This window comes from Phaseolus vulgaris, chromosome 5 (assembly GCF_000499845.2).
Source record: "Phaseolus vulgaris cultivar G19833 chromosome 5, P. vulgaris v2.0, whole genome shotgun sequence".
NCBI classification, from domain to species: domain Eukaryota; kingdom Viridiplantae; phylum Streptophyta; class Magnoliopsida; order Fabales; family Fabaceae; genus Phaseolus; species Phaseolus vulgaris.
In genome coordinates this window covers 16,847,334-16,918,384 of record NC_023755.2, presented here as the reverse complement: position 1 = coordinate 16,918,384, position 71,051 = coordinate 16,847,334, and the positions used below count along the sequence as shown (strand labels likewise).

The 71,051-nt window shown below is 47.2% G+C and overlaps 3 protein-coding genes across 3 annotated transcripts; 2 read left to right on the top strand and 1 right to left on the bottom strand.

Annotated features, from left to right (window-relative positions):
• Positions 1-19,152: 19,152 nt before the first annotated feature.
• Positions 19,153-19,569, bottom strand: LOC137834044 (uncharacterized). The gene has a single exon (XM_068642110.1). The coding sequence runs from the start codon at positions 19,567-19,569 to the stop codon at positions 19,153-19,155; it is 417 nt and encodes a 138-aa protein (XP_068498211.1).
• Positions 19,570-25,313: 5,744 nt separating this feature from the next.
• Positions 25,314-25,721, top strand: LOC137834043 (uncharacterized). Its single transcript, XM_068642108.1, has one exon. It carries the CDS (start codon positions 25,314-25,316, stop codon positions 25,719-25,721), a length of 408 nt encoding a protein of 135 aa, XP_068498209.1.
• A 17,250-nt stretch (positions 25,722-42,971) lies between these two features.
• Positions 42,972-44,119, top strand: LOC137834042 (uncharacterized). Its single transcript, XM_068642107.1, has 2 exons — positions 42,972-43,140; positions 43,203-44,119. Exons 1-2 carry the CDS (start codon positions 42,972-42,974, stop codon positions 44,117-44,119), a joined length of 1,086 nt encoding a protein of 361 aa, XP_068498208.1.
• The last annotated feature ends 26,932 nt before the right edge of the window (positions 44,120-71,051 follow it).

Below are 71,051 nucleotides of genomic sequence, written 5' to 3'. Positions count from 1 at the left end.
TATCCATAGGACAATATAATGACAATGTCTTGTGTGATGTGGTTCTAATGTTGGCAACTCACATTTTGTTAGGGAGGATATGGCAGTTTGACACCAAAGCTATCCATGATGGTTTCACCAATAAAATCTCTTTCATGCACAATAACAAGAAGATCATTCTCAAGCCTTTATCTCCTAGAGAGGTGTGTGAGGATCAAATGAAATTGAGAGAAAAGAAAGTCAAAGAGAAAAGACAGATGAGTGAAACACCTAAACAGAGCAAAAGTGAAACACCTAAAAAGAGAGAAACACATGAGAGAAAAATGAGTGGATTACTGAAAGTGAAGAAGTTGCCACTTTCTAGCAAACTTCTTTTTTTTTACTTTATTGTAAAAACAACAATTTGGTTGTTGACCATTCTAACCAAATTAATTTTCTTCCTAGTGTTGATTCTCTTTTGCAGGAGTTCAAGGATGTGTTTCCAAATGAAATTCTTAAAGGACTCACACCTCTAAGGGGAATTGAACACCACATTGACCTTCTTCCAAGAGCATTTTTGCCTAATAGGCCAACTTATAGAAGCAACCCTCAAGAGACAAAGGGGATCCAAACTCAAGTTGAAGAATTGATGAACAAAGGATGGGTACAAGAGAGCATGAGCCCATGTGTTGTTTCGCTCATTTTGGTGCCTAAAAAGGATGGTTCTTAGAGGATGTCATAGATTGTAGAGCACTAAATAACATTACAATTAAGTATAGACACCCTATTCCCAGGTTAGATGATTTATTGGATGAATTGTATGGTGTTTGTATATTTTCAAAAATTGACTTAATAAATGGTTACCATCAAATTAGGACAAGGGAAGGGGATGAATGGAAAACTGCCTTTAAAACAAAATATGGATTGTATGAGGGGCTTGTGATGCCATTTGGCCTAACAAATGCCTCAAACACTTTTATGAGATTAATGAACCATGTTTTGAGAGAATTTTTGGGCAAATTTGTTATGGTGTATTTTGATGACATCTTGATCTATAACACTAGTCTGGAATTACATGTGGAACATTTGATGACATTTGAATGTTCTTAGAAAAAAAAAATTGTATGCTAATCTTGATAAATGCACATTTTGTACTGAACAAATTGCATTCTTGGGTTTTGTTCCGTCCGGAAAGATGTGATATGACCCTCTGGGAGGCTAATGAACCAGTCCATGGTCATCCCGGTCAGGGTGCTCATGAAGAGCTTGCACTTGGCAGCATCAGAACCGCCTATCAGGACCATCTGCGTATGAAATGCAGCTAGGTGCGTCTCTGGGTCCTCCATCCCGGTGAAGATCACCTTGGGTCCCGCGAACGTGTTTGGGATCGCTGCGTCTAGGATCTCCTGTGAGAAAGGAGTGGAAAACTCCCTTGGTGGGGAATGATTCTCCATCTCGTCATGCCCAGGCCACCTCCTATCGTTTCTCAGGCCCTGGCGCAACTCCTCATTCACCCGGTGGAGCTCTTCGTTCCGCTCATGCGAGGCATCGAGGTCTGCCTGCATGCGTTCTTGTTCCAGTTTCGAATCCGCCATGTCCTGCTGCAGCCCCCTCATTATCTCCAGGACCTGTTGCATGGATAGGTCTGCTGGGGCTGCGCGTGCTGCTCTTCGTCTGGTGGGGGCCATTGTCACTCCAACCTGCTTCAACGTTACTGTAACTTGGTAAATTTTCTCAATCTTGTGATGGGACTGATGTTTTATATCGGCCCCACGGTGGGCGCCAAATGTTCCGTCCGGTTGACCAGGACGTCTTCGTGCACGACCTCAACCGTCAGCTAGGGACTCCTTCCCACTGGTTGCCTGTGAATTCCTGCAAAAAAGAGGACAAAGAGGCGCCCTAGCGGCTGTGTGCACTCCGATGCTCAAGTCAGCCAGCAAGAAACACCAAAAACTGTTCACCTACGTGTCTGAGCACCGCGTATGGCACTCTGAAGGTGGTAAAAGAACTGTGTATATGTGTGTGCTGTCTCTTTCAGGCAAAAATATTCTCCAGTCACTTGTGTGTACCCTTGAAGCACGAGCAAGCAACTAGAGAGTGTTGAAGATGGTTGCTGCTCCTTCAAGATTGTGTTTGATGAAGACTTATATGTAGTGTTTGATGAAGTCTTATATGTACATTTCTCTTGTTTTTTGCTTTGCTTTAAGTATGTCTTAGTTAGTGCTTAGAGGTTGTCTAAGAGTGGCTTTTTGCTGAGTAACTCACCCCATAACCACTGGCCATGTGATAAGAACAAGCATAAGGTTTCTTAAACTGTTTTTCACATGTTTTACACAAAAACACGTTTACTGCATAAAAATAAATCTGTTCTTTTCTAAATAAACAGATTCATTTTTTCACTGATGTCTTGGCTAAAGTCTTGTAAAAATTAGATTTTGTGCATCAGGTATTTTGACTAAGTCTTCTTCTTTTCAAAACGACTGAGTTTTAAATTGTTAAACTTTCTCTGTTTTCGTTTTTGAAAAATAAATCTGTTCATCTGTAAATGAATAGATTCTTTTTGCCTCTGGTGCCATGTCTAGCTTAAACGTTTTTCAGTTTTATCTCAGCACCAGAATGGTTGACTAAGTCTCCTCACTTAACAATTTCTCTAACTGCTTTTGAAAATAAATCAGTTCATCTTATTTTCAATCTGTTCATTTTATAACAGCTTTAACTGTTTTTCAAAATTCTGTTATAAGCTGACTGTCTATAAAATGCAAACTTGTTTCTGAGTTTAACAACGATTCAAACAGTTCATAAATTTGCAAAAAACAAGTTTCGACAGCAGAGAGTTAAGTGTTTTCAAAGGATTAGCATTTGTACTTCAAAGATTTCAAAAATCACAAAGTGCTTGTTCTTGGTTTGGTTCCAAAAGCTTGGTGTGAGGTGCAGCTACTGTTCTAGCAATCTTGCCTACTGGTTTAAGGGAGATCTGTGTATCCTCAATCAGGTGTAGTCGTTTCACATCTCTTTCTTGTAATAGTTTGGTTGAACACTCTTCTTGATAGGTGTTCTTGAAGAGTGGGTGTGTGTGTATGCTGAAATAGGTTTTTTCAGCAAGAGTACCTAAGTTCTTGTAGGTTTCAAGAACAGTGGGAATTGTACTTGGTTGTACTGTGTGTTAGTGATTTCCACCTGTTGTTGGTGAAGACTGGATGTAGCTCAGGTTGAGTGAACCAGTATATTTGCTTGTGTTCATTCTCTCTCTCTCTGCAATTTCGTTTCTGCATAATTGATAAAATAGCAAAGAAATAAATTTGTTCAATTGAAAATAAATCTGTTCTTTCTGGGCACTGTGCATACTGTTCTTCATTTCTGAAAAAGGTGTTTGAATCTGATAAGAACATACATAATCTGCTAAAAACCATTGGAACAGATTGACTGTGATAGGCTGCTCAAGAAACTGTCAATGCTATTAATTGAACCTTAAACAAATTGCTTAAAGTTGAAGCTTGCTGTTCTGTGATTCATTGTTCTTAATTTTTGGAAAATTGCTTGACATCAAGAAGAACACTCATAGTCTGTTAAAAGCCACTGGAACAGCTTGTTTGCAAAGGTCACTCAATTAATTAGCATGCTATCAATTGAACCTTAATCACTTGCTTGAAATTGAAGCTTGTTGTTTTGTGTTTCACTGTTTTTCAAATCTGATATTTGTGTGTGTGCTGCTGGAAAATCTCACTGCATAATCTTGTGATTAATCTTGCTGAATTAAAAGCTTTTCAAACAAAAACAGTGCTGAAATAAATCTGTTCATTTTTACATAAATCGATTTATTTTCTGTAAAACTGTGTTAAACACTGTTTCTGCGAGAAAGTTTTAAAAGGTCAATTCACCCCCCTCTTGAACTTTGGCACTATTAAACCCAACAATTGGTATCAAGAGCTAGGACTTGTATTTTAATCAAGTTTGTTTGTAATAATGTCTGAGTTCAATGTGCTTTTTGCTGAAGGTTCTGCTGTTAATAGACCACGTATGTTTAATGGAATGAATTATGCATTTTGGAAAGTTAGAATGAGAATTTTTATGGAATCCATTGATGCATTAATTTGGGAAGCTGTGGTCAATGGACCATATGTGCCAATGCAGGTTGTCAAGGATGAACAAGTGGAAAAGCCAAGATCAGAATGGAATGAGACCGAAAGGAGGAAGGCTCTACATGATCTTGTGGCCAAGAACATCACAACCTCTGCATTGACAATGGATGAGTTCTTCAGGATATCTCAATGTAAGTCAGCTAAGGAGATGTGGGAAGTCTTAGAAGTGACTCATGAAGGTACTGAAGATGTGAAAAGGTCAAGGAAACATGCACTCATCCAAGAATATGAGCTGTTCAGAATGCAACCCGAGGAGAGCATTGCTGATGTGCAGAAAAGATTCACCCACACTGTGAATCACCTCACTGGCTTGGGAAAAGAGTTTGACAGAGAGGAACTCAACATAAAGATATTGAAGTGCCTCGACAGAAGCAGGCAACCAAAGGTGACAACTATCTTTGAAAGTCGTGATCTGTCAAAATTAGGAACTGCTGCACTGTTTGGAAAGCTAATGGAGCATGAGCTAGAGCTCAAAAGACTAAAAGAGCAGGAAACAACAGAGAGAAAACCCAAAGGTCTTGCACTAAAAGTGATCCTGCCGGCAACTTGAACGTGGGTGAATCGCTTCGTAACACTTTCTGCCCTGCCTTCGCGACTGCGTCTCCTGAAGAATCACCTTCTGAACTCTCTCTCTCTGATGGCTTCAAGATGTGACCTGCAAAATACACAGACGGCGCCTCTAGCGGCCGTTTGCACTCCGACGATCAAGTTAGTTCAACAGAACCACCAGAAACTGGAAACTTAGTAAAAATGTGTATGTGTAAAACTTGCACTCTGTTTTTCGTCTCTCCCCCCACTCTCACTCTGATTCTGCCTTTTATCTCTCTTTCCCTGCTCCTGGGCATAACAGAATTCTGTTATGCTTTTCTGGCATGTGTCAGAACCCTGTCATGCTTTTCAGAGAAAGCGTACCTTCAGAATCAGCAATGGGGAGCGTGAGAGTCTGCGCATGTCTGCGCTTGGCTGCGCCTGTCTGTACCTTTAGCGGTACGGAGTGCTTTTTTGTCTGGACCGCACCCCTCTCAGATGGTGACACGTGGAGGCCTGCAACTCACATCTAACCACACGCGTGTCACTTACTGGAAGGGCTCTAGCGCCTCTCCTTGTCCGCCTAAGCTACGCCCTTGCGGAGTAACTTAGGATGCTTCTCATATCTGGGTAAATTGCACACTCTTAGGAGTGGACGTCGGGTGTGGCTGGTCTAGGCGCACTCACCGAACGTTACTCTCTGTATAGGCGACTTACCCTTCTGGGTGACACGCACGTAATGGGTTGAGGGAATCACCAATCACTGGCTGGCTTACTAGTTCCCTCAGGCCACTCTCGTGCATGGTTCCTTGAGGTGTGCTCATGCGAGACCCATGCGTAACGCTCTCGCTGGGAACCTTAGTCCCAGTTTAACTACGTGTAACACGAGACCCGATGACAATACACCCGATGACTGATCAGTGTTTATTTGCTACTCGCGCTCTGCCTCCAGGCGCGAGTCTAGGAACTGGTCTGCTGGTGGTCACTTGGCTACTGACCACCGATCACCATTCTGGGTGATCTATCCCCCGACCTCTCTGCCGCCTGATCTGTCGATGGTAACTTGGCCACTGACCACCGATCACCTCTCTTGGAGATCGTCCCCCTACCTCTCTGCCACTTAGTCCACGTGTCACCCTGCGAGTGGTCCACGTAGTTCCCTGATGCTGACGTCATCTACTACCGATGACCGACCGGATCAAAAAGCAACTGAATTGGATGAGATCAAGGAGGAAAAAGAAGATGCTGAAGATGATGACACAATCAGCCTTCTTACAAAAAGATTCAGCAAATTCCTGAGGAAGAAAAGCAAAAATAGGAACCAGCAGAAAAGAAGGTATCCTAAACCCAATGATTCAAATTTCTCTAAATATACTTGCTTTGGATGTGGCAAAACAGGGCATATCAAAACAGATTGTCGAGACAATCAAACAAGGGACAAATCTGCCAGCAAGAAATTTGAAAGGAACAAAGGAAGAAGAGCCTACATCTCATGGGAGGAAAATGAAGTATCCTCAACCAGCAGCTCTTCAACAGAAGATGAGGAGAACAATTTGTGTTTCATGATGAAGGATGAGGAGTCAAGCTCTGAATCAGTAAGTAAATTTTCTGCTGATTTTGATAACTATGATGATTTGCTTGCTGCCTTCAAGGAAACACATGATGAAGCCAATAGGCTAGCTGTAATATGTAACAAGCTGCAAAAGGTAAATAATGTGCTTGCACCTAGAGTAAAAACACTTGAGGAAGAATTGCATAAGGCCAAAACAGATTTGGTAAGCCTTGAACTGACTTGCTTGCATGCCTCTATTAAAAACTGTGAAAACTGCAAAAGATTGGAAAAACAAGTGGAATATTTGCTGAAAACCCTTTCCAATTTCACCAAGGGAAGAGAAAACCTTGAGTCTCTCCATGGATCACAGAATGCTGTTTTCAATAAGAATGGACTTGGTTATACCCCTGGAAATACAACCAATGTCAAAAAGCTTTCAAGTTTTTTTGTTCCAGCAAAATCAGTTTTTTCAGCTTTTAACAGTGGCAAAAAGGCATCTCATGTAACCTGTTTTTACTGCATGAAATCTGGTCATACATCTAGGTCTTGCATTGCTAGAAAGCATCTTGTTCCTAAGAACTTAGCAAAATGGCTACCAAAGAGAAGGTTTTAATCTGTGCTGGACCCTATACTGAAAAGGGTACCATTTGTATATTTTTTATTCTGTTTTGCAGATTGGAAGCAAGAAAAACCAGTGGTACTTGGACAATGGCTGTTCCAAGCATATGATGGAGATCTTACAAAGTTCACCAGCTTAAAGCTCAAAGCAGAAGGACATGTGACCTATGGTGATAATAACCGAGGGAGGATTTTGGGCAGAGGAACTGTTGGAACAGGGAACTCAACAACCATTGAGAACGTGCTGTATGTAGAAGGACTCAAGCATAGTCTTCTCAGCATAAGCCAGCTTTGTGACAAAGGATACAAAGTGAATTTTGAGTCAAATGGCTGCACAATCTCAAGTAATTCATCTAGTAAGGTACTGTTTACTGGTAAGAGAGTGAATAACATTTATCTGTTGAATATCATGGAATCTAACTCTTCAAATGAGTGTTTGCTGTCCAGAAGTGATGAGTCTTGGTTGTGGCACAGGAGGTTAGCTCACATACACACAAATCACTTGAATAAATTGAAATCTAAAGATTTAGTTTCTGGTTTACCTAACATTAAATTTCAGGATAACAAGCTTTGTGATGCTTGTGTGAAAGGTAAACAAATCAAATCCTCTTTCAAGTTAAAGGATATTGTCTCTACAAAAAATCCATTGGATGTGTTACATATGGACTTATTTGGTCCATCTAGAGTTGCTAGCTTGGCTGTAAATTTGTATGCTTTAGTTGTTGTGGATGATTACTCTAGATTTACATGGACTTTATTTCTTGCACATAAACATGATGCTTATTCTGCCTTTAAGAGATTAGCAAAAATTATGCAAAATGAAAATGGTTGCTGCATAAAATCTATTCGAAGTGATCATGGGGGAGAGTTTCAAAATGCTAAGTTTGAGAGGTTCTGTGAGAAGCATGGGATAGCTCATACCTTTTCAGCCCCTAGGACACCCCAACAAAATGGTGTAGTTGAAAGGAAAAATAGATCACTAGAGGAACTTGCTAGAACTATGTTAAATGAATCTAAGCTTCCTAAGTATTTTTGGGTTGATGCTGTTTATACTGCAGGTTATGTCTTAAATAGGACCTTAATAAGACCAATTCTTAAGAAAACCCCATATGAATTGTATAAGGGCAGAAAATCTAGTGTGAGTCACCTTAGAGTATTTGGGTGTAAATGTTTTGTATTGAATAATGGCAAAGAAAATCTTGGTAAGTTTGATGCTAAATCTGATGAAGGTGTGCACATTGGTTATGCTTTGAATGGTCATGCATATAGAGTCTTCAATAAAAGGTTGCTTATAGTAGAAGAATCAATGCATGTTGTTTTTGATGAAACTGATCATAGCCTATCTAAAACTGCTGATGACCCTGACAGTAATGAATTTAAATCTGTTTTAAATCAAAATGAATCGATTCATTTTGATACTGCTGATACACATGCTATACAAGAATCTACTGCAGCTGCAGGTTTGCCAAAAGAGTGGAAAACCCCAAGAGACTTAACCCTTGATAATGTCATTGGAAACATTGAGAAAGGAGTGTCAACTAGAAAATCTTTGAACAATTTTTGTGAAGCAATGGCTTTTGTATCTCAAGTTGAACCCAAGAATTTGAATGAAGCTCTCAAGGACAGCAACTGGATTTTAGCTATGCAAGAGGAACTAAATCAGTTTGCTCTTAATGAGGTCTGGACTCTTGTTCCTAGAACACCTGAGATGAATGTAATTGGAACAAAATGGGTATTTAGAAACAAGATGGATGAGCATGGAGTGATCACCAGAAACAAGGCTAGGCTTGTAGCTAAAGGGTACAATCAAGAAGAAGGAATAGACTATGATGAGACATATGCACCAGTGGCTCGGTTAGAAGCGGTTAGACTGCTGCTTGCCTTTTCATGCATCAAAGGGTTCAAGCTATTTCAAATGGACGTGAAGAGTGCCTTTCTAAATGGCTATATAAATGAAGAGGTATTTGTCTCACAACCACCAGGTTTTGAAGACCATCAACATCCAGAATATGTGTTCAAACTCCAAAAGGCTCTCTATGGACTCAAGCAAGCTCCTAGGCAATGGTATGAGAGGCTAAGTGATTTTCTCACCTCACAAGGGTATGACAGAGGCACATCAGATAAGACCTTGTTCATTAAGAAGAAAGGAGATGACTCAATTCTAGTACAAGTATATGTGGATGATATCATTTTTGGATCAAACAATGGAGAATTGTGTGAAGCTTTCGTGAAAGTCATGAAGAGTGAGTTTGAAATGTCAATGATGGGTGAGTTGAACTATTTTCTAGGCTTGCAGGTCAAACAACTCAAGGATGGCATTTTCCTAAGTCAAGCCAAGTATTGCAAGGATCTGCTGAAGAAATTTGAAATGGACAAGTGTAAACCAATCAGCACACCCTTCTCAACAAGCTGTCATTTGGATCATGATGAAGCTGGAATTTCTGTTGATGAAACCAAATACAGAGGACTCATAGGATCACTGCTGTATCTTACTGCCAGCAGGCCAGATATAATGTTTGCAGTGTGCATGTGTGCAAGGTTTCAATCTGCTCCTAAAGAATCACATTACAATGCTGTCAAAAGGATTTTGAAGTATTTGCAAGGAACTAAAGAAGTTGGCTTGTGGTATCCAGGTAATATTTCATTAAGCTTAACTGGATATTCTGATTCAGATTTTGCAGGTTGCAAAATTGATAGGAAGAGCACAAGTGGAACCTGTCATTTGCTTGGATCAAGCTTGATCTCATGGCAATGCAAAAAGCAGGCTTGTGTAGCTCTTTCCACTGCTGAAGCAGAATACATTGCAGCAGGGAGTTGCTGTGCTCAAACTATATGGCTAAGACAATAATTGAATGATTTTGGTATCTTACTTAACCATATACCTCTGCTGTGTGGTAATACAAGTGCAATCAACTTAACCAAAAATCCTGTTATGCATTCAAGAACCAAACACATTGAAATTAGGCATCATTTTCTAAGGGAACACATATCTAATGGAACATGTGATATTAAGTTCATTGGTACTGATTTACAACTTGCTGATTTGTTCACAAAACCATTAACTAAAGATAGGTTTAATTTTCTGCTTAATGAATTGGGTATTATAAATGTCAATTGTACCTAGCAGTGAAAAATTAAATCTGTTTATTCGCAATTGAATGTGTTTATTTTCTGCACTGATATGAATTGATGACTAGGAAAGAGAAATTTTGATCTTTGACTGCTTGACTGACTTAGTGGGCATTAACCTCAGTACCTTTGACGGTTTTGGTCATGGTTATGTAACCGATTTGATGGTTTGGGTGCTCAATAAGAATTTGAGTGTATGCATCGTGACCCTAAATATTTGGTGCATATTTTCAAAGATTCTCTGCACAAATTCAGAGCATAATATCTTCATGCATATCCACTCATAACTGCCATATCAATCCATTTATTCTGCTATAAATCTGTGTGAATACTTGCTACCAAGTGAGGTGTGGAACTCTGTGGCTGGAATAAAATATGCTGGACTAAAAGTAGGGAAAGGAAATACCAGTGGAATTTCAGAATTCAACAAGCTGCAATATTATAAGAGTTGCATGAGGAACCCTACAGAGAGTATAAACAGGTTCCATGCAGGGCATTTGAACCTCACTCCACGTCTAGTTGCATATATCATAGCTTGGCAACTGATTCCAAGAGGGACAAACCATGCTGTCTTACATGAAGAGGATCTCATTCTCCTATATTGCATCATGAACCAGATTAAGGTAAACTGGGTGTTCATTGTCAATGAACACATGCTCAAGTCAAAAAGGTTGGCTGATTACAGATTTCCCTATGCTATTCTTGTTTCCAAATTAATTGATTACTTTGGTGTTGATGTTACAAATGAGAGAAATGACCCTATCAAAGCTGTAAGTGAGATTGATACTTCAACTCTCACCAAAATGGGTTTTCACAATATTGAAAACAAGTGGGTGGTTCTCAAGGAGAAGGACCCTCAAGCAGAACATGAGGATGAGGATGAAGTTGTTCCTACGGATGATGACTCACCTGCTACCCAATCTGAACATGAGGAAGTTGCTGCAAATGCCATAGTTTCCTATCAAAGTCCAGAATACCGTGGAGAACCAATGTCTATGTTTGAGAGGCAAGTGCTGTATCGTCTTGATGTAATGTCTGCAGAACAAAGGGCACACTTTGAGACTACTCATGCAAGGTTCCAACACCTTGATAATCAGATTGAAGGAGTTCAGGCACAACTTGCCGAGCTTTACTACAAGGATCAGTAGTTTTTTCTGCTTTTAATGCTTTCTTTATCAGTTTTCAAGTTTCTGTAATGTTGAACAATTTGGTTTTATGTTTCTGAACTATTATGATTGTGGTTTCTGCTTTATATCCCTTTATTCCCTGTGCTTATATGCTGTTTGATGAATCCAAAGGGGGAGAAAAATAGATCACCATGCTAGGTGAAGCTAGCTGAAACAGGGAGTTAATTTTGCACCTTTAAACCAATTCTGTATGCTATGCAATACTGCTGTTTTTTCTGGTTTTAAAAGGTCAATTCACCCCCCCTCTTGAACTTTGGCACTATTAAACCCAACAGAGAGTTCTCTGGTAAATTTGCCGAAAGTTCCAACCTTTTTTCCAACATTCTCCGCGCTATGTAAACTGCCCAAGCATTTAAAGCGTCTTAAAGCGCTTTTAATCACAAGCGTAACGCACTCATTAAAGCGCTTAATTAGAAAATGTAGCGCATTTAAGACGTTGAAACGCTCGGGAGCCGTTATAGTACCTGAATGCTCGAAAGGGAAACTGTATTGAATAACCTTTAATTACCTGGCACCTGACTAAAGGGTGTTTCTATTCTGGCATGGCTGTCGTACACGTGGAGGGCCTCACGACGCCATGGCCCCATCCAGGGACGCTTCTGCCCATCTGGGGACGTTTCTACGTGTGAGTCCTCCTGCTGAGAGTGCTACTGCGCTAGGGGTGACTTTTTGGGTGCCAACTCATGCCCCCAAGTATCTAGTCACTTACTCTGAGAGCGTATCTGCCTTCCTTTTGTACTCTGCACCCGGTTGCCCTGGGCGTGACTTTCCTCTTGAGTCGTATCTGCCCTACGGGCGTCTCTGGGGCGACAGGAGCACGTCACGAGTCAGGCTGCCCTTCACTGGTACTATTACTATGGCCTTGAAGCCACCTTTTCCTTCTCTTTATCGCTGCCCCGTGCTATTGGGACCTGAGGCCTTCCCACGGCGTCGCTCCCTCCATGGTCTTTCCTACCCATGGGTATCGGGGAACCACACCGTGATTGCCTTACTTTAGCACAGTTTGATCTGGCGACGCCCTGATTGGGCGACGCCTTCACCTAGGCGACGCCTTGCCTTGGCGACGCTTCTGCTTGGCTGTTTAAACTGGCGACGCCCTGGTGGGGGCGACGCCTTCACCAGGCGACGTCTCCTCTTGGCATTCCTCCACTTAGGTGACGCCTTGCGTTGACTTTGACTCTCCAGCAGTTGACTTTGACCTTGACCTAGTCAACGCCCGGATACGGGACGGTACAGGTTTTATGGTAAGTGCCAAAGGAGTTTAGGTAGATTATGAAAAAGTGAAGGTTATCGAAGAATGGCTTATTCCTAAAAATTTGAGTGAGGTTAGGACCTTTCATGGCCAAGCTAGTTTCTACATGTTTGTAAGGAAGTTTAGCACCTTGTCATCACCCCTAAATGAGATTGTTAAAAAGCATGTTGAGTTTAAATGGGAAGAAAAGCAAGAAAAACTTTTGTCGCCCTTAAGCATGAATTGACTAATTCCCCATTCTTGCATTACCAAACTTTGCAAAAGCTTTTGAAATTGAATGTGATCCATCTAATGTGGGTATAGGAATTGTTTTTATGCAAAAAGGTAATCCAATTGCTTATTTTAGTGAGAAATTAAATGGTGTTGCTTTAAACTATCCCACTTACGATAAGGAATTGTATGCCTTAGTGAGAGCATTACAAACATGGCAACACTATCTTATACCAAAAGTCTAATGTATTTATAATAATGGAATAATTATATGTTATGAAATTGTCATAAAGGCTAAAATACTATGCGGTTACCACCTTTTAGTACATTTATTATTATTTATTGTACCGACCAGGTAGTTGGAAGTGATGACGTGGCAGTAAGCGATAATATAGGCGTGTTGAGTGGAACACCTGGCTGACAGAAGGGAAGTACATCGGGAAGTCTGTGTAGTCGCCAATTGTTAAGTTGGCGTTCTCCGATCTCTAGCATATCTAACCGGCGGTCACCAGGCTTGTGTCATAGTCGCCGTATGTGGGTTTAGGCGACCAAGTGGTCAGAGACCACCTAAAGGGGGACATCGCCGAAAGATCAGGAAGGCTTGCTTAGGGCCTTCAAAGGGTACGAGTACGAAGGACGAAGTTATCAGATGATCATTCCCTAGCCAGAGGTTGAGGCAAGGGAACAGTTTACCAGAACATGCACGATGAGCAAGTAATGCAGATCGTGATAGCGGCCGGCGAGACCACAGAGAAGGTGTGCATGGTGACACCCGTGCTCGCAACTTAGAAGAGATCGCGCTCCAAGGAAGCTATGCACCAAGTTACTCCTTGCATGGGTAACTTAGTCGAGAAGCTTGAAGAGTAGAGGTGACGCTTAAGTAGAAGGTGGCTCTAGATGGTGACACGTGTACAGCTGGATGCGAGCCACGTGTTCAGAGGTGTAACCGTCAGGAGAGAGAAAGTGCTCAGGTATATAAGGAACTCTAACGAACTTCTGAGGTACGCGCGTTTAGAACACTTCTTTACGCTTTGAGAACACTTGAGTACGCTGAGAGAGCATTTTGCACGGTTCCTTGAGTTTTAGCTTTTCTGTCTTAGAGTATTTGGTGATTCAGTCACTGAATTGAGCGTCGGAGCGCGATCGGCTGCAGCGGCGCCACTCTGTCTTTTTCAGGTTCTTGAGGAGAATCGAGGTGCGAAGGACAGAAGCTAACGTGGTGCAAAGCCGATCCAGAAGGAGAAACCATTGACGTGGCAAGGGTCTTGCGCTCAGGTCAACCGGCAGGATCATTTATCTTTTAAAAGTTTTATTTTAGTCAATTTTATTGTTTGTTAGTTTGAGATTATATTAAAATATATTTTCAATAATTTTAAAGGTTTTCACAAAAGATAGAGTGACAAAACTGTTCCCGCCGGTTGACCAGACTGTGCTTCGTGCGTAGCTCAGACTCACGTATCAAGGACTCCTTCGTCTTTGTTCCAACTCCTCACCTTTAGCCGCTGTGAGTACCTGAAAAGAAGTGAACAAAGGGGCACCCTCGCGGCCGTTTGCACTCCGACGATCAAGCTAGCTAGCGAGAAACATTAAAGAACACACCTCCGTATCGGAGCATCGTGAATGGATGCTCTGAAGGTGGTTGAATGACTGAGTAACTAATTTCTCTCTAATTGCTTGTGCCTACAGTGGGTTCGTGAGCAAACAACTAGAGTGTGTGTGTGTAAAAACTGAGTCTGGATCCACGTCTCAAACGTTTAAAGTCTCTTTTAAACGTCTAAAGCATTCAAAGCGTGTTAAAGCACATTCAAAGCGTCTTAAAGCGCATTTAAAACCCTTAGAAACGTTCGACGCGTTTAAAACGTTCAAAGCATTTAAAGCATTTAAAGTGCTTTAAAGCGTTCAAAACGTAAACTGAATAAAAACGTCCCTTAGCAAACTTTCAGGGAAACTTATATACCTTGATGTTTCAATGCTTACTGCCACGTGTTCTTCTGACTTGACCGCTATTCTATGTGGAGGGCCTTACAGCGCCGTAACCCAACTTAGGGATATTCCATCGTTTAAGTCCTCCTTTCTCGAGGTGCATCTGGCGCAAGGGGTGACTTTCTGGGTGCCAACTCATGCGCCCCAACCTCTAGTCACTCGCCCTGGGAGTGTATCTACCTTCCTCTCGTACCACGCACATGGTTCGCCCCTGGGCGTGACCCTCTCACGGGTCGTATCTGTCCCAAGGGCCTCCTAGAGGTGGCGTGGGTACTTCACAAGTCAGGTTCCTCCTCACTGGTACTGGGAATATGGCCTTGAAACCACCTTTCTCTTCTCTTTATTACTGTTCTGAGGTACTGAGGCCCGAGGCCTCTTGTGGTGTCGCCCCCTCTACGGTCTTTCCTACCCGTGGGTATCGGGGGGTGACACCGTCGATGCCGTAACCTGGCGATTCTTCATCTTGGCGACGCCTTAACCTGGCGATGCCTTAACCTGGCGACGCCTCATCCCGGCGACGCCTTAAGTGGTCAACCTGTTGACTTTCCTCCCTGGGTTCCCTGGATGGGTCCCACCATATGTTTGACTTTGGCTTTGACTTTGACTTTTACTTTGTCTTTGGTCAACGCCCGGGGACGGGACGGTACACAAGCCCCCAGTCTTGAGCTGACACTTGTTTCAGCAAAAAGACTAAGGTCCCGCCCTATCATCTACGTGGCATTCCTGCTGACGTGACATTCCCTTGAGCAGTTGACGTGACATTCTCTGAGGAGCTGACGTGACATTCTTTGTGCTGAAGATGTGACGCTTTAAGTTGCTCGTTAATCTCTTGACATGTGGCACGATCCTACGGCTAGGGATGAGTGTCGCTAGCGCTTCTTCAAGTTAACGTTATAACCTTTCAAAAACGCGCGCTCAAGGCACTGTTTCATCTCTTTTCCCATTCCTTCATACTGTTCACCTTCTTCTCCAAAAACTTTCTCTGCATTCTCTCCTCGCACCCCCAACCTTCATCAATCCGATCACTTAAAGGTATGGTTTTTCTTCTTCGATGACTCTTTCCCTTTACTGTATTGCTCTCATAACTGCCTGGGACTATTTATATTTCTGCATTTTTGTTCTTCTTCCTCACTTCTCTGTTTCTCCCTTTCTTAACTTCTCGCGGGGGTATGGTTTTTCTAGGGTTTTCTCTTCCCCTTTCTGCCTTAACCCCATTTTGCTAAACCTTTTTCCTTTCTTCCTTCTTCAGCTTTTTCATCAATCCATGGTGTGTACAAAAACAACCGCCAATCCACCACCCCAAAGGATCAACTATAGGGCTCACTACCCCTGGGCCTCTGATGAACTCTTAGCCGAATGTTCGACTCTGACCACCGTTGAAGATGTGGAGAACCATCTGGGTGACCCACGTTTTTACAACTTCAATGCCTTCTCCAGTAGACACGACTCCCATATCTCCGTTCGTCACTGCACCCCCGGGGAGCCGGTCTGCGTAGATGATAGGTCCAACGGTGGGAAGCCTTTCTTCTTCCTCTACCAGACAGTGTTCAAACGAACCGGTCTTCGCCTACCCTTCTCAGGCTTCGAGAGGGAGTTGCTTACCGAAATCAATGTAGCCCTTGCCCAGCTACACCCCAACAGCTGGGCATTCATCAGGGCATTCGAATTCTAAGCGGGTACTTGGGCCTGCTACCATCAGTGGACATCTTCCTCCACTTTTTCGAAGTGAAGAAATAGGGGAAGAGCCTCTGGATGAGCTTCTCTGGAGTGGCTGGAAGGATACTCCTCACCCTTTTCCAGAACTCCTACAAAGGATGGAAGGGCAAGTTCTTCAGGGTGTGTTGCACCAAACACGACCCCACAACCCTGGATGGTTTCCCCCTATATTGGGTGAAGGAGCCAAGGCTGATTAAGCCCAAGTCCTTAGACAAACTACCCTCTGCTGATATAGAGGTATGAGTGGCTTTAGCTGGCATGGGAATCGTCTTCAACACCGTGGAGCTCATAGCTCGTGAGTTTGATGCGGACGCCCTTTCCCAGTACTTTGGTTGCAGAATCTACGCCCATACTTGTCTTTTTTATCTTTGCCCCTTAACATGCTTTCTCTTACTGTTGTATGTGTTGTTTATATGCTCTAAACTTTTGTGTGTAACCATGTGTATCTGATGTTTCATGCTTAACTGATATTGGCTCTAACCCTTTGTTCTTTTGCTTGTCTTGGTGTAGCCTCAGTGATGGACTCGTCAAGGCGTCTTGCTCTGGCCAAGGCCTTGAAAGCTCGCACCAAGGCGACTTCCGCGAAGGCTGGCGCCTCTGACACCCCCATGGCTGAAAGAAACCCCCCAGAAACTCCACAAAGTCCAACTTCACCACATACCGCCCAAACAACCAACTCGCCCCACACCCTCCAAACACCTAACTCACCCCCTCCAATCGCTGAAGTCCCACTGGTTGTGGCCAACACTTCCACCCCAGCCCCTCTTGACAAGGGCAAGGGCGTCCTCATCGTCCCCTCTGATGACGAAGGTTCAGGTGAGGGGTAGGTCTTCAAGAGGAGGAGGACCAATAGAGTCATCTCCTCACGATCAGCATCCCCCCAACGTGGAAGGTCCCTAAGGGACAACCCTCCTAGCGCCACATCTCCCACACAACAACTGGACCAAGGGGAGGGGGCAGAATCTGCACCGCCATCGACACAAGCACCCGCCGCTCAAGCAACTGCCCCAGAGACCTTAGAGATCCCCCCCCCCCCCCAATCATACAACTAATGAGGGGGTTCAAAGAGGCTCTGGCCCAAGACACGTGCGAAAACCCAAGGATTGACACCTCAAACTGTGACCCTGGCAACCAAATTGTTGATGGAAAGGTGGTTCCCCTCGACCTCGGGGAATGAGCAGTACTTGATTGATTTCATCTTCCTTGTAAATTTGTATTTACACCTTTGAACTATCTGTAACTCTGACATCCAACTTTATTTATTTAAATATCACTCGACTCTTATCTTTACATTCTTGTTCGCCTTTAACTTCTCTTGCACCTTTATCTGCTTCTGCTTTCTTTACTATATCAAAGGTGTTACCTTCGATGCATCTCTTCATCGCTTCGCCTTTAACTCTTTAGGTAGCACGTGACTTTCTTTCTTACTCTTCCTTCTGAGTCGTGATGCATACCCCTCTCTTGATCTCTTTGCTTCAAACTTCTCTTGGCCTTCGTATCTGCGAGGAATCTACCTCATGAAGGCGTCGCCTGCCTCGCCATCGCCTAAAGACATAAGAGGACTTAACTTCATGTCTCATCATCACTCAAAGGTGAAGGAGGATTTCTCTTCGTGCCTCATCATCACTCGAAGGTGAAGGAGGACTTCTCTTGTCTTTACGGCTTTTGATAACTCGTGCTCTTCACTCTTCTTCTTATTACTCTTCGATTTTCTTTTGCCTTTTTAACTTGCAAAATTTTCAACTTGCTCTTCGCTTTCTTGGGTCCCAAGGCGCTTACTGCCAAAGGTATTGCTAGCCTTGTCATTGCTTAGGATGAGAAAGGGTCTCGTCTCTTCTATGGCCTCGACATCGCCCAAGGGCGAGGGAGGGCTTTATCTCTTCCTCTGCGGCCTCGACATCGCTCGAAGGCGAGGAGGGCTTATCTTATCTGTACTGGGTGTCCACGCTCGAGGAGAGACCTACTGAACGCGAGGTCGTATCGTCCTCAGCGTGTCTAAACACTTGGGACAAAGTCACGCTTTTGGTGCCCACGCCCGTGGAGAGGCCTATTACAGCAATGCCGTATCGTCCGCGGAGTGTCTAAACACCTAGGCAACTTTGCCCTTATCTCTGCACGCATGGTGCCTACGCCTGAGGAGAGGCCCACCCGGGGTTAGTGTCGTTTCGTCCCCAGGGTGTCTAAAAACACCAAGGCGATCAGTGTTCTTGGTGCCCACGCCCAGGGAGAGGCGTGTTAGAAACATCGTCGTATTGTCCCTGGTGTGTCTAAATGCCAAGATGACCAGGGATGTTGGTGATTACGCCTAAGGAGAAGGTTTCCCGAAGGATGGTGCTTCTCCTCAAGTGCGTGTATCTGCACCAAGTGACCTAGTTTTCCACTGCTCCGAAACTTCTTGCTGTTTGATGCCCACACTCGAAGGAAACGCCCCTCGCCACTTCCTTGCGAGGTGTCTAAACATCAGACACTGGGGCTAGCTATTCCTACCTGAGGAGGGGGCGTCCTGAAGGAATCCCTTAACCTCTACTCAGGGACTAGACACCCGGATTTTAACTTATACTGAGCGTACCTTTTGACTTGACGCCTGTGCCTGAGCATGTGCTCCCGCTACTTGCTTTAATTTTCACACCCACTCTCTTATCTGGCGATGCCTACGCCTGGCAACGCCTTCACCTGGCGACGCCTCACCCTGGCGACGCCCACACCTGGCAACGCCTTGAGCCTTTGCTTTTTGTTTCTTTAATCGTTGCTCTTACATTGTGTGCGGGGGAAAACGGAGACAAAGTTTTCTTGAACTTCTTTTTACTTGGGTGACCTCATTAAAAAACCCCCGAGAGGGAAAAAGAGTGTCCCCTTTACAATTGTGTACTTCATAATTCTTCAACTGAAATAAAATTTTAAATTGGCTGCATTCCAGCTACGTGGGATGGGCCCCCCCTCTAGAGTCTCTAACTTGTACGAACAATTTCCCTTGGCTTCAGTTATTCTGAAAGGTTCGGTCCACTTGGGAGACAACATGTTCTCCAACTCGTAAGGATGAGCCTTCCTCATGACCAGGTCACCAACTTGGAATTGCCGTGGCTTCACCTTAGAGCTGTACTGATGCTCCACTCTTCTCTTCACGGCTTCCGCCTTTATCCTCGCCTCTTCTCTGGCCTCGTCCAATAGGTCTAGATTTACCCTTCTTTCCGCATTGGACTCCTCTGTCACAAAGCTCAGAATGCGGGGTGAGCTCTCGTGAATCTCCACCGGGATCATGGCGTCTGACCCATATACCAAGCTGAATGGCGTCTCCATGGTGGAAGATTGAGGTGTGGTGTGGTAAGCCCACACGATCCTTGGTACTTCTTCTGCCCACGCTCCTTTACCTTTCTCAAGCCTTCGCTTCAATCCCCTCAAAAATTTCTATTTGCTGACTCCACCTGCCCATTCGTCTGGGGGTGTTCGACTGATGCAAACACCTGCTTGATTCCTACTTCTGCACACAACTTCACCAACTGCTGGCTCGCAAACTGAGTGCCATTATCTGAGATAAGACACCTAGGCACTCCGAAACGACACACAATGTTCTTCCAAACAAAGTGTTGTACCTTGTGCGCAGTGATTTGTGCCACTGGTTCTGCCTCTATCCACTTCGTGAAGTACTCGATGGCGACTATCAAATACTTCATCTGCCTTATCGCCAGAGGGAAAGGCCCCAGAATATCGATTTCCCATGTGTGGAAGAGCCATGGGTTGTAAATCGATCTCAGTTCCTATGGAGGCGCCTTACGCCAGTCTGCATGCATCTGGCACTGCTTGCATCGCTGGGCGTATCTTACACAATCCTCCCTCACCGAAGGCCAATAAAACCCTGCGCGAATCACCTTGGAAGCTAATGATCTTCCCCCCATGTGGCTTCCGCAAATCCCCTTGTGAAGCTCTGACATGATCCTCGCACACTCGTTGCCACTCACACATGTCAGAATTAGATGCGTGAACCCATGCCTAAATAGCACTCCATCAACGAGAGTGTACCTTGCAGAGTTCTTCTTTATCCTCTTTCCTTCTCCAGGATCTGCTGGGAGAATCCCATCTGCAATGTATCGCCTATAAGGCGTCATCCACGAGTCGCCTTCCTCCAAAGCACATACTTGCATACACTTCTCTCCCTCGGGCGAGGTCGCGTAGGTGTTGATGCGGGGTGTCCTTGCCGCATCTTGAATCAAAGAGCGATGGCTCCTTGGCTTTCCTCTCGTCATGCTGATGTGAAGAACATCCACCATGTTGTCTGCCACAAACTTTCGTGGTGTTTTGAGCGTCTCTTGGATGACTGTCCTCTGCCTGCCCCCCTTGCCTGAGCTGGCCAGCTTGGCGAGCAGCTCAGCTCTGGCATTTTGCTCTCTAGGGACATGCACCGGCTCAAACGTAGCAAAAGCTCCCTTCAACACTTGGACATACTTTAGACACGCTGCCATCTGCGGATCCTTTGCTTGATACTCCCCAGTCACTTGCCCTATGACCAACTGTGAATCACTCTTCGCCAAGAGGCTCTGTGCGCCCATTTCCTTGGCCAAGAGCATTCGAGCAATCAGCGCCTCGTACTCAGCTTGGTTATTGCTTGCTTTGAAGGCGAAGTGTAGGGCTTGCTCGATCAACACCCCGTTAGGACCCTCCAAGATTATTCCCGCGCCACTCCCCTGTTGATTGGAGGACCCTTCCCCTGAGAGCATCCACTGTGATCCTAGCTCCACCTCTTGAGGGCCTCCTCCTGGTGAGACCTCTGCAACGAAATCTGCGTAGACTTGCCCTTTGATGGACCTCATGGGTTCGTACTAGATATCAAACTCTAACACCTCCACTGCCCAGCGAACCATCCTTCCAGCTACATCTGGCTTCTGAAGCACTTTCTAAATGGGGACGTTCGTCATCACCACCACTGTGAAGCTGTGGAAATAGTGGCGGAGCCTCCTGGCCGAGAACACTACTGCCAACGCCGCCTTCTCCAATGACTGGTACCTCGACTCTGGGCCTTGTAAAGCCTTGCTTACAAAGTAGATGGGCCTCTGCACTTGATCCTGCTCCTGGACCAGCATAGAACTGATAGCCCACTCGGTCACAACGAAGTACAAACGAAGGGGGACGCCTGCTCGTGGCTTGCAAAGCACCGGTGGCGTCGCCAAGTACTCCTTCAACTTGAGGAATGCTGCTTTGCACTCATCTGTCCACGCAAAATGGCTATTCCTCTTGAGGCACTGGAAGTAGGAGTGGCCCTTCTCACCTCCAGCAGATACGAATCTTGACAAAGCTGCCATCCGCCCAGTCAGTTGCTGCACTTCTTTCACTGAAGTTGGGCTCCTCATGGCAATGATTGTTGCGCACTTATCAGGGTTCGCCTCTATTCCCCTCTCAGTGAGCATAAATCCCAAGAACTATCCCGCCTCGACGCCAAAAACGCATTTCTCCGGGTTTAACTTGAGGCGGTACTTGGCTATTGTGGCGAATAGCTCCTCCAGGTCAGCTGGGTGTCGCCCTCTTTTTTGAGAGGTCACCACCATGTCATCAACATAGGCGTGCATGTTCCTTCCCAGCATGGGTGTAAGGACCTTGCCCATTAGTCTCTGGTAGGTGGCGCCTGCGTTCTTCAGCCCAAATGGCATCACCTAGTAACAGTAACTGCACGTTTCCGTCATGAACGCCGTTTTGCTCTCATCCCTTGGATGCATTTTTATCTGATTGTACCCCGAAAATGCATCTAAGAAGCTCAGCATCTTGCACCCTGAGGCGCTATCCACCAATGCGTCAATGCTAGGTAAGGGGAACGAATCTTTAGGGCACGCCTTGTTTAAGTCCGTGAAGTCTACGCACATTCTCCACTTCCCATTCGCCTTCGTCACCAAGACGACGTTGGCTAGCCACTCAGGGTATTGTATCTCCCTGATCTGTACAGCGCTTAGCTGTTTCTGTGTTTCTTCCTTCACGACGAGGCACCTCTCTTCGTTGAACTTCCTCCTCCTCTGTCGTACAGGGTGAACCTTGGCGTCCATGGTGAGGTGGTGGCACAAAAAATTTGGGTTGATGCCTCGCATGTCTGAGGCGGTCCATGCGCCAAATGTTCCCGCCGGTTGACCAGACTGTGCTTCGTGCGTAGCTAAGACTCGCATATCAAGGACTCCTTCGTCTTTGTTCCAACTCCTCACCTTTAGCCGCTGTGAGTACTTCAAAAGAAGTGAACAAAGGGGCGCCCTCGCGGCCGTTTGCACTCCAACGATCAAGTCAGCTAACAAGAAACATCAAAGAACACACCTCTGTATCGGAGCACCGTGAATGGATGCTTTGAAGGTGGTTGAATAACTGAGTAACTAATTTCTCTCTAATTGCCTGTGCGTAAAGTGGGTTCGCGAGCAAGCAACTAGAGTGTGTGTGTAAAAACTGAGTCTGGATCCCCGTCTCAAACGTTTAAAGCCTCTTTTAAACGTCAAAAACATTCAAAGCGTCTTAAAGCACATTCAAAGCGTCTTAAAGCACATTCAAAGCGTCTTAAAGCGCATTTAAAGCACTTAGAAACCTTCGACGCGTTTAAAACGTTCAAAGCATTTAAAGCATTTAAAGTGCTTTAAAGCGTTCAAAACGTGAACTGAATAAAAACGTACCTTAGCAAACTTTTAGGGAAACTTATATACCTTGATGTTTCAATGCTTACTGCTACGTGTTCTTCTGACTTGACCGTTATTCTACGTGGAGGGCCTTACAGCACCGTAACCCAACTTAAGGATATTCCATCGTGTAAGTCCTCCTTCCTCGAGGTGCATCTGGCGCAAGGGGTGACTTTCTGGGTGCCAACTCATGCACCCCAGCCTCTAGTCACTCGCCCTGGGAGTGTATCTACCTTCCTCTCGTACCAAGCACATGGTTCGCCCCTGGGCGTGACCCTCTCATGGGTCGTATCTATCCTAGGGGCCTCCCTTAGGTGGCGTGGGTACTTCACAAGTCAGGTTACTCCTCACTGGTACTGGGAATATGGCCTTGAAGCCACCTTTCTCTTCTCTTTATTATTGTTCTGAGGTACTGAGGCCCGAGGCCTCTTGTGGTGTCGCCCCCTCCACGGTCTTTCCTAGCCGTGGGTATCGGGGGGTGACACCGTCGATGCCTTAACCTGGCGACCCCTTAACCTGGCGATGCTTCATTTTGGCAACGTCTTAACATGGCGACGCCTAAACCTGGCGACGCCTAAACCTGGCGACGCCTCATTCTGGCGACGCCTTAAGTGGTCAACCTGTTGACTTTCTTCCCTGGGCTCCCTGGATGGTTCCCACCATATGTTTGACTTTGGCTTTGACTTTGACTTTGACTTTGACTTTGGTCAATGCCTGGGAATGGGACGGTACAAAAACTTTTCACACAAAATTTGTGTGTACATCTAGGATTTTGAAAAGGAAGGCTATTCCTCCAATTCTACATCTAAACATGAAGGATCAAAGAAAATGGATAAGAATAAAGAAAGAGAAAAACAAAACATGAAAATAACAGGAAATGGATACGAATAAAGAAATAGAAAAACTAAACATGAAGATGACAGGAAATGGATAAGAGTAGAGAAAAAGAAAAACAAAGAGAAAAGGAAAGAGAAAAAATATAGAAATGGAGAATTTTCTAAGGAAACTATAGTTAGAGAAGTTCAATGCTTTAAATGTCTTGGTAAAAGCCTCTATGTTGTTGAATCCCATAGAAGGTCAATGCTTCTCAAAAATCAAAAGTGTATTAGGTAGGGTGAGGCTTATTCTTCACCCAAAGAAGAAGTTCTAGATTATGAGGAAAAAGTTTTTCCTCCTAAAGAAGACTTATTTGTGTCTCGACCAGCCTCGGTCATCGACCCAGAGACTAACCTCAGACATCGCGCACCGATGCTTGGCAATGGAAGGGGGCCACGTGAGGTGGCCCCCAGACTTACCTACCAGGGAATTGGTTAGTCTTTGATATTTGTATCCCAAGCCCCGATGTTGGAGATCGATATCGGACCTCACTAGTAGAGGGAGAAGATTGGACATCGGTCGTCTGGACATTGTAGAAGGACACGTAAGGTGGGCCCTAGAGTTTTGCTAAGTTAACAGTTAAAGACATGAGATATGTGGGAAGCCTAAGTCACGAAGGATCCATGCACGTGGTGTGTATGACGCATGGAGGCACAACACGTGAGGATAATCCTGGGAGGCGTTAAGGCCCATTAGGGTTAGGGTTTCCAGTGAAAGTTGCATGCATGGCACGTGAATACTTAGGGCACCCACGAAGCAGATGGCACTAGAGATTAGGTGCAGAAGTTGGTACCCAAGCGGCCACTCTGTCATTCGTTGCAAGATTCTATGAATAGCGGCGCAAGGACATTCTCCAAGGAACCCTAGACAAGGGTAACGACACAAAGGTGAACCCTACTTTCAGCCTATATAAAGGGTGCCAAGAACCCTGGTAAGGTACACAGTTTCTAAGACTGAAGTTATTCTATACACGTGGTGTTTCTTTGCCCTAATACTGACTTGAGAGGTTTCTTGATCAAGAAAGCACGATTCTCAGGCAAGATCGAAGGGCCAAAGCAGTTGTTGGAGTCAACCGGCGGAGCGAGTGAACCGGCAGGAACATTTGGCGCCAACCGTGGGGCCCATTAAAGACAAGTCCCACTCGCAATCACGTTAGGAGTCTTTACAAACAATATGAGGAGTACGAGGCAAAGAACCGTTGGATCCACAGGAATTGTGCCCCTCGGAGGGGACAACGTTACCACGCAGCAAATCTTGGACACGATGCGTGCCCTCCAAGCAGAAATAGCGACGTCACGAGCGGACAACGCAGAACTGCGCAGAGCCAGTGAAGAACTGTGCAAGGATTTCCAACAAGTAGGGGAGCGCGCGACGGACGAGCGTGCCCCACCCGTGCCACTTAGGGCACGTCCCATGTCGTTCTCACAAGCAATCATGAATAAGGCGTTACCAACAACATCTCTAGGCCCGAAAGTCTCCTTCACATGGGTAGAGGACCCAGAGGCCCATCTCACGGCCTTCCACACCTAAATGATGCTCACCGAAGGATCAGACGTTGTGTACTGCAAGTTGCTTATGAGCACGTTGGCAGACGCGGTGTTGGAATGGTTCGTTAGCCTTCTTGACAGACACATCACCACCTTTGACCAGTTTGCAACGCTGTTTAGGGAGCAGTACCTTGTTAACAAAGCCCCCACCCGACTTTCTTATGATGTTTTCGACGTCAAACAGTATCAGGGGGAGGCCATGAAGGACTACCTGAACAGGTTTGGGGTCCATGCGGTGAGGTTGAAACCCACTGATGAGGCCATGACAGTGCATGCCTTTGTTAAAGGAATGCTACCTGGACCTTTCAGTGAATCGCTGCTAAGGTTCTACTTGAAGACGTTCACAGAGATTAGACGTCGAACGTTAGCACACATCACCGCAAATGATTGAGTAACACAAAAACAAGGTCTTGTCGGTCTTGCCCGACCTCGAGTGACAACACGACCTCAACCTATGAGGGTGCACGAGGCAACCACGGAGAAAAAGGGGACGGGAAAACCCTATGAGCGGACCCAGACGGGGACGCGCAAACGAAGGGACCCAGCCCCGAAGCATAATTTTCGAGTAGAACTCAAGGAGTTGATCGCTATCCCGAACATAGCGGCAAGACTGAAGGTACCCGCAAAGACCGATAGAAAGATGGGGCCCAACAAGAACGCTTGGTGTGAGTTCCACCAGGCAAATGGCCACTACATATTTAATTGCATGGCTTTGGCACACCAACTAGATGAGCTGGTGAAAAGCGGTTTCTGTTCCGGCCGGTTGACCTGGGACGTCTTCGTACACAACCTCACCCGTCAGCTAGGGACTCCTTCCCACTGGTTACCTGTGGATTCCTGCAAAGAAGGACAAAAGGGCGCCCTAGCGGCCGTTTGCACTCCGACACTCAAGTCAGCTGGCAAGAAACACCAAAACTCTGCACCTCCGTATCGGAACACCGTGGATGGTGCTCTGAAGGTGATAAAAAGAACTGTGTATTGTGTCTATTTCTACCTCTGGCAAACAACTTTTCTCTAGTCCCTTGTGCGTAGCCTCTAGACTCGAGCAAGCAACTAGAGTCTCTTCTGGGAAAAATTTGCCAAAAGTTCAAACCCCATTTCCAACATTCGAGGCGCTATTTAAACTACTCTAGCATTTAAAGCGTCTTAAAGCGCATTTAATTATAAAACGTTCAGCGCCTTTAAGACGTTTAAACCGCTTGGAGCATTTAAAGTACCTTAAACGCTCGAAACGTAAACTTTATTAAATAGCTTTAATTACCTTGTACCTGACAAATTGACGTTTCTATTCTGACTTGGCTGCTATTACACGTGGAGGGCCTCACAGCACCGTGACCCCACTTGGGGGTGTTCCCTCATGTGAGCCCTCCTACTTGGGAGTGCATCTGCGCAAGGGGTGATCTTTTGGGTGCCAACTCATGCCCCCAAACCTCTAGTCACTCACTTTGAAAGCGTATCTACCTTCCTCTCGTACCCTACACCTGGCTGCCCGTGGGCGTGACCCTTCTCATGAGTCGTAACTATCCCAAGGGCTTCTCTGGGGCGATATGGGCACTTCACGAGTCAGATTGCTCTCTACTGGCGCTATTACTATGGCCTTGAAGCCACCTTTCTCTTCTCTTTAATGCTACCCCGGGTTATCGGGGTTTTGAGGCTTCCCCACGGCGTCACCCCCTCCATGGTCTTTCCTACCCATGGGTATCAGGGAGCAACACTGTGATTGCCTTGCTTTTGTGACATTTTACCTTGGCGACGCCTGCTCTAGGGGACGTCTTATCTTGGCGACGCCCCGTCTTGGCGATGCTTGCACTTGGCGTCGCCTCACCTAGGCGACGCCTTGTGTTGACTTTGACCTCGACGCTGACTTTGACTTTGACTTTGTCAACGCCCGGGTACGGGACGGTACAGTTTCTTAAAGGATTATCTTCAAGAGCCGCAGGACGACCAAGCGTTGGTAACTGCAGGGGCGGATCAAGGGCACGAGGTGCCTATCCACGGGGAGGTAAACACCATCTCAGGAGGATTCTCAGGGGGAGGATGCACTGTCTCCCAGCAAAAGAAGTACGCACGAGGTGTAATGGCGGTGGAGGTACAACAGGTAGACCAAACACCCGATGTCGACCTCGTCTTCACCAAGGCCGACCTCCAAGATGTCATACCCCATGACAATGACCCAATGGTGATTTCGCTACTCACAACAGGAAGGAAGGTGCACCGCGTCCTCGTGGACCAAGGAAGTTCAGCCGACGTGATGTTCTTGATCACCTTCAACCAGTTACAACTGTCCACGGACCAGTTAAGGCCCTACATGATATGATTCCAATAGCAAGATATAAATGATTCTTTGACATTTTATGGAATCAACTTGAGTTGGAGAATGAAGAGGCACTTTTATGGAAATGGATCAATGTTCTATGTTTCAAGAACTCACCAAAACTTGCGCCAAACACCAAAACTCATATGGAAGTTCCATTTCTTGTCAATTGAACCGATTAAAAGGTGCAAGAATGCAAATGAACCGATTAAAAGGTGCAAGAATGCAAATGAACCGATTAAAATGCTTCACAAATGAAATGCACCGAACAAAAGCAAGGAAGAAGGAAGATGAATCGATTATATTCAGCAATTAAGAAGATGAACCGAACAAAACATGTAACTAAGCTAAAACACCGAATAGAAAGGACCTAAGACATGTTTAGGAATTCGTATGGACATGGGGATGAAAGGAGTAGATGGAAAATAGAGAAGACTTATGTGGTTGTAGTTCTTGGTTGATGAACACGCCACTTGAAGTGTGAAAGCTCCAAGATAAGTGTGAATTGCCGCCACTTGAGGGAACCAAGGCTCTCAAGATGAGACTAGGAAGAGGAGAAGACAAGTTCTCACTACACTCAATCACCAATTTGGGAGAGTTTTGTTACTTCAAATATCAAATATGAATTTACAAGGACCCAAGCCCTCCTTTTATAGGAGCAAGGGCTGGTCATGATGCTACAAAGCTTGTACCACAAGCTACCTAAAAGTCTCCTAAGCTAACGCCTATAGTGACTCATGAAGAGTCACCTTCTAGAAAATTCTAAACTAAGGCCTAAAGATGCTTTACAAAAGAGGTATCTAATGTTTCCCTCTAAGCACCTTCCTAAAAACTATGTATTTAAACATTCTACTTTTTATACAAAAGACACTATAAAAAGAGAAAACAATCTACCACTACTTCCTAATTCCTTAAACTTGCTCCTTGTAAGCCTTTAAGGTAGGTTAATGACTTCTTGAGCTTCTTCAACTTCGACCTCTACCTCCTCTTGTCCTTGATCTTCAACCTCTATCTCTTCTTGATCTTGATCTCCATCACTACACCAGATGTTGGTATGGTTTTGCAGGGGACCAGGTGGAGGTACGTGGGCACATCGAGTTGAGGACGACGTTCACGGATGGCACGACCTCGCGCACTACCAACATCAGGTATCTCGTTAATTCTCCCTCCGCCTACAATATATTGTTAGGTAGGCGAGCTTTAAATAGGATAGGAGCAGTTGCCTCCACGAGGCATATGAAGATGAAGTTGCCTTCCCTTGAGGGTGCGGTGATTACCATTAAATCTGACTAAAAAGAGGCAATGAAATGCTACGAAAACAACCTCAAAACAAAGATAAGGGTGTTTGTTGTCACGACCAGACGCCTAAGAGAAGACGGGGTGACCCGCGTAGAGATCGCCCGGGAGAACTGACCCGAGCCTGCAGGGGACGTGGTAGAAAGAGAGATCGGTGGGAAGACATTCAAACTTGGGCGGTCCTTAAGCCAAGAGTCGCAGAATCAGATTGTTGAGGTCATAACACGACACCTTGACGCTTTCACGTGGTCTGCCTTCGACATGCCCTGTATAGACCCTGACTTCCTGTGTCACCGTCTCACCATGGACCCCCAGGTCCGACCTGTCCGCCAGAGAAGGCGAAAGTTCAACGAAGAAAGGCGTTGGGTCGTACGATAAGAGACAGAAAAGCTATTGAAGGTTGGCCACATTAGGGAAATTCAGTACCCCGAGTGGCTAGCCAATGTGGTACTAGTAAAGAAGGTCAGCAAAAAGTGAAGGATGTGTGTTAACTTCACGGACCTCAACAAAGCATGTCCAAAGGATTCTTACCCGCTGCCCAGTATTGATGATTTGGTGGACAGCGCCTCCGGATGCAGATTACTCAGCTTCCTGGATGCCTTTTCTAGTTACACCCAGATCATGATTCACCCCAGGGACAAGTGCAAGATAGTGTTCATGACGAAACTGTCTTGTTATTATTGCAAGGTCATGCCCTTTGGAGTAAAGAATGCAGGTGCCACCTCCCAGCGGTTGATGGACAGAGTGTTGGCGCCCATGCTAGGGCGGAATGTCCAAGCATATGTAGATGATATGGTGGTCACCACCCAGCAGAAGGAGCAGCATGTAGCCGACCTGGAAGAGCGGTTTACCACAATAGCAAAGTAAAGGTTGAAGCTGAACCCAAAGAAGTGTGTGTTCGGGGTAGAGGGAGGTAAGTTCTTAGGTTTCCTACTCACCGAGCGTGTGATAGAGGTAAACCCTGAAAAGTGTGCCGCTATAATAGCCATGAAAAGTCCAACCTCCGTGAAAGAGGTAAAGCATGTTGAACCAAGTGGTGTTCAAGCTTTGAAGAATCCAAACCCTTTGAAGGATGTTGAAGCCTTGGCTGTGCTGGTTTAGTATAGTTCTGGGGTAGTTTGAGTATTGTAATCCACCCCATTGATCGAATCTAAAGCATAAGCATATGAATCTTTATGAAAGTAAAATGTTTTCAAACTAAGTTAAAACAACCAATTGTTTGTACTTAGATGTTTTGAGAAAAAGATTGAAAACTGTTTTTAAAATGGTTGAACTGTTAAGAACCAAAACAACCGATTGATTCGAAGAAACAACCGTTTGTTTGTTTTGGGACCATAACAGAAAAACTGTTTTATCTTTGACTGAGCTTTAAATGATTTAACTGCTTACGCTCCAGTCATTAAATGCTTTGACCAATCTTTTAATGCAATTAAAGAGTTTGTTAAGATTTGATAACTGTACCGCCCTGGTGGTCGGGTGTGATGACGTGGCATCCTGCTACAGTGTAGGCGTGTTGACAAGACGCCAGGTTGGCAGAAGGGAAGGAAGTCGGGGGGCACGTGTAGTCGCCAGTTGTTAAGCGGGCGTGTTCTGATTCACAGCTTACCAGAATAGGCGATCGCCAGGTTGAAGATGAAGTCGCCAGATGTAGACCCAGGCGACCAAGCGGTCGGAGATCGCCAGAGCGAGCACATCGCCGAAGATGAAGGAGAAGCAGATTATGAAGGCGGCCGGCGAGACCACAGGGAAGGTGTATGAAAAACCCCTAACTCGCCAGTTCCAGTAGAGATCGCACTCCTAAGTTAGCTATGCACTGGGCAGTACCATGCATAAGTAACTTAGCCAAAATGAGAGCAGAAGCAGCGCCAAGTCAGGGAGCCTCCAGATGATGGCATGTGTACAGTTGGATGCGAGCCACGTGTCCAAGTCTGTAACTGCCAGGAGAAAGAAAGCCACCAGGTATATAAGAGCTTTTAACGAACTTTCTGAGGTACGCGCGTTCAGTTCATACACTTTACGCTTGCGAGTTAGAGCTGATTGTGAGAGAGGATTTGCACGGTTCCAGTTCTCTTAGTTTTTGGTGATACCGTCACTGACTTGAGCGTCGGAGTGCGATCGGCCGCAGCTGCGCCGTATCGTTTCTTTGCAGGTTCTTGAAGTAGATCCCGAGAGGAACGGAGGTGAGAAGCGGTGCGCACGTCGATCCGTTGACGAGGCATTCTCCAGCGTTCCGGTCAACAGGCAGGATCATCAGGCGCCCACCGTGGGGCCGTGTAAAACTTGCTCCCATCCACAGCGTGGGTTCTTGGAGGTTTACGAAGTTTTCTGCGTGTTTGTGCGCTGGTGCAACCGTCGTTCGCAGTTTCTTTGAATTTCGTTCGGTGAGTTTGCGTTTTGTACCGTTTGTTTGGTTTTCGATCGGTGGAGTGAGGTCTTTTGTTGCTTGCGCGCAATCTGTTTGGTGGAAGTTCGAGTTCTTTCGCTTGTTTGGTTGTCCGCGGGGAAACAGTGGTTTTTGGTGAAGTTGTGGTTTTCTTCGAAGGTTTGCGGTGTTCTTGAGTTCTTGCGCAGTTTCTTGAGTGTTCTCCGATTGATCGCTGATTCGATCGTGGTTGAGGTGTTGTTTGCTGTATTCCTGTGGTTCGCTGAAGTTAATGAGAAAAATGAGAAGCAATCGTTCCAATCCCGTGGCGCCTGTCGTTGCTGAAGGCGACGCCGCCATGACCATGGCGCAGATGGCAGAGATGATGCGCTCGTTGCAGGCAACTGTGGAAGCCTCGCGCGTAGAGCAGGCAAGGATACATGAGGACCTGGTCGCCTCTCGCGCCAGAAACGAGGAGCTCAGCAAGGTGACTGAGGAGCTGCGTCGAGCTCTTCAGGAGCAACAAGGACGTTCTTCTGTTGAAGAGGCGGCGCCGTCTACGCCACCTCGTGTTTTCCCAATGCCTTTCGTTCAGGCGATTACCGACACGCCTATTCCCACGAGCGTGGTTCCGGTTAAGGCTGTCTTTACCGGCGTGGAGGATCCAGAGGCTCATCTGACCACGTTCCACACGCAGATGATGCTGTCAGGAGGGTCAGACGCCGTCTACTGCAAGATGTTTGTGAGTACGCTCCAGGGAACGGCGATGGAGTGGTTTGTGAGCCTGCCTAACGGCCACATAACCAATTTTCAACAATTCTCAAAGATCTTCGTTGAGCAGTACATCGTGAATAAGGCACCGCCCAGGGTGTCTTATGATCTGTTTGATATAAGGCAGTACCATGGGGAGTCCCTCAGAGACTACCTCAATCGCTTCGGAGCGCAGATGGTCAGATCGCCGGCCAAGGATGAGGAAATGCTGGTCTATGCCTTCAAGAAGGGCGTGCAGCCAGGGCCATTCTGCGAGGCCTTGATCAGGGCTCATCCAGCGACGTTTGCTGAAGTCAGGCGACTTGCGGTGGCCCACATCGCCGACGAGAGTGAAGTCGCCGAGAAGAGAGGCAGCGTGGCTCCCGCCTGGCCACGCGCCCAGACCAGGATCCAGCCGCAGAGGGTGCTGGAAACGGCGGCGGCGGCCAGAAAAGACCAGAGGACTCGCCATCCTTACGACAGGAGAAACAGGGGAAGAAGCCAAGCGCGCCAACAACCAGCACGCCAACAACCAGCACGCCGGGAATACAATCGCCCGCCTAAGCACAAATTTGTCATGGGACTAGCGGACCTGATCGCTATCCCTAACATATCTGCTAGGTTGAAGGCGCCCGAGAAGGTGGGCGACAAGGTGCTGGGGTCAAAGCCGGACGCCTGGTGCGAGTTCCACCAATGTTTTGGCCACACCTTGGACTCGTGTTTGTCTTTGGGGTATCAGCTCGACGATCTGGTTAAGAGCGGGTTCCTAAATGACTATCTGCTGGATAAAAGGACGGGGGGAGCGTCGAGTTCCCAGCCAGCAGGTGGAGAAGCCCAGCAACACGAGATGCCTATCCACGGGGAGATCCACACCATTGCAGGGATGCCTATCCACGGGGAAGTGGACATTACGTTCACAAAGCAGGATCTTCGGGACGTTGTGCCTCATGACAACGATCCCATAGTTATTTCGTTGGTTACGGCGGGAAGGAAGGTCCACAGAGTTCTGGTGGATCAAGGAAGCTCGGCAGACGTGATGTTCTGGCCGACTTTCACGCAGCTGGAATTGCCCCTTGACCAGCTAAGGCCCTATGGAGGGTGCTTATATGGGTTCGCTGGCGACCAGGTGGAGGTCAGGGGGTACATTGAGCTGAGAACCACGTTTACAGATGAGGCTGGGTCGAGGACGGAGAAAATCAAGTACCTCATTGTAAACGCCCCTTCAGCGTATAACATCCTGTTGGGAAGGCCCACTCTTAACAGGATAGGCGCCATTCCGTCGACACGGCACATGAAGGTGAAGTTGCCGTCCATGGAAGGGGTGGTGATCACGATCAAGTCTGATCAGAAAGAAGCGAAAAGGTGCTATGAGAATAGCCTGAAAAACAAAAGATCAGTGAGTTATGTAACAACCACCCCACCTCCCGGTGTGAAGCCCAGACCGCCGGTAACAGAGGAGGCCGCCGGAAGGGATGTAGAGATGATAGACGCTGAGCTAGGGGAGAGGAATGCTGGCCTGGAAGAGGAAGAGGCGCGGAATTGCCCCGAGGAAGCAAGGGAACAGGGAATCGCCAGGGCGGTGATCGCCAGAGAATCCAGGCCCAAACCTGTCGAGCAGTGGCTCGAGAAGGAGATCGGAGGGAAAGTCTTCAAGCTCGGAAGATCTCTGGAGGTCGATCTCCAGGACCAGATCACCAAGGTGATTGAGCGGCATCTGGACGCGTTTGCTTGGTCCGCTTCGGACATGCCCGGGATCGATCCCGACTTCTTATGCCATCATCTGGCGATGGACAACATGGTGAGACCGGTGCGACAAAGGAGAAGAAAATTCAATGAGGAGAGGAGGCAGGCGATCAGGGACGAAACACAGAAACTCCTCGCTGCAGGCCACATCAGGGAAGTCCAGTACCCTGAATGGTTGGCAAATGTCGTACTGGTGAAGAAGAGTAACGGGAAATGGCGCATGTGCGTCGATTTCACCGATCTGAATAAAGCTTGCCCAAAGGATTCTTATCCTTTACCAAGCATTGATGCCCTGGTTGATAGTGCTGCAGGGTGAAAGCTGCTGAGTTTCCTGGATGCCTTCTCGGGCTATAATCAGATCAAGATGCATCCCATGGATGAAGAAAAAACAGCCTTCATGACGGAGAGGTCGTGCTACTGCTATAAGGTGATGCCGTTTGGGCTGAAGAACGCGGGGGCCACGTAACAGAGGTTGATGGATCGAGTACTTGCACCAATGCTGGGAAGGAACGTGCAAGCCTACGTCGATGACATGGTCGTGACCTCGCAGGAGAAAAGCAAGCACGTTGAAGACTTGGAAGAATTGTTCACGACGATCGCCAAGTTCAAGTTAAAGCTCAACCCGGAAAAATGCATTTTCGGCGTAGAGGCTGGAAAGTTTTTGGGTTTTCTCTTGACTGAAAGGGGGATAGAAGCTAACCCAGACAAGTGTGCCGCCATCTTGGCGATGAGAAGCCCGGCTACAGTGAAAGAAGTCCAGCAGCTGACAAGTCGGATGGCAGCCCTATCTCGCTTCGTGTCAGCTAGCGGAGAAAAGAGGCACCCCTATTTTCAGTGTCTGCGGCGCAACAACAAGTTCGCTTGGACGAAAGAATGCGAGGAAGCTTTCGTCAAGCTAAAAGAGTATCTGGCGAGCCCGCCGGTTCTGTGCAAACCGCTGGCGGGAACCCCTCTCAGGCTGTATTTCGCTGTGACTGAGAGGGCGGTGAGTGCGGTGCTCGCCCAGGATCATGATCAGGCTCAGAAGCCTATTTATTTTGTGAGCAAGGTGTTGCAGGGCCCAGAAACGAGATATCAGGCCCTGGAGAAGGCTGCGCTGGCTGTGGTGTTTTCGGCGAGGAGGTTGCGCCACTACTTCCACAGTTTCACAATACTGGTGATGACTGACCTGCTCATCCAGAAGGTCTTGAAGAAACCCGACGTTGCGGGAAGGATGGTGAAGTGGGCGGTACAGTTGTCAGAGTTTGCTATTAAGTACGAGCCTCGAGGCCCGATCAAGGGGCAAATCTTTGCAGACTTTGTGGTTGAGCTCTCATCAGAGGCGACGCGGGTTGAAGGAGACGATTTTCGTTGGGTACTCTCGGTGGATGGATCGTCGAACCAGCAGGGTAGCGGTGCTGGAGTCATACTGGAAGGACCCAACGGCGTGCTGATTGAACAATCTTTGAGGTTTGCCTTTAAAGCCAGCAACAACCAAGCAGAGTATGAGGCGCTGATCGCCGGGATTTTGCTGGCCAAGGAGATGGGAGCTAGGGTGCTGATGGCTAAGAGTGACTCGCTGCTAGTCACAGGGCAAGTAACAGGCGAGTTCCAGGCTAAAGATCCACAAATGGCGGCTTACTTGGCGTATGTGCAGGAATTGAAGAGTTCCTTTGCCTCCTTTGAAGTAGTACATGTGCCCCGAGAGCAGAATGCCCGAGCTGACTTGCTTGCTAAGCTCGCCAGCTCAGGCAAGGGGGGTAGGCAGAGGACGGTGATTCAAGAAACTCTGAAGACGCCAAGGGCATTTGTAGCAGATCACCTGGTCCTTCAGATAAGCAGGTCGACGAAGAGAGCAGCGAGAAGCCATAAGTCCTTGACGCAAGAAACTCTGAGATCGCCGAGAATTAGAGCATGTCGAGGAGAGAAGGTGAATGTGATGCAGGTCTGCGCCACCCATGAGCCAGACACTTGGATAACACAGTACAAGCGGTGCTTGGCAGATGGCCTCCTCCCGCTGGATCCAACAGAAGCTAGGAAGGTAAAGAAAAATTCCAGCAAGTACACATTGATTGATGGCGATCTGTACAGGTTTGGGTTCACTCACCCACTCCTGGAATGCATACACGGCGAGAAGTGCACGAGAATTATGGCAGAGCTCCACGAAGGTATATGTGGAAGCCACGTCGGGGGTCGAGCTCTGGCCGCGAGGACTCTCCGTGCAGGCTACTACTGGCCATCTATGAGAGAAGATTGCAAGAAGTATGCCCAGTGCTGCAAACAATGCCAGCAGCACGCCGATTGGCACAAGGCACCTCCCGAGGAGTTGAAGTCGATCTATAGCCCTTGGCCGTTTCATATTGGGGAATCGACATCCTGGGACCTTTCCCGCTGGCTATCAGGCAGATGAAGTACTTGGTGGTAGCGATTGAGTATTTCACCAAGTGGATTGAAGCAGAACCAGTGGCCCAGATCACCGCACACAAGATCGAAGGTTTTGTATGGAAGAACATCGTGTGCCGGTTTGGAGTGCCTAAGCGCCTGGTGTCAGATAATGGGACACAGTTTGCAAGCCACCTGTTGAAGAAGCTTTGCGAAGGGGTGGGAATTCAACAAGTGTTTGCATCCGTCGAGCACCCTCAAACAAATGGCCAGGTGGAATCAGCTAATCGGGTGTTGTTGAGAGGTTTGAAAAGAAGGCTTGAGAAAGCCAAGGGAAGTTGGGCTGAGGAGGTACCCCGTATAGTCTGGGCGTACCACACCACCGAGCAGTCAGGAACCCACGAGACCCCGTTCAGCTTGGTCTATGGGTGTGATGCCATGATTCCAGTGGAGATCCAGGAGAGCTCGCCGAGATTCCAAAACTTCGTAGAGGAAGACTCGAATGAAGAGAGAAGGCTGAACCTGGATCTGCTGGATGAGGTCAGGGAAGAAGCGAGGTTGAAAGCTGAAGCTGTGAAGAGAAGGGTTGAACGAAGATACAACTCGAAGGTGATGCCAAGGCAGTTTAGAGAAGGCGATCTGGTGATGAGGAAGGCCCACCAGTACGAGATGGAAAATAAACTATCACCCAAGTGGACCGGACCGTTCAGAATAACCGAGGCGCTCGGGAATGGAGCCTACCGCTTAGAAACGCTGGAAGGAGGGGCGATTCCTCGCACCTGGAACGCCACACACCTGAAGTTGTACTATAGTTAAGAGCTTTGTAAGTAAAGACAAACACAATATTATATTACAATGTCTCTGTTAAAACAGTTTGAAGGGGGCACTCTTTTTTCCCTAAGGAGGGTTTTTAATGAGGCCACCCAATAAAAGAAGAGTTTTCGAAGTGTAAGGTGTTTTCAGATTGCATGTGTGCTATTTTCAAAAGTTTTGAAGAAAGACCTTGTCATTTGTACATGATTTCAGGCAAGAAAAGATATATCGCGTGCTTTCTAAAAGGTTTTAAGTCCTCATCGTTTTTCGGCGATTAGAGGCACCAGTTAAGTTTTAAGTCCTCATCGTTTTTCGGCGATTGGAGGCACCAGGTAAGTTTTCAAAGTCCTCATCGTCTTTCGGCGATCGGAGGCACCAGATCAAAGACCTCAACGCTCTCGCGCGTCCTGAGGCAAGTAAAAGACCTCCTCGCCGTCGAGCGAGTGCAGGCGAGAGAAAGAAAAGGTCTTCAGTGCATCCAGGGGGGAGGAGATGTACACCTTGGGCAAGTTGAGGCACCAGATAAAGTCCTTATCGCCGTTGTGCGAGCTAAGGCCAGTTAAAGACCTCCTCGCCGTCGAGCGAGTGCAGGCGAGAGAAAGAAAAGGTCCTCAGTGCATCCAGGGGGGAGGAGATGTACACCCTGGGCAAGTTGAGGCACCAGATAAAGTCCTTCTCGCCGTTGAGCGAGTTCAGGCGAGTTAAAAGACCTTCTCGCTTACGTGCGAGCATAGGCAAGATAAAATCCTTCTCGTCTCGAACGAGTTCAGGTATGGCGAAGCGGGTGGAAGAAGCTTGAAAGGTGGCTAAGGTAGGTTCGAAGAGAACGCCCAGTCAGCCGGTCTTTGTTCTGAAGTCCAGGAGGGTAAAGAGAGGACCCCAAAGGGCGTCCCTGCTCCCAGATAAAGAAACGATCGCCAAAGCATGAGGCTAGGAAAAGCTGATGTTACCAAGAGGTCTTGGCGATCGGGAAGAGTTTCAACGACGGCGAGAAGGTTGAAAGACTTGTTTGATAAAGCAGATCGAGTGGGACGTTGTTTGAGCCAATGATTGAGTTACAGTTCGTTGCTTGGAAGGTATTCTTATGATAAGGTTAGTGCCTCAAGAGTACAAGTTGTTTAAAGTGATTATTGCTTAAGTTTGAATTGGCTCGAGGCAGTTACGTCAAAAGTCGTATTCGCAAAATTGTTAAGTTAAATCCGACAAAGTTAAACATACAAAGAAGGTTAAAGCGCTTAAAAGGAGTCAGGGGAGAGAATATCCAAGCTTTGTGATTGAAATGAGTATCTGTTAAAAATACATAGGCGCGAGGTTATTACAAGATATATACAAGGGAAATCATAAAGTAGCAGATGAGGTGGAGTTGGTTAGTCTTCAGCAGGAACGACCTTTCCATCTACTACTTCGTTGTTCAACGACACCATGCTAAGGTCGAGATCGGGGAATAGGCATGCGAATTGTTCCCGAGCGGCTTCGAATCCAGCAGCCAGAATCTGAGCAGAGTTTAGCTTAAGTTCTTCAATTTGCCCTTGAAGTTCTTCAACCTGCTTCTTGAGCTCTTTGTTCTGCTGCTCCAGCTCTTCAACCTGCTTTCTGATTTGTTCGTTGGTCTCTTGAGCATGGAGAAGGTCGTTAGTAACCTTCTTGGATTCCGTTTGAGCTTGGGCCAACTCAGCAGCCATCTTTCCTTTCTCCTTGTTTGCCTCGGCGAGATCAGCCATGGCGTCGTCCCTCGCTTTTTCTACTTGCCCAAGTAGCTTCTCGCGGTCGATCGACCTCTGCTCCAGTTTTTGCACCTTGGCGGCGTCAGCTTGAATGTGAGCCTCCAGGTCGATCGCCTTGGCGCGAAGAGGCACGATCTTGCTTTCCAACTCGACTTTCTCTTGGGCAAGATCGTGAACTTTGCGGCGAAGGTCAGCAGCTTCCTTGCGCGCCAGCCTGAGCTCGGTATTCATGGCATCCTCCACTCGGGAGTGTTCGATTTCTGCGAGCGTCAGGTTGAATGACATTTTCTCCACCTCGACCTTCATAGTGCTATTTTCAGTCTTGAGGTTGAAGAGATAATCTTGAAGCCTCCTGGTGGAGCTCTCCACAGCCCTCGCTATGATCGCGGGGATATCCTCTGCTATGGTTTTCAACTTGGCAGTTAGAGGTTCCCACATCCTTGTAACTTCGAGGGAAAGGTTTGCTGCTTGGAGAGGCGCCAGGGGGGCTTGTTGAGGGTTCTCGCCGCCACCTTCCTTAGCAATATCTTCAGTGGTTGCTTCATGGTGTGGCGACGCAATCGGGGATTCGGTAATCAGGATTGGAGAGGTATGAGCGACCTCATCCCCGATTGGAACGTTTCCTGCAGCTGAAGTGTTTGAAGGGGGGCCCCCTCCTGCTGACACATGTGGCGTAGAGGCGCTTGGGGGGTCCTCCAAGAAATTTGGCTCTTGGGCCTCAGCTGCAGGTGGCGCAGTGGCCAGTGGAACTGCTTGGACTGGTAAGGGAGGAGCCTGCGGTGTTGGCGATGATGGAGGAGGAGCAGGCGTCGACGGTGGTGTTGAAGTTGGAAGAGGGGGTGGAGCAGGTGGAGAAGAAGGTGCCACCCTCTTCCTTTTCGTAACAAGGCCATCCTCTGTGACCTCGTCGTCCTCTTCTTCCTCCTCATGGACGATTTGAGGGGCTTTTCGCTTAGGTCTCTTAAGGACCAGTTTCTTGCACTGGGTGGGTTCCTTGGGCGGTGATCGCCCATGAACAATGGCCTTCTCGACCGCCGAGTTGGGCACCGTTTATGAACCGGTCGCCAACCCGTGGTTTCGGGCGAGCGCCTTCAATTCGGCGAGCATGTTTCTGCCCAACATGTTGTCTGCATGAAGCGAAAATGCATAGGTTAGCTCAAAGAAGAAAAAGATAAGTGTATAAGGTAATAAGCAGCAGAGCAGATATGTGCAGGAAAGGTAAAACCAAAGTCTTGTGCGTATCGCACAAGACGCCCAGAAGCAGTATCAAAGCAACAGTTTGGATGTCCTAACCTATTTGGAATTCTAGCTGATCCTCAAAGAATTCGAAGGAGATCAAGGTGGTGGTCAGGAATGTTATATTGGCATCCGCCACCCGCTTCCAGAATAGACAGAGGTCTCTGTCCAATGCTCCCATGCTATCAGGACTCCTTTTTCCCCTTGTCCACCCAGTACAAGGGGAAGCCATCAAGAAGGGAGGTGTCCTTGTCATTTGCACGTACTTGGATGAATTTCCCCTTCCAGTCTTTGTACGATTGCTGGAAGATGGTAAAAATGGATCTCCCAGCAATCGCATTCAAGCTGACCCACAGGCGGTCTCCTGGGTGCTTGGCCTCGAAAAGGAACAAAAACACGTCCACCGACGCGGGCAACCCCAGGTGGTCACATGTTATTTGAAAGGCTCGAACAAACGCCCAGCTGTTGGGGTGAAGCTGGGCGGCAGCAATGTTGAGCTCGGTCAAAAGTTCCCTCTCGAATCGGGTGAGAGGGAACCTGAGCTTGACCTTCTTGAAGAAAGTTGTATAGACAAAGCAGAAGGGCCCGTCGGCGCTTACTCTGTCATCAGCGCACACTGGCAGAGCGGCGGGGCAAGGCAGTACCATCATCTTCTCGTCGTGCTCCTTGTGAAACGATTGATAGGCCTCGTCCCCCTTAGTCAACCGCAAAACTGCTCCCGCAGTGTTCACCGACGAGGTCTCCTTCAGAAGGGTTGAGTTAGCCCAGGGGTATAGAGTTTTGAAGTCTGGCAGAGGGACGGGGGCTCCTCCAGCGTTGGATGGAGTCGCCTGAGCCGGGACTGGTTGGGAAGACGCAGGCCTCACAGCATGCGAAGACGAAGCGCCACGAACTTGTGTTGTGTCGTGTGCTTGTGAAGGAAGGTTTCGTGCTGAAGGAGGTGGGTTCGGGGTAATCTTGGTGCGAGTCATGATAGCAACTGCAAAGGAAGAAGAAAGGAAAAATGATCAGGGGGTTACAGAGGCTGACTCGATCATAGAAGGAAGGGGAAAAACGAACGAATGTATGTTCGTTGCGACGATCGACAAAGCCCTAAGTTACGCAGAAGGAGAAATGGAAAAACAACCCACAGTGTATGCACCAGGCAGTTACAGGATGATGCAAATCGGTGAAAATGCAAAGAAACCCAGCAGATGAAGGAAAGTAGTTACCTTTCGATTATCAGGAAGACGGTGAAGGGAGATGGTGATCTAGAGCGTTGAAGAACGTCGAGAGCTTTCGCGGAAGGAAGTGAGAGCGTTTGCAAGCACGAAGAAAGTGATGGAACAGTGGAGCGTAATGGGTTTAAGGGTTTTCGAAATAATTTTAGGAAGCGCTAACGGCAGATGAAGAGAGCCGTTGATGAAGCCACGTGTTGAACGATGAGTGAAGGGTTTGGTGGAGCGTCAGAGCAGCAGAAAGTACGATCGCTTGGAATTCTGCGTCAGTGCCATGTAGATCGCTGTTAACGAAGGCTCTTTCAGTCTTTTCGCTAGACAAGTCTTCGCTTAAGACTGGGGGGCTTGTGTACCGCCCTGGTGGTCGGGTGTGATGACGTGGCATCCTGCTACAATGTAGGCGTGTTGACAAGACGCCAGGTTGGCAGAAGGGAAGGAAGTCGGGGGGCACGTGTAGTCGCCAGTTGTTAAGCTGGCGTGTTCCGATTTCCAGCTTACCAGAATAGGCGATCTCCAGGTTGAAGATGAAGTCGCCAGATGTAGACCCAGGCGACCAAGCGGTCGGAGATCGCCAGAGCGAGCACATCGCCGAAGATGAAGGAGAAGCAGATTATGAAGGCGGCCGGCGAGACCACAGGGAAGGTGTATGAAAAACCCCTAACTCGCCAGTTCCAGTAGAGATCGCACTCCTAAGTTAGCTATGCACTGGGCAGTACCATGCATAAGTAACTTAGCCAAAATGAGAGCAGAAGCAGCGCCAAGTCAGGGAGCCTCCAGATGATGGCACGTGTACAGTTGGATGCGAGCCACGTGTCCAAGTCTGTAACTGCCAGGAGAGAGAAAGCCACCAGGTATATAAGAGCTTTTAACGAACTTTCTGAGGTACGCGCGTTCAGTTCATACACTTTACGCTTGCGAGTTAGAGCTGATTGTGAGAGAGGATTTGCACGGTTCCAGTTCTCTTAGTTTTTGGTGATACCGTCACTGACTTGAGCGTCGGAGTGCGATCGGCCGCAGCGGCGCCGTATCGTTTCTTTGCAGGTTCTTGAAGTAGATCCCGAGAGGAACGGAGGTGAGAAGCGGTGCGCACGTCGATCCGTTGACGAGGCATTCTCCAGCGTTCCGGTCAACAGGCAAGATCAATAACAAACTACATCTTTGAATAAATTCAGAAAAACAGATTTGAGAATAAATCTTTGACAAGTTTTTGCTAAGAGTTTTTGAGTTTTTCAAAGAGATGAGATTGTTGAAAGTTTGTGATTGATCAAAGTTGTGGAATAGGATTCTGCTTGTATTGATTTCAGATTATCTTCTGTAACAAGTTTAATCCTTGTTCTTTGTAAAACAAGTTTCGTTTCTGTGTTTGGTGAGATTGGCTGTGTGTTCTTGAGGGGATCAAGATCAGCAATCTTGGTGTTGGTGTGTTGGCCAAGAAGAGTGTGTTTCTTGAGGTGTTCAAGGTCATTCTCTTGGTTGTTGTGTAAGTGATCAAGTTGTGATTGCTTAGTGGATTTCCTCAGGGTTTCTGAGAAGACCGGATGTAGCTCTGGGTTTGGAGTGAACTAGTATAAACATCTGTGTGCAATCTCTCTATCCTTAACTCTTTAAATTCAGTTTTATTTGTTGTTTGCTGGTATAAACAACCGATTGTTTTTCTGGTTGTGCTTTTTTGTTTTCTGTTTTTGGTAAACTGATTTCTTATCAATTGTTTCCTGAGATAAATTCATTCTTGTTTTAAAAGTTTGCGAAAATCTTCTTTAAACGATTCACCCCCCCCCCCTCTAGTTTAAAGCCATCCATTCTAACAAAGCAGTTGACAGGGCACATGGCCGCTCTGTCTAGATTCGTATCGGCAGGAGGAGACAAGGGGCACCCTTACTTCCAGTGCTTGAAAAGAAACAACCGGTTCGTGTGGACCTGGGAGTGTGAAGAGGCGTTTGCAAAGATGAAGGAGTACTTGGCCAGCCCACCAGTGTTGTGCAAACCAGAGCCAGGTACCCCGCTCTGCCTATACTTCGCAGTCATAGAGAAGGCGATTAGTTCGGTTCTATTGCAGGAGCAAGACCAGATGCAAAGGTCGATCTATTTCGTCACCAAGGTGTTGCAAGGGCCAGAGGTGAGATACCAGGCCCTAGAGAAGGCAACTCTGGCAGTAGTGTTCTCAGCGCGAAGACTTCGCCACTACTTCCAGAGCTTCACTGTGATAGTAATGACAAACCTCCAATCCGTAAGGTCCTACAAAAGCCAGATGTGGCGGGCAGAATGGTGCGATGGGCGGTAGAACTGTCTGAGTTTGACGTACAGTGTGAGCCTAGAGGGCCCATCAAGGGCCAGATTTACGTTGACTTTGTGGTAGAACTCTCCTCCGCAACCACGCACCAAGAGGGAGCAAGTTTCATATGGGTGCTTTTTGTAGATGGTTCCTCAAACCAACAAGGTAGTGGGGTTGGTGTCATCTTGGAGGGACCGGATGGGTTGCTGATTGAGCAGGCCCTAAGGTTTGCTTTCAAGGCCAGTAACAACCAAGTAGAATATGAGGCCCTGATCGTTGGAATGTTGTTGGCCAAGGAGATGGGAGCGAAGGGGTTGTTGGCAAAGAGTGATTCTTTGTTAGTTACAGGCCAAGTCACGGGGGAGTACCAAGCTAAAGACCCTCAGATGGCCACATACCTAGAATATGTCCAGGTTCTGAAGGAGTCGTTCGAAGTGTTCGAGCTAGTCCACGTACCCAGAGAACAGAATGACCGAGCTGACTTGCTTGCAAAGCTTGCCAGTTCGGGCAAGGGGGGCAGGCAGAGGATGGTGATTCAGGAGAACCTAAAGACACCTCGAACTGCCACGGACAATGTGGCAGAAATTCAACAGGTTAGCGCATCGGAAGGGACAAGGAGGAGTCATTGGTCGTTAACGCAGGAGACAAAGAAAACACCCAGAATAAGCAGGTACCGGGTTGCTGGGGAAATAACGTCATAGGTTTACCGGGTCGAATCAGGAGAAACCTGGATGACGGACTACCAGCGGTACTTGGCTGATGAATTACTCTCGTTAGAACCCGTTGAAGCTCAAAAAATCAAGAAAAATTCGAGCAAGTACACCCTGATCGATGAGAAGTTGTTCAGGCACGGATTTACCCATCCTATCCTGGTATGTGTAGACAGTGAATAATGCACGCACATCATGGCAGAGCTACATGAAGGGATATGCGGTAGCCACATCGGTGGTCGATCTCTCTCATCAAAGGCCATTCGTGCAGGGTATTACTGGCCAACCTTGAGGGAGGATTGCACAAGGTACACCCAGCGGTGCAAGCAGTGCCAACAACACGCTGACTGGCACAAGGCGCCCCTAGAGGAGTTGAGATCGATCTACAGCCCATGGCCATTTCATACCTGGGGGATCGATATTCTAGGGCCTTTTCCTTTGGCAATACGACAGATGAAGTACCTCGTGGTTGCCATAGAATACTTCATGAATTGGATTGAGGCCGAGCTCGTAGTATAGATTACAACCCAAAAGGTCCAGTACTTCGTATGGAAGAACATAGTGTGCCTCTTCGGGATCCCGAAGAGATTGGTATCCGACAACGGTACCCAGTTCGCAAGCCAGCAATTGAGCAAGCTATGTACAGAGCTGGGAGTGAAACAGGTGTTCGCGTTAGTAGAACACACCCAGATGAATGGACAAGTCGAGTCGGCCAACCAAGTTCTGCTCAGGGGCCTAAAGAGAAGGCTAGACAAAGCCAAGGGGACCTAGGCGGAAGAAGTTCCTAGAATCGTGTGGGCCTACCACACCACCCCTCAGTCCACAACCGGGGAAACACCATTCAGCTTGGTATACGATTCAGACGCTATGATTCCGGTGGAAATCCAGGAGAACTCACCACGTTTCCAAAACTTCGTGGTCGAGGAGTCCAACGAAGAGAGAAAGGTGAACCTAGACCTATTAGACTAAGTAAGGGAGGAAGCAAGGATTAAGGCCGAAGCCTTGAAAAGGAGGGTGGAATACAGGTACAACTCCAAGCTGAAGACCTCGGCAATTCCAGGTCGCCGACCTGGTGATGCGAAAGGCCCACCCATACCAGTTAGAAAACAAGCTATCTCCCAAATGGACTGGCCCTTTTAGAGTAATGGACGCCCTCGGGAATGGAGCATACAAGCTTGAAACGTTGAAGGGTGGCACGATCCCTCGTACTTGGAACACGACTGTACCGTCCTGGTGGTCGGGTGTGATGACGTGGCATCCTGCTACAGTGTAGGCGTGTTGACAAGGCGCCAGGTTGGCAGAAGGGAAGGAAGTCGGGGGGCTCGTGTAGTCGCCAGTTGTTATATTGGCGTGTTCTAATTTTCAGCTTACCAGAATCGGCGATCAGCAGGTTAAAGATGAAGTCGCCAGATGTAGATTCAGGCGACCTAGTCATCGGAGATCGCCAGAGCAAGCACATCGCCAAAGATGAAGAAGAAGCAGATTATGAAGGCGGCCGGCGAGACCACAGGGAAGGTGTATGAAGGCCCCTAACTCGCCAGTTCCAGTAGAGATCGCACTCCCAAGTTAGCTATGCACTGGGCAGTACCATGCATAAGTGACTTAGCCAAAATGAGAGTAGAAGCAGCGCCAAGTCAAGGAGCCTCCAGATGATGGCACGTGTACAGTTGGATGCGAGCCACGTGTCCAAGTCTGTAACTGCCAGGAGAGAGAAAACAGCCAGGTATATAAGAGTTCTCAACAAACTTTCTGAGGTACGCACGTTCAGTTCATACTCTTTACGCTTGCGAGTGATAGAGCTGACTGTGAGAGAGGATTTGCACGGTTCTTGTTCTCTTAGTATTTGGTGATACTGTCACTGACTTGGGCGTTGGAGTGCGATCGGCCGCATCGGCGCCGCTCTGTTTCTTTGCAGGTTCTTGAGGTGGATCTCGAAGGGGAACGGAGGTTCGAAGCGGTGCGCACGTCGATCCTTTGACGAGGCAGTTCCCAGCGTTCTGGTCAACAGGCAGGATCATCAGGCGCCCACCGTGGGGCCGTGTAAAACTTGCTCCCATCCACAGCGTGAGTTTTTGGAGGTTTTCGAAGTTTTCTGCGTGGTTGTGTGCTGGTGCAACCATCGTTCGCTGTTTGCTTGAGTTTCGTTCGGTGAATTCACGTTTTACACCGTTCGTTTGGCTTTTCGATTGGTGGAGTGAGGTTTCCTGCTGTTTACGCGTAATCTGTTTGGTGGAGGTTCGAGTTCTTTCGCTTGTTTGGTTGTCCGCGGGGAAGCGTTGGTTTCTGGTCAAGTTGTGGTTTTCTTTGAAGGCTTACGGTGTTCTTGAGTTTTCTTGCGCAGTTTCGCGCAGTTTTCTCCGATTGATCGCTGATTCAATCGTGGTTGAAGTGTCGTTCGCTGCTTTCTGAGATTCGCTGAGTTCATGAGAAAGATGAGAAGCAATCGTTCAAGTCCAGTTGCGCCTGTTGCTGACGAAGGCGCCGCCGCCATGACCATGGCGCAGATGGCAGAGATGATGTGTTCGTTGCAGGCAACTGTGGAAGCCTCACGGGTAGAGCAGGCGAGAATGCATGAGGACCTGGTCGCCTCTCGCGCCAGGAACGAGGAGCTCAGCAAGGTGACTGGGGAGCTGCGTCAAGCTCTTCAGGAGCAGCAAGGGCGTTCTTCTGCTGAAGAGGTGGCGCCGTCGACGCCACCTCGTGTTTTCCCAATGCCTTTTGTTCAGGCGATTACTGACACGCCTATTCCCACGAGCGTGGTTCCGGTTAAGGCTGTCTTCACCGGCGTGGAGGATCCAGAGGCTCATCTAACCACGTTCCATACGCAGATGATGCTGTCGGGAGGGTCAGACGCCGTCTACTGCAAGATGTTCGTGAGTACGCTCCAGGGAACGACGATGGAGTGGTTTGTGAGCCTGCCTAACGGCCACAACCAATTTTCAACAATTCTCGAAGATCTTCGTTGAGCAGTACATCGTGAATAAGGCACCACCCAGGGTGTCTTATGATCTGTTTGATATAAGGCAGTACCAGGGAGAGTCCCTCAGAGACTACCTGAATCGCTTTGGGGCGCAGATGGTCAGATCGCCAGCCAAGGATGAAGAAATGATGGTCTATGCCTTCAAGAAGGGCGTGCAGCCAGGACCATTCTGCGAGGCCTTGATCAGGGCTCACCCCGCGACGTTTGCTGAAGTCAGGCGACTTGCGGTGGCTCACATCGCCGACGAGAGTGAAGTCGGCGAGAAGAGAGGAAGCGTGGCTCCCGCCAGGCCGCGCGCCCAGACCAGGATCCAGCCGCAGAGGGTGCTGGAGACAGCAGCGGCGGCCAGGAAAGACCAAAGGACTCGCCATCCTTACGACAGGAGGAACAAGGGAAGGAGCCAGGGGCGCCAGCAACCAGCACGCCGGGAATACAATCGCCCGCCTAAGCACAAATTTGTCATGGGGCTAGCGGACCTGATCGCCATTCCTAACATATCTGCTAGGTTGAAAGCGCCTGAGAAGGTGGGCGACAAGGTGCTGGGGTCAAAGCCAGATGCCTGGTGCGAGTTCCACCAATGTTTTGGCCACACTTTGGACTCGTGCTTGTCTTTGGGATATCAGCTCGACGATCTGGTTAAGAGCGGGTTCCTAAATGACTATCTGCTGGACAGGAGGACGGGGGAGCGTCGAGTTACCAGCCAGCAGGTGGAGAAGCCCAGCAGCACGAGATGCCTATCCACGGGGAGATCCACACCATTGCAGGGGGCTTCTCGGGTGGTGGATGCACCGCATCGCAGAGAAAGAAGTACGCGCGATCGGTGATGACGGTGGACATGTTTGAAGATCACTCGCCGGAAGTGGACATTACGTTCACAAAGCAGGATCTTCGGGACGTTGTGCCTCATGACAACGATCCCATAGTTATTTCATTGGTTACAGCGGGAAGGAAGGTCCACAGAGTTCTGGTGGACCAAGGAAGCTCAGCAGACGTGATGTTCTGGCCGACTTTCACGCAGCTGGAATTGCCCCTTGACCAGCTAAGGCCCTATGGAGGGTGCTTATATGGGTTCGCTGGTGACCAGGTGGAGGTCAGGGGGTACATTGAGCTGAGAACCACGTTTACAAATGAGGCTGGGTCGAGGACGGAGAAAATCAAGTACCTCATCGTAAACGCCCCCTCAGCGTATAACATCCTGTTGGGAAGGCCCACGCTTAACAGGATAGGCGCCATTCCGTCAACTCGGCACATGAAGGTAAAGTTGCCGTCCATGGAAGGGGTGGTGATCACGATCAAGTCTGATCAGAAAGAAGCGAAAAGGTGCTATGAGAATAGCCTGAAAAACAAAAGATCAGTGAGTTATGTAACAACCACCCCGCCTCCCGGTGTGAAGCCCAGACCGCCGGTAACAGAGGAGGCCGCCGGAAGGGATGTAGAGATGGTAGACGCTGAGCTAGGGGAGAGGAATGCTGGCCTGGAGGAGGAAGAGGCGCGGAATCGCCCCGAGGAAGCAAGGGAACAGGGAATCGCCAGGGCGGTGATCGCCAGAGAATCCAGGCATAAACCTGTCGAGCAGTGGCTCGAAAAGGAGATCGGAGGAAAAATCTTAAAGCTGGGAAGATCTCTGGAAGTCGAGCTCCAGGACCAGATCGCAAAGGTGATTGAGCGGCATCTGGACGCGTTTGCATGGTCCGCTTCGGACATGCCCGGGATTGATCCCGACTTCTTGTGCCATCATCTGGCGATGGACAATTTGGTGAGACCGGTGCGACAAAGGAGAAGAAAATTCAACGAGGAGAGGAGGCAGGCGATCAGGGATGAAACACAGAAACTCCTCGCTGCAGGCCACATCAGGGAAGTCCAGTACCCTGAATGGTTGGCAAACGTCGTGCTGGTGAAGAAGAGCAACGGGAAATGGCGCATGTGCGTCGATTTCACCGACCTGAACAAAGCTTGCCCAAAGGATTCGTATCCTTTACCAAGCATAGATGCCCTGGTTGATAGTGCTGCAGGGTGTAAGTTGCTGAGTTTCCTGGATGCCTTCTCAGGATATAATCAGATCAAGATGCATCCCATGGATGAAGAGAAAACAGCCTTCATGACGGAGAGATCGTGCTACTGCTATAAGGTGATGCCGTTTGGGCTGAAGAACGCGGGGGCCACGTACCAGAGGCTGATGGATCGAGTACTTGCACCAATGCTGGGAAGGAACGTGCAAGCCTACGTCGATGACATGGTCGTGACCTCGCAGGAAAAGAGCAAGCACGTTGCAGACTTGGAAGAATTGTTCACGACGATCGCCAAGTTCAAGTTAAAGCTCAACCCGGAGAAATGCATTTTCGGCGTGGAGGCTGGAAAGTTTTTGGGGTTTCTCTTGACTGAAAGAGGAATAGAAGCTAACCTAGACAAGTGTGCCGCCATCTTGGCGATGAGAAGCTCGGCTACGGTGAAAGAAGTCCAGCAGCTAACAGGTCGGATGGCAGCCCTATCTCGCTTCGTGTCAGCTAGCGGAGAAAAGGGGCATCCCTATTTTCAATGTCTGCGGCGCAATAATTAGTTTGCTTGGACGAAAGAATGCGAGGAAGCTTTCGTCAAAACTGAAGGAGTATCTGGCGAGCCCGCCGGTTCTGTGCAAACCGCTGGCGGGAATCCCTCTCAGGTTGTATTTTGCTGTGACTGAGAGGGCGGTGCTCGCCCAGGATCAAGATCAGGCTCAGAAGCCTATTTATTTTGTGAGCAAGGTGTTGCAGGGCCCAGAAACGAGATATCAGGCCCTAGAGAAGGCTGCGCTGGCTGTGGTGTTTTCGGCGAGGAGGTTGCGCCACTACTTCCACAGTTTCACAATACTGGTGATGACTGACCTGCCCATCCAGAAGGTCTTGAAGAAACCCGACGTTGCGGGAAGGATGGTGAAGTGGGCGGTAGAGTTGTCAGAGTTTGATATTAAGTACGAGCCCCGAGGCCCGATCAAGAGGCAAATCTTTGCAGATTTCGTGGTTGAGCTCTCATCAGAGGCGACGCGGGTTGAAGGAGACGATTTCCGTTGGGTACTTTCGGTGGATGGATCGTCGAACCAGCAGGGCAGCGGTGCTGGAGTCATAGTGGAAGGACCCAACGGCGTGCTGATCGAACAATCTCTGAGGTTCGCCTTCAAAGCCAGCAACAATCAAGCAGAGTATGAGGCGCTGATTGCCAGGATTTTGCTGGCCAAGGAGATGGGAGCTAGGGTGCTGATGGCTAAGAGTGACTCGCTGCTAGTCACGGGGCAAGTAACAGGCGAGTTCCAGGCTAAAGATCCACAAATGGCGGCTTACTTGGCGTATGTGCAGGAATTGAAGAGTTCCTTTGCCTCCTTTGAAGTAGTACATGTGCCCAGAGAGCAGAATGCCCGAGCTGACTTGCTTGCTAAGCTCGCCAGCTCAGGCAAGGGGGGTAGGCAGAGGACGGTGATTCAAGAAACTCTGAAGACGCCAAGGGCATTTGTAGCAGATCACCTAGTCCTTCAAATAAGCAAGTCGACGGAGAGAGCAGCGAGAAGCCATAAGTCCTTGACGCAAGAAACTCTGAGATCGCCGAGAATTAGAGCATGTCGAGGAGAGAAGGTGGATGTGATGCAGGTCTGCACCACCCATGAGCCAGACACTTGGATAACACAATACAAACGGTGCCTGGCAGATGGCCTCCTCCCGCTGGATCCGATAGAAGCTAGGAAGGTAAAGAAAAATTCCAGCAAGTATACGTTGATTGATGGCGATCTGTACAGGTTTGGGTTCACTCACCCGCTCCTGGAATGTATACACGGCGAGAAGTGCACGAGGATCATGGCAGAGCTCCACGAGGGTATATGCGGAAGCCACGTCGGGGGTCGAGCTCTGGCCGCAAGGACTCTCCGTGCCGGCTACTACTGGCCATCCATGAGAGAAGATTGCAAGAAATATGCCCAATGTTGTAAACAATGCCAGTAGCACGCCGATTGGCATAAGGCACCTCCCGAGGAGTTGAAGTCGATCTATAGCCCTTGGCCGTTTCATACTTGGGGAATCGACATCCTGGGACCTTTCCCGCTGGCGATCAGGCAGATGAAGTACTTGGTGGTGGCGATTGAGTATTTCACCAAGTGGATTGAAGCAGAACCAGTGGCCCAGATCACCGCACACAAGATCGAAGGTTTTGTATGGAAGAACATCGTGTGCCGGTTTGGAGTGCCTAAACGCCTGGTGTCAGATAATGGGACGCAGTTTGCAAGCCACCTGTTGAAGAAGCTTTGCGAAGGGGTGGGAATTCAACAAGTGTTTGCATCCGTCGAGCACCCTCAGACAAATGGCCAGGTGGAGTCAGCTAATCGGGTGTTGTTGAGAGGTTTGAAGAGAAGGCTTGAGAAAGCCAAGGGAAGTTGGGCCGAGGAGGTGCCCCGTATAGTCTGGGCGTATCACACCACCGAGCAGTCAGGAACTCATGAGACCCCATTTAGCTTGGTCTATGGGTGTGATGCCATGATTCCGGTGGAGATCCAGGAGAGCTCGCCGAGATTCCAGAACTTCGTAGAGGAAGACTCGAATGAAGAAAGAAGGCTGAACCTGGATCTACTGGATGAGGTCAGGGAAGAGGCGAGGTTGAAGGCTGAAGCTGTGAAGAGAAGGGTTGAACGAAGATACAACTCAAAGGTGATGCCAAGGCAGTTTAGAGAAGGCGACTTGGTGATGAGGAAGGCCCACCAGTACGAGATGGAGAATAAGCTGTCACCCAAGTGGACTGGACCGTTCAGAATAACCGAGGCGCTCGGGAACGGGGCCTACCGCTTAGAGACGCTGGAAGGAGGGGCGATCCCTCGCACCTGGAACGCCACACACCTGAAGTTGTACTATAGTTAAGAGCTTTGTAAGTAAAGACAAACACAAAGGTTATATTACAATGTCTCTGTTAAAACAGTTTCAAGGGGGCACTCTTTTTTCCCTAAGGAGGGTTTTTAATGAGGCCACCCAATAAAAGAAGAGTTTTCGAAGTATAAGGCGTTTTCTGGTTGCATGTTTGCTGTTTTCCAAAAGTTTTGAAGAAAGACCTTGTCACTTGTAAGTGATTTAAGGCAAGAAAAGATATATCGCATGCTTTCAGTTAAAGTTTTTAAGTCCTCATCGTCTTTCGGCGATCGGAGGCATCAGATAAAGTTTTTAAGTCCTCATCGCTTTTCGGCGATTGGAGGCATCGGTTAAAGTTTTTAAGTCCTCATCGTTTTTCGGCGATTGGAGGCACCAGTTAAAGTTTTAAAGTCCTCATCGTCTTTCGGCGATCGGAGGCACCAGATGAAAGACCTCGACGCCCTCGCGCGTTTTGAGGCAAGATAAAGACCTCCTCGCCGTCGAGCGAGTGCAGGCGAGAAAGAAAAAGGTCCTCAGTGCATCCAGGGGGGAGGAGATGTACACCCTGGGCAAGTTGAGGCACCAGATAAAGTCCTTCTCGCCGTCGAGCGAGTTAAGGCCAGTTAAAGACCTCCTCGCCGTCGAGCGAGTACAGGCGAGAAAGAGAAAGGTCCTCAGTGCATCCAGGGGGAGGGGATGTACACCCTGGGCAAGTTGAGGCACCAGATAAAGTCCTTCTCACCGTCGAACGAGTTAAGGCCAGTTAAAGACCTCCTCGCCGTCGAGCGAGTGCAGGCGAGAAAGAGAAAGGTCCTCAGTGCATCCAGGGGGGGGAGATGTACACCCTGGGCAAGTTGAGGCACCAGATAAAGACCTTCTCGCCGATGAGCGAGTTCAGGCGAGTTAAAGACCTTCTCGCTTACGTGCGAGCTTAGGCAAGATAAAATCCTTCTCGTCTCGAACGAGTTCAGGTATGGCGCAGAGGGTGGAAGAAGTTTGGAAGGTGGCTAAGGTAGGTTCGAAGAGAACGCCTAGTCAGCCGGTCTTTGTTCTGAAGTCCAGGAGGGTAAAGAGAGATCCCAAAAGGCGTCTCTGCCCCCATGCAAAGAAACAATTGCCAAAGCATGAGGCTAGGAAAAGCTGATGTTACCAAGAGTTCTTGGCGATCGGGAAGAGTTCAAACAGCGGCGAGAAGGTTAAAAGACTTGTTTGATGAAGCAGGTCGAGTGGGACGGTGTTTGAGCCAATAACTGAGTTACAGTTCGTTGCTTGAAAGGTATTCTTACAATAAGGTTAGTTGCCTTAAGAGTACAAGTTGTTTAAAGTGATTATTGCTTAAGTTTGAAGCGGTTCGAAGTAGTTAAGTCAAAAGTCGTATTTGCAAAATCGTTAAGTTAAATCCGACAAAGTTAAACATGCAAAGAAGGTTAAAGCGCTTAAAGAAGTCAGGAGAGGGAATATCCAAACTTTGTCATTGAGATAAGTATCTGTTAAAAGCACATATGCACGAGTTTATTACAAGGTATATACAAGGGAAATCATAAAAGTAGCAGATGAAGTGCAGTTGATTAGTCTTCAGCAGGAACGACCTTTCCATCTACTACTTCGTTGTTCAGCGACACCAGGCTGAGATCCAGATCGGGGAATAGGCAAGCGAATTGTTCCCGTGCAGCTTCGAATCCAGCAGCCAGAATCTGAGCAGAATTTAGCTTGAGTTCTTCAATTTGCCCCTGAAGTTCCTCAATCCGCTTCTTGAGGTCTTCAGTTTGCTCTTTTAGCTCTTTATTCTGCTGCTCCAGCTCTTCAACCTGTTTTTTGAGTTGTTCGTTGGTCTCTTGAGCCTGGAGAAGGTCTTCAGTAACCTTCTTGGATTCCGATTGTGCTTGGGCCAACTCAGCAGCCACTTTTCCTTTCTCTTTGTTGGCCTCGACGAGATCAGCCATGGCGTCGTCCCTCGCCTTTTCAACTTGCCCAAGAAGTTTCTCTCGGTCGATCGACCTCTGCTCCAGTTTTTGCACCTTAGCGGCGTCAGCTTTCATGAGAGCCTCCAGGTCGACCGCCTTGGCGCGAAGAGGCACAATTTTGCTTTCCAGCTCGACTTTCTCTTGGGCAAGTTCGTGAACTTTGCGGCGAAGGTCAGTAGCCTCCTTGCGCGCCAGCCTGAGCTCGGTATTCATTGCATCCTCCACTCGGGAGTGTTCGATTTCTGCGAGCGTCAGGCTGAAGGACAACTTCTCCACCTCGATCTTCATGGTGCTGTTCTCGGTTTTGAGGTTGAAGAGGTCGTCTTGGAGCCTCCTGGTTGAGCCTTCCACAGCCCTGGATATGATCGCTGGGATATCCTCTGCTATGGTTTTCAGTTTGGCAGTTAGAGGTTCCCACATCCTTGTGACCTCAAGGGGAAGGTTTGCTGCTTGGAGAGGCGCCAGGTGGGCTTGTTGTGGGTTCTCGTCGCCACCTTCCTTAGCAGGTTCTTCAGTAGTTGCTTCCTGGCGTGGCGACGCAATCGGGGATTCGGTAATCAGAATCGGAGAGGTATGAGCAACCTCATCCCCGATTGGAACATTTTCTGCAGCTGAAGTGTTTGAAGGGGGGCCCCCTCCGGCTGACACGTAAGGCGTAGAGGCGCTTGGGGGGTCCTCCAGGAAATTTGGCTTTTGGGCCTCAGCTGCAGCTGGCGCAGTGGCCGGTTGAACCGCTTGGAATTCTGCGTCAGTGCCACGTAGATCGGTGTTAACGAAGGCTCTTTCAGTCTTTTCGCTAGACAAGTCTTCGCTTAAGACTGGGGGGCTTGTGTACCGCCCTGGTGGTCGGGTGTGATGACGTGGCATCCTCCTACAGTATAGGCGTGTTGACAAGGCGCCAGGTTGGCAGAGGGGAAGGAAGTCGGGGGCTCGTGTAGTCGCCAGTTGTTATATTGGCGTGTTCCGATTTCCAGCTTACCAGAATCGGCGTTCGCCAGGTTGAAGATGAAGTCGCCAGATGTAGATTCAGGCGACCTAGTCATTGGAGATCGCCAAAGCGGGCACATCGCCGAAGATGAAGGAGAAGCAGATTGTGAAGGCGGCCGGCGAGACCACAGGGAAGGTGTATGAAGGCCCCTAACTCGCCAGTTCCAGTAGAGATCGCACTCCCAAGTTAGCTATGCACTGGGCAGTACCATGCATAAGTAACTTAGCCAAAATGAGAGTAGAAGCAGCGCCAAGTCAGGGAGCCTCCAGATGATGGCACGTGTACAGTTGGATGTGAGCCACGTGTCCAAGTCTGTAACTGCCAGGAGAGAGAAAGCTACCAGGTATATAAGAGTTCTTAACAAACTTTCTGAGGTACGCACATTCAGTTTATACACTTTACGCTTGCGAGTGATAGAGCTGACTGTGAGAGAGGATTTGCACGGTTCTCGTTCTCTTAGTTTTTGGTGATACCGTCACTGACTTGAGCGTTGCAGTGCGATCGGCCGCAGCGGCGCCGCTCTGTTTCTTTGCAGGTTCTTGAGGTAGATCCCGGAGAGGAACGGAAGTGAGAAGCGGTGCGCACGTCGATCCTTTGACGAGGCGGTTTCCAGCGTTCCGGTCAACAGGCAGGATCAACGACCAATCTGAATTTTTATTTTAGTTAAAGTATTTTGCATTGTACACATTCTAAGGGGGCACTCTTTTTTTCCCTCTTGAGGATTTTTTAATGAGGTCACCCGAATAAAATTCCAGTTATTCAGTTGAGAAATGTGTGTGCATTCCAGTTAAATGTGCCTCTCCCTTGATGTGATACGCGGAGAGTATAGATAGTTTGGTTTTCCCAATAAGCCCCTCTCGTGTAAGTTCACCAAGGCGAAGAATAGTATTGTTCTCCAGTTAAATGAACCTCTCCCTTGAAGTAATGCGCCTAGGTTGGGAATAGTATGGTTCGATGATGAACCTCCCTTTTAAGCAAGTTTACCAAGGTCGGGAATAGTATGGTTCAAACGTTAAAGGCCTGTCCCTTGACTTTGTACAGCAAGGATGAGGTCGGTAAGAGTCGTTCACCTGAGTTAGAGACACCAAGACGGGAGAAGTATGGTTCCTTAGGAGGCCTCCCTCTTGCGTAGTAACTCCGAGGTAGAACAGCATGGATCACTAGTTAAGTTCACCCTCACCTTCGTGATGCAGGATCGAGATCGGGAGGATACACTTCTCCTTTGTTTGTAAGCCAAATTCAAGAACGGTGTAGTTCACCAGTATTTCCAGCGTGGTATTCCCGTCTATCCAAGGAAGGTAGAGACGAGATTAACAAAGTCGCCTTGCTTCGCAAGAAGAAGATAAAAAAACCAGCGAGAGGGATTTACCCTCGAACAAAGGTTGGGCCAGTTAAGGGAGTCACGCACACAAGATAAGGAATACGAGGTCAAAACGTGCTACCTAAAGGGCGAACCTAGGTCGAAGACGCTGATAGTTGAAATCAATACAAGCGAAGGCAGAGAAATGCAGCGACTAAGACAAACAGTTAAAGGAAAGATAAATATTGATGAAGATATATGTACAAAGGGCAGATTGTTCTTAAAAAAGGACAGAGTTACAGATGGTTACTGTTCCTGCCGGTTGACCAGAACGTGCTTCGTGCGTAGCTGCGACTCGCGTAACAAGGACACCTTCGTCTTGGTTTCAGATCTTCACCCTACACCGCCGTGAGTACCTAAAACAAAGAGAACAAAGGGCGCCCTCGCGGCTGTTTGCACTCCGACGATCAAGTCAGCAAGCAGAAAACACCAAACACCTCCGTATCGGAGCACCGTAACTGTGATGCTCTGAAGGCGCGTAATTGAATTGCAACTAACTTCTCTCTCTCTCTCCAATCACTCGTGCGTACAGTGAGTAAGCATGCAAATGATTAGAGTGTGTGTAAAATGTGTAAAACGTACCTCACTAAGCTTTCAGAGAAGCTTATATACCTTGGGTTTCAGTGCTTACTGCCACGTGGCCTTTCTGACTTAATCGGAACTCCACGTGGAAGGCCTTACGACGCTGTAACCTAACTTAGGGAAATCCTAGCGTGTAAGTCTTCTTTCCTCGAAGTGCATCTGGCGCAAGGGGTGACTACCTGGGTGCCAACTCATGCCCCCCAGCCCTTAGTCACTCGCCCTGGGAGTGTATCGGCCTTCCTCTTGTACCATGCACATGGATTCCCCTGAGCGTGGCCCTCTCCCGGGTCGTATCTCTCCCAGGGATTCTCCAGAGGTGGCATGGGTACTTCATGAGTCAGGTTACTCCCTACTGGTACTGGGGATATGGCTTTGAAGCCACATTTCTCTTTCCCTTATTACTGTTCTGAGGTACCGGGGCCCGAGGCCTCCTCGTTCGTACCGTGGCCTCTCGCTGGGACACCCCCTCCACGGTCTTCCCTACCCGTGGGTATCAGAGGGTGTCACCATCCGAGCCGAAACATACTCTCGGAATAACGGGTCGTGCCTTTAGGGTGGGAGACGCTTCAACCTGTCGACGCCCAAACCTGGCGACGCCCAAACCTAGCGACGCCCATACCTAGCGACGCCCATGCCTGGCGACGCCCAAAGCGGTCAACACACTGACTTTCCTCCTTGGGGCCCCCTTGGTGGGTCCCACCATATGTTTGACTTTGACCATGGTCAATGCCCGGGGACGGGTCGGTACACAAGCCCCCCAGTCTTGAGCTGACAACTGTTTTCAACGAAAATACTAAGGCCTCGCCCTACCGTCCTCTTGGCGTTCTGATGACGTGACATTCTCTGAACTGGTGACGTGACACTTTCTACGCTGGTGATGTGACACCTTGAGTCACGCTTTAATCTCTTGACACGTGGCCCAATCGCACGACCAGCACTTAACGCCTCTTGCGCTCCTCAAGTTTACGTTAAGTCTTTCAAAATAGCGCGCTTCAGTTACTGTTTTATCACTCTTCGTGTTCCTTAGCACTGTTCATCTTTCTTCCTCAAAGCTTTCTCTGCATTCTCTGTTCGCACCCCGAATCTTCATCACCCGATCACTCAAAGGTATGGTTTTTCTTCTTCGATGACTCTTCCTCTCAACTTTTTGTATTGTCATAACTGCCTGGGCCTGTTTATTTTCCTCGCATTCGCGCTTTTCCTTCTCATTTCTCCGTTTTCCCCTTTCCTTAACTTCTCGCGTGGGTAGGGTTTTTCAGGGGTTTCTCCCTTTTTCTCATCTTGTCCCTCATTTGCTGAACCTTTTCTCTTCTTCATTCTTCAGTTTCCCCCATGGCGCGTACTAAAACGACTGCCAACCCTCCACCTCCCAGGGTCAACTACAGAGCCTTATACCCTTGGGCCCCTAATGAGTTGCTATCTGAGTGCTCAAGCTTAACCTCCATGAAGGATTGGAGGGACCACGTAGGCGACCCAAACATCTACCAGTTCAACGCCTTTGCTAGGAGCATGACGCGTACATATCTGTGCGCCCCTGCACCCCAGGCGAACCTGTCTGCGTGGATGAGAGGTCGAACAACGGGGTACCCTTCTTTTTCTTCTACCAAACTGTGTTCAAAGCATTCGGGATATTGTGCGGGTACTTCGGTCACCCCCCTCCGTGGACATCTTCCTCCACTTCTTCGAGGTTAAGAAGCAAGGGAAGAGTCTATGGGTGAGCTTCAACGGTATTGCTGGGAGTGTCCTTCTAGATGGCTTGTACTAAACACGACCACTCTGCACTAGATGGCTTCCCCTTGTACTGAGGGAAGGAGGTGAAGCTGACTAAGCTCAAGACCTTGGATGAACTACCCTCAACTGATCGAGAGGTCTGCCAAGTTTTGGCTAGCGTGAGGGTCCTCGATACTGCAGAACTGATAGCTCGTGAATACGATGCTGAGGCCCTCACCAGATACATTAGTACGAGAACCACTCCCCATTTCTCTGTTTTGATTTCTGCTTCTGTTTGTTTTCACTCTTGCTTGCATGTGAGTTATCTATTTGCTTCATGTTTTAGCTTAGCTTGTGCCTAACCCTTGCTCTGTTTGCTTTCTTGGTGCAGATTCCAAAATGGACAGGAACAAAAGGCTAAGGCTCGCCCAAGCTTTGAAAACCAAGGGCGAAGCTGCGCCCAAGGGAGCTGGGGACTCCACACACCCAACCTCCGAACCTGCTCCCAGTTCCCCAACCTCTCGCCCCCAAGACCCATCTCATACAACACCTCCACAAACTCTTCCTTCTCCAACTCGCACCCCAAACTCTCCACCTCCCATAGTGGCCATGCCCTCGCCTTGGCCGAGACTGCCGCAACACCAGCCCCCCTGGTCAAAGGCAAAGGGGTGGTGGTGGTGCCTTCAGACGACGAAGGGGACTCTCCTGAAGGGCAAGTCTTCAAGAGGAGAAGAACCACCAAGGTCGTCACCTCCACTTCCTCTTCCAACCATGGTGTTGAATCACTAAGGGAGCACCCTCCAAGCACCACCTCACCTCCGCAAGAACTGGCTTTCGGGGGTGGGGTCGAGTCTGAACCTGCTCAAACCACTCCTGTTCCGGCTGGTTCACCTGTGACGTCTTTGTGCACAACCTCACCCTTCAGCTAGGGGCACCTTCCTACTGGCTACCTGTGGATTCCTGCAAAGAAGGACAAAAGGGCGCCCTAGCGGCCGTTTGCACTCCGACGCTCAAGTCAGCTAGCAAGAAACACCAAAAACTCTACACCTCCGTATCGGAGCACCGTGAATGGCACTCTGAAGGTGGTCAAAAGAAATTGTGTATAGTGTATATTTTCTCGTTCTGGCAAACAATCCTTCTCTAGTCCCTTGTGCGTAGCCTGCGGGCTCGAGCAAACAACTAGAGTGTATTCTGGGAAAATCTGCCAAAAATTCAAACCCCGTTTCCAACATTCCAGGTTCTATTTAAACTGCTCTAGCATTTAAAGCGTCTTAAAGCGCATTTAATTATGAAACGTTCAATGCCTTTAAGACGTTTAAACCGCTTGGAGCATTTAAAGTACCTTAAACGCTCGAAACGTAAACTTTATTAAATAGCTTTAATTACCTTGTACCTGACAAATTGATGTTTCTGTTTTGACTTGGCTGCTATTACACGTGGAGGGCCTCACAGCACCGTAACCCCACTTGGGGGTATTTCCTCGGGTGAGTCCTCCTACCTAGGAGTGCATCTGCGTAAGGGGTGACTTTTTGGGTGCCAACTCATGCCCCCAAACATCTAGTCACTCACTTTGAGAGCGTATCTACCTTCCTCTCGTACCCTGCACCGGGCTACCCCTGGGCGTGACCCTTCTCATGAGTCGTAACTATCCCAAGGGCTTCTCTGGGGCGACATGGGCACTTCACGAGTCAAATTGCCCTCCACTGGCGCTATTACTATGGCCTTGAAGCCACCTTTCTCTTTTCTTTAATGCTACCCCGGGTTATCGGGGTTTGGGTGCCTTCCCACGGCGTCACTCCCTCCATGGTCTTTCCTACCCATGGGTATCGGGGAGCAACGCTGTGGTTGCCTTGCTCTTGTGACATTTTACCTTGGCGACGCCCTACCTTGGCGACGCCTGCTAGGCGACATCTTATCTTGGCGACGCTTCCTCTTGGCGACGCCCCGCCTTGGCGACGCTTGCACTGGGTGTCGCCTCACCTAGGCGACGCCTTATGCTGACTTTGACCTCGACGTTGATTTTGACCTTGACTTTGTCAACGCCCGGATACGGGACGGTACAACTCCTGCACCAGCCCTAGAGCTTCCACAACCAATCCAAGAAATGTTGAGGGGTTACCTTCACAGGGTGTCTCCAGGGGGCCAATCTGAGGAGGTTAAGAAGGAGGGTATGAACTACTACCTTGGTGCCTTCCTTGCCTATGCCAACTCTTGGCATGATCAAGCCAGGGCCAAGGCTAGTGAGATTTCTACACTCCAAGCTCTTGAAAAAGAGTGTGCCTCCCTGAAGGAGGAGAAACGTCGTTGGGAGCGCCAAGAGGAGGCCTACAAGAACTCCTTGAAGGAGGCTCAGAAGGCCAAAGACGCCGCCAGCAAGAGACTACACGAAGCTGGGCAAACCTACATCGAACTCCTGGGCAGGTTGTTCCTCTTCGTGTGGAAACTGCGGAGCTCAAAGATGCTGCCAAGACCACTGAAGCCAAGATGAAGAAACTCGAGGATCACTTTGTTGACCGCGAGGTGAAGCTGGGCGCAACTGAGGCAGCGCTTGAGGCTAAGACTAAGGCCTTTGACCTGTTTGAGGCTAAGGTTAAGGCCTTTGACTTGCTTGAAGCCGAGCTGCGGGCGGAGTTGGTCAAAGCTTTCGCGGCCAAAGATCAGGAGCTGGCCTCCCAAGCTAAACACTTCAAGAAGGCGGAGCAGGAGCTAATCGATGACGCCGTGGGCGCTTTCGCCGATGGGTTCGCCGAGGCTCTGAGCCAAGCGGCTTTTGCAAACCCGGGGATCGACGTCTCTGGCTGCAGCCCTTTCAATGAAATTGTAGAAGGCAAAATCGTGCCTTTAGAACCTCATGAGGATTAGCCTCTTTTGTAACTCTGTAACTCTTGTAAATACTTTCTTCTGCGTACTTGAATATAATTGATTATTCTGACTTCATACTCTTGTGTATTCTTTTCTTCTTTACTGCTTTCGATAACTTGTATTTATGCTTTGTTCACCCTCACCTCTTCCTGCTTTGGTTTACGCTTTCCCTTTGCTCTTTGAATTCCTTCTGCTTCTTTCATTCGTAATAACTTTGACTTGATCTTTACTCACCCTTTGTGGGCCCTGAGGCACTAACCACAGAAGGTGTTACTGGCCTCTTCATCGTTTAAAGGTGAAGGAGGGCTCATCTCTTCTATGGCTTCGACATCGCTCGAGGGCGAGGGAGGACCTAGCTCTTCTGCGGCCTCGACATCGCTCAAGGGCAAGGGAAGGCTTAGCTCTTCTGTGGCCTCAACGTCGCTCGAGGGCGAAGGAGGGATTATCTTGGTCGAAGCCTACTTACCTGTACTGGGTGTCACGCTCGAGGAGAGACCTGCTGAACGCAAGGTCGTTTCGTCCTCAGCGTGTCTAAACACTTGGGACAAAGCTGCACTTTGGTGCCCACGCCCGAGGAGAGGCCTGCTAAAGCAGTACTGTATCGTCCTCGGGGTGTCTAAACACCAAGGCAACTAGCCCTTACTCTGCGCACTTGGTGCCCACACCCGAGGAGAGGCCTACCCGAAAGCAGCGCCGTTTCGTCATTGGAGTGTCTAAAAACACCAAGGCGATCAGTGTTCTTCGTGCCCACGCCCGAGAAGAGGCATGCTGAGAGCAGTGCCGTATTGTCCCCGGTATGTCTAAACACCAAGATGACAAGGGACTTTGGTGATTACGCTTAAGGAGAAGGTTTCCCGAAGGATGGCGCTTCTCCTACATGGCGTGTATCTGCATCAGAGTCGCCTGGCTCTCCACTGCTCCAAACTTCCTTACTGCTTGATGCCCACACTCGAAGGAAACGCCCCCCGCCACATCCTTGCGAGGTTTCGAGGAATCAGACACCGGGGTAGCCTTTCTTACCTGGGGAGGGGGCGTCCCAAAGGAATCCGTTAACCCTGCCCAGGGACTAAACGCCCGAATTTTAACTTTGCTATACGTACCTTTCAAACTTGACGCCCACGCCCGAGGAGTGCGCTCCCGCCACTCCCGTTGGGGTGGCGACACGTCCAAGTTGGTTTGCGCACTTGGTGTCCGCGCCCAGAGGAGATATCCACGTCCCTCCTCCTGAGGTGTCTACACACCATGGTGGTGGGTTCGTTTCTTAATGAACCGCACCCTTTCCCTCTAGCGTTTCCTTACATTACAAGAAAAGGAAAATGAGACAATGTATACTTGAACTGCTATTTTACTTGGGTGTCCCCTTTAAAACTGTGTACTACATAATGTTCTTTAACTAAAGTAAAACTTTAAATTGGCCGCGTTCCAGGTGCGTGGAATGGGGCCTCCCTCTAGAGTCTCAAGCTTGTACGAACCGTTCCCCTTAGCCTCGGTTACTCTAAAGGGCCTGGTCCACTTGGGACACAACTTGTTCTCCAACTCATATGGATGAGCCTTTCGCATGACCAGGTCAGCTACTTGGAACTGCCGCGGCTTCAGTTTAGAACTGTACTGATACTCCACCCTTGATGGAGATCAAGCCCAAGAGAACATGGAGGCCACTCATCAAGCTCAAGAAGAGGTGGAGGCACAAATGGAGGATGCCCATGGAGGTCAAAGTCCACCTCAAAGGATTACAAGAAGCATGTTCAAAGCCTTGGGAGCAAGAGGACATTTATTTTCTCTTTTTGTAGTGTCTTTAGTTGAAGGTGCTTAGAGGGAAACCTTAGAAACCTCTTTTGTTATAGCATCTTTTAGGTTTTAAATAGGACCTTTAGGGGGGTGTATTAGTAGATAGGTGTAGGTGTAGTTTTTGGGAGGTGTCATAGTAGAAAAAGGTCACACCTCCCATGTGACTTGTTTTTGGTGGGAATTTCAAATGAGTTTATTTGAAATTTCCCACCTATTTTTCAGCACCTTAGGCTATAAATAGAGGTGCTTCCTTTGTAAAATTCAGATGATGGAGATCAAGCCCAAGAGAACATGGAGGCCACTCATCAAGCTCAAGAAGAGGTGGAGGCACAAATGGAGGATGCCCATGGAGGTCAAAGTCCACCTCAAAGGATTACAAGAAGCATGTTCAAAGCCTTGGGAGCAAGAGGACATTTATTTTCTCTTTTTGTAGTGTCTTTAGTTGAAGGTGCTTAGAGGGAAACCTTAGAAACCTCTTTTGTTATAGCATCTTTTAGGTTTTAAATAGGACCTTTAGGGGGGTGTATTAGTAGATAGGTGTAGGTGTAGTTTTTGGGAGGTGTCATAGTAGAAAAAGGTCACACCTCCCATGTGACTTGTTTTTGGTGGGAATTTCAAATGAGTTTATTTGAAATTTCCCACCTATTTTTCAGCACCTTAGGCTATAAATAGAGGTGCTTCCTTTGTAAAATTCAGATTTGAATTTTATCTAAAGAAACTATACTCAAAATTGGAGTGAGCATTTGGAGAGCTTTGAGCTTCTTCTCTAGTCTTATCTTGAAGGACCATGGTTTCCTCAAGTGGCGGCTTCCACACTCATCTAGGAGCATCCATTCTTCTAGTGGCGTGATCATCCAACCATTCCTCCATCTTCATGAGCATTCTCTTCTCCTTCCTTTCTTCTTCTTCAATTTGTTCTTATTGCCTTGAGTTTTGAGTTGTTTTTGTTTCGGTTCCTTTAATTTTCCAGCACCTATTTTCTGTTTAGTTTTTAAATTCTGTTCGGTTCTTTTGTTTTGAAGTTCAATTCTGTTCGGTTTGTTCTTTTCCTTCTCCTTTGTTGATTCAATTTGACAATATTTGGTTCATCCAAATGAGTTTGGGATTTGGTACTTGTTTTGGTGAGTTCTTGATCTTAGAACTATGATCCAACTTCTAAGAAAGTGCCTCTACATTTTCCAGCTCAAGGTGATTCCTCAAAGTGTCAAGAATCTTGTTCTATGTGGCTATTGGAATCACATCATGTGGTATCATGAGTCTTAGGTTCTTCTTGTTTAATTGTTGAGTTGTGTGCACTTTTATTTCAAGAGCTCTTTAATTTCTTGCAATTTAAGTTTCTGTTTTAGAATTTTAATTGAGTATTCTTGCTGTTTTTCTTTTGCTCCAAGTGTTTGTGGAAAGGTTTATGGCACTCATAATTCTTATGAGTATGGTTGCTCTTTTGGAATGGCATTATCCTTCCTAGAGTTTACCTTAAGCTTCCTTCCACTTGTTACAATTTGTGTTGTGTCTTTTAATTTTTGAATCTTGTTAAGTTTTGTCTTAGTCATGTTATTCCATATATGTCATTACTTCTAGTAGTACTTTTATTGTTTTGATTGTTTCTTGCTTTGGTGTCATATATTTTTTTTCTGAATTGATGTTGATCCTTTGAGCATTTTCTTTTTAGCATTGAGTTCATACTTGTATTCTAGACCTATACAAGTTCCAATACATCATTTTCTATTATGTCTTTGCTAGTTCATCATCCTGTTTTTTTATTCCTATTAGGATTCCTCTGTTTCTGAAAAAAGTGCTTACTGTTTTTCCTTATTGCAATTGATTTACGTACTGTAAAATTCTGAAATTCTGGATTTGAGATATTGAAAGTGTTAGAAAAGAATAGAAAAAAGAATCATTCAAAAATATGAAGTACACAAAAAATGATAAATAAAATAAAAAAGTGTACATTCCTGCCGAAAAAAATACGGTAATCTGGCAGTGATTTTAAAAAATTTATTTCTCTCAATTGGCTTACTGTTTTTAATTGATTCCAGTGCCATTTTTGAGTTAACATCTTGAAGTTTCTGTGGTATAAATTTCATAATCCAGTTCGCTCTACAACGTTCCAGTTAAATCAGTGAATATCAAACACAGTTTGCATTAAAAAAAAATTTCCAGTAGCTAAATTTTTTTTGTTTTCTTCATCTACTCTAGTGCTTTTCCTTAGGTATTCTTTTGTGTGCCTACTTTTCTCATTGAGTTCTTTATTTTCTTGTTTGTCTTTCATTCTTACTCTTTGAGTTTGTCTTACACATAGTTTTCCTTTTGCAATTACCTTTCCTTGCTTATACCTTTTCTTGTTTGTCTTTATTGTTTCATTGGTTTTGTGGTGGTTTGCTCTTAAGATTGGTGTGCTTGCTTTGACATATTTCATTTGAGGATTCCAAGGCCTCAAGATCAGATTGGTGCAAGAACATTATTTCTTTGAGAGTGATATCTTTTCAGCCTTAAATTCACTTCGGCAGTTTCAATTGGAAAGCTCACTGTTTTTGCTAATTTTTAACTTGTTTGCTGTTTTGTGTGTTTGCTGTTTTTTAATTACAAATGGCTGGATCTTCAAGTGATGCATCCTCCAAGCAGAATTCTCCTTCCAAAGCTTCAATTCTTGGTGAATTACATGAAGCTCAAAGAACAATTAGAAGGTTGGAAGAGAAATTGCAAAAGATGGAGGTCAAACAAACTAGACCATCTCCTTCTATCCATGATGGACATCATTCTCATAGACCATCTTCAAGAGCTTCTTCAAATGATGTTGGCCGTGAAGATGAGCATAGGAGAAGGAGACCTCCACCCCAAGTCCATGGACAAAGACATCATCACCAAGGGGAAAGAATTCACTACGGCAATGGCTTCTACCATGATGCAAAGTCCAAGCTTCCTTCGGTCAAACTACCTTGTTTTAATGGTTCTAGTGATCCAAATGTGTATTTAGATTGGGAGGCTAAGTGTGAACAAATTTTTGAGATCCATGAGATCCAAGATGAGCATAAGCTCAAGCTAGCCACCCTAGAGTTTAGTGATTATGCCATGAAATGGTGGCATGGGATTGTAAAGGACATTATCTATCACAAGGGTCCTCCCGTGGACTCTTGGAACTCTTTAAAGGATCATATGCGCGCTAGGTTTGTGCCCCCACATTTTAGGAAAGACCTCATGTTGAGACTCCAACGGTTTCAACAAGGCACGCTAAATGTGGATGAATATTATAAGGAGCTTGAGACGCTTGTGCTTAAAATTGAATTAGAAGAAAGTGAAGAAGCCATGGTTGCTAGGTTTGTGAGTGGTCTTAGGAAGGATATCCAAGACATTGTTGAGTTACAAGAGTATTCATCATTGGGCTCTTTAGTTCATCTTGCAATGAAGGTGGAAGCCCAACTTGCTAAGAAAAACTCTTTTAAAAATGCTTCCAATAATGGATACTACTCCAAGTCTTGGAGAAACAAAACTTCTTTTTCAAAACATCCTTCCAAAGATTCTTCTTTCAAACCCAAGGAATCTAAGCCATCAACATCTAGACCTAAGTCTCCCACTAGAACATCTAACACTAAATGCTTTAAATGTATGGGTTATGGTCATATTGCTGCAAATTGTCCTTCAAAACGAAGTATGTACATGCATGAGGGCATTGTAGTTAGTGAGCATGATTCGGATTCTTCAAAGCATTCATTGCATTCTCATGCATCTAGTGAGGAAGAGAGTGAATGTCCACTTGAAGGGGACTTGTTAGTTGTGAGAAGACTTCTTGGACAAGTTTCACAACCTTTTGATGAAAGTCAAAGGGAAAATATTTTCCATACAAGATGTCTTATTCAAAACAACATTTGTTCCTTGATAGTGGATGGGGGTAGTTGTGCAAATGTGGCTAGTACAAGAGTAGTAGATAAGCTTGGATTGCCTACTATCTCTCATACAAAGCCCTACAAATTACAATGGCTTAGTGAAGTAGGAGAAATAATTGTTAATAAACAAGTCCTCATCCATTTCTCCATTGGAAAATACAAAGATGAGGTATTATGTGATGTTGTGCCCATGGAAGCCACTCATGTTCTTTTGGGAAGGCCTTGGCAATTTGATAGAAAAGTTTTACATGATGGCTTTACCAACAAATTATCTTTTGAATTCCATGGTCACAAGGTTACTTTAAAATCTCTCTCTCCAAGAGAAGTCCATGAGGACCAAGTTATCATGAAGAAAAAGAGGGAGAGTGAAAAAGATAAAAAAGATAAAAAAGATAAGAGTTCTAAGCCTACACTCCTTGTGTCTAGGCGTGACATTGAAAGGGAAATAGTGGCTCATCATCCTCTTTTTTTAGCCATCCCTAGAACTCTTAGCATAGAAACACTTGTTGATAGTCCTCATTGCTTGGAAAATTTGGTAGAAGAGTTCAAAGATGTGTTTCAAGATCCTCCAAATGGCCTTCCACCTTTGAGAGGGATTGAGCACCAAATTGATTTGATACCGGGCTCTTCTTTACCAAATCGTCCCGCATATAGGACCAATCCAAGTGAAACCAAGGAAATTCGCCAACAAGTTGAGGCTTTGATTGAAAAAGGGTGGGTGCAAGATAGCATGAGTCCTTGTGCTATGCCTATCATCTTAGTGCCAAAAAAGGATGGCACATGGCGAATGTGTTCGGATTGTAGGGCCATAAATAACATAACCATTAAGTATAGGCATCCCATACCTAGATTAGATGATTTGTTGGATGAATTACATGGTTCAAAAATCTTTTCAAAGATTGATCTTAAAAGCGGCTACAATCAAATCCGTATCAAACCGGGTGATGAATGGAAGACGGCTTTTAAGACCAACTTTGGTTTATATGAGTGGTTAGTTATGCCTTTTGGTTTAACTAATGCACCAAGTACCTTCATGCGCCTCATGCATCATGTTCTTAGACCTTTCATTGGTAAGTTTGTTGTGGTTTACTTTGATGACATTCTCATTTATAGCTTATCTTTGAATGACCATAGGTTGCATGTTAGGCAAGTTTTGGAAACCCTTAGGAAGGAACATTTGTATGCTAACCTTGCTAAATGTATGTTTGCTCTTGATCATATAGAATTCCTAGGGTTTGTTGTGAGTTGTAAAGGGGTCCATGTGGACAAAACCAAGGTGGTGGCCATTCAAAAGTGGCCTACACCGAAATCTTTGAATGAGGTCCGAAGTTTTCATGGGCTTGCTTCTTTCTATAGAAGATTTGTCCCAAACTTTGGTACCATTGCCGCACCACTCAATGACATAGTGAAAAAGGATGTGGTCTTTCATTGGGGAGAAGCACAACAAAATGCTTTTGATACTTTGAAAGAAAAATTGACTAATGCTCCCATCTTGGCCCTTCCTAATTTCACTAAGACATTTGAGATTGAGTGTGATGCTTCAAGCATAGGTATTGGGGCTGTTCTCCTTCAAGAGGGCCACCCCATAGCCTATTTTAGTGAGAAATTGAAGGGAAGTCATCTCAACTATTCCACCTATGATAAGGAATTATATGCACTTGTTAGGGCTTTGTTTACTTGGCAACACTATCTTTTTCCCAAAGAGTTTGTGATACATAGTGATCATGAATCTCTTAAATATTTGAAAAGCCAAAACAAACTTAACAAGAGGCATGCTAAGTGGGTGGAATTCATTGAGCAATTTCCTTATGTGATCAAACACAAGCAAGGCAAAATAAATATTGTGGCGGATGCTCTTTCTAGAAGATACACCTTGCTAAATCTTTTAACCTCTCAATATCTTGGTTTTGATCACATTAAGGAACTTTATCATGATGACCTTGATTTTTCTCTCCTCTATCAAGAGTGTCTTAAGGGAGGACACAAAGATTTTTTTATTCAAGATGGCTTTCTTTTTAAAGGAAAACGTCTTTGTGTTCCCCAATGCTCTATTAGATTATCTCTTGTTAGAGAAGCTCATGAGGGGGGCTTAATGGGACATTTTGGGGTTGCTAAAACTTTGGATGTGTTGCATGAACATTTCTTTTGGCCTCATATGCATAAACATGTTCATAGTTTGTGTGATAAATGCATAGCTTGCCGCAAAGCTAAATCTAAAATGCATCCCCATGGTCTTTATACTCCTCTTCCTATCCCTTCAATGCCTTGGGTAGATATATCTATGGATTTCATCTTAGGCTTACCCAAGACATCAAAGGGAAAGGACTCCATTTTTGTGGTAGTGGATCGTTTTTCAAAAATGGCTCACTTTATTCCTTGCCACAAAGTGGATGATGCATGCCACATTGCAAACCTCTTCTTCCAAGAAGTGGTTCGCTTGCATGGGATTCCTAGGTCTATAGTGTCCGATAGAGATCCTAAGTTCTTGAGTCACTTTTGGAAGACCTTGTGGGGCAAGCTTGGAACTAAGCTTTTATTTTCTACCACTTGCCACCCACAAACCGATGGTCAAACCGAGGTGGTAAATAGAACTTTGGGACAACTATTGAGATGCTTTATTTCGGGGAATCCTAGAGTGTGGGAGAATTTACTACCCCATGTTGAGTTTGCATATAACCGAGTAGTAAATTCTACCACCTCCCATTCTCCTTTTGAGGTGGTCTATGGGTTTAATCCCCTAACACCTCTTGATCTTCTTCCTATTCCCCTTCTTGACGATGTCTTGTGCAAAGATGGGGATGAAAAGGCTTCTTTTGTGAAAACTTTGCATAAAGACATCAAGAAGAGAATTGAGAAGAAGGTTGGCAAGTATGCTGAACTTGCCAATAAGAGGAGAAAAGCATTGTTGTTTGATGAGGGCGATTGGGTTTGGCTTCACTTGAGGAAGGATCGTTTTCCTACTCAAAGGAAGTCCAAACTAATGCCTCGAGGGGATGGACCTTTTCAAGTCCTCAAGAGGATTAATGACAATGCTTATGAGTTAGATATGCCTGATACATTCTTAGGTAGTCATACTTTTAATGTCAGCGATCTAACTCCTTTTTCTGTAGGTCTCCAGAATTCGTGGTCGAATTCTCTCCAACTCGGGGAGTATGATGGAGATCAAGCCCAAGAGAACATGGAGGCCACTCATCAAGCTCAAGAAGAGGTGGAGGCACAAATGGAGGATGCCCATGGAGGTCAAAGTCCACCTCAAAGGATTACAAGAAGCATGTTCAAAGCCTTGGGAGCAAGAGGACATTTATTTTCTCTTTTTGTAGTGTCTTTAGTTGAAGGTGCTTAGAGGGAAACCTTAGAAACCTCTTTTGTTATAGCATCTTTTAGGTTTTAAATAGGACCTTTAGGGGGGTGTATTAGTAGATAGGTGTAGGTGTAGTTTTTGGGAGGTGTCATAGTAGAAAAAGGTCACACCTCCCATGTGACTTGTTTTTGGTGGGAATTTCAAATGAGTTTATTTGAAATTTCCCACCTATTTTTCAGCACCTTAGGCTATAAATAGAGGTGCTTCCTTTGTAAAATTCAGATTTGAATTTTATCTAAAGAAACTATACTCAAAATTGGAGTGAGCATTTGGAGAGCTTTGAGCTTCTTCTCTAGTCTTATCTTGAAGGACCATGGTTTCCTCAAGTGGCGGCTTCCACACTCATCTAGGAGCATCCATTCTTCTAGTGGCGTGATCATCCAACCATTCCTCCATCTTCATGAGCATTCTCTTCTCCTTCCTTTCTTCTTCTTCAATTTGTTCTTATTGCCTTGAGTTTTGAGTTGTTTTTGTTTCGGTTCCTTTAATTTTCCAGCACCTATTTTCTGTTTAGTTTTTAAATTCTGTTCGGTTCTTTTGTTTTGAAGTTCAATTCTGTTCGGTTTGTTCTTTTCCTTCTCCTTTGTTGAT

Coding starts and splice junctions, on each gene's coding strand:
- LOC137834044 (XM_068642110.1), bottom strand. CDS start 19,569: ATGGAGACGCCATTCAGCTTGGTATATGGGTCAGACGCCATGATCCCG.
- LOC137834043 (XM_068642108.1), top strand. CDS start 25,314: ATGATGCTCACCGAAGGATCAGACGTTGTGTACTGCAAGTTGCTTATG.
- LOC137834042 (XM_068642107.1), top strand. CDS start 42,972: ATGGCCGCTCTGTCTAGATTCGTATCGGCAGGAGGAGACAAGGGGCAC. Junction 43,141..43,202: donor GTTGTGCAAACCAGAGCCAG/GTACCCCGCTCT, acceptor GTTCTATTGCAG/GAGCAAGACCAGATGCAAAG.